At 36.5% G+C, this 58,077-nt stretch overlaps 6 protein-coding genes across 7 annotated transcripts in view; all 6 read left to right on the top strand.

The window, feature by feature from the left end:
• Positions 1-2,192, top strand: part of LOC117416206 (sulfotransferase 6B1-like) — a 2,207-nt gene extending 15 nt beyond the window's left edge. Inside the window, exons 1-6 of the mRNA XM_059027132.1 lie at positions 1-195; positions 330-538; positions 688-814; positions 990-1,084; positions 1,401-1,587; positions 1,721-2,192. The exon at positions 1-195 is cut by the window's left edge and continues 15 nt beyond it. Coding sequence (XP_058883115.1) covers positions 57-195; positions 330-538; positions 688-814; positions 990-1,084; positions 1,401-1,587; positions 1,721-1,839 — 876 coding nt within the window. The 5' untranslated portion in view covers positions 1-56 and the 3' untranslated portion in view covers positions 1,840-2,192. The remainder of the gene's footprint in view (positions 196-329; positions 539-687; positions 815-989; positions 1,085-1,400; positions 1,588-1,720) is intronic.
• A 5,264-nt stretch (positions 2,193-7,456) lies between these two features.
• Positions 7,457-9,506, top strand: LOC117416202 (sulfotransferase 6B1-like). The gene is made up of 6 exons (XM_059027131.1): positions 7,457-7,673; positions 7,808-8,016; positions 8,166-8,292; positions 8,468-8,562; positions 8,699-8,885; positions 9,019-9,506. The coding sequence occupies exons 1-6, from the start codon at positions 7,535-7,537 to the stop codon at positions 9,135-9,137; spliced, it is 876 nt and encodes a 291-aa protein (XP_058883114.1). The 5' UTR covers positions 7,457-7,534; the 3' UTR covers positions 9,138-9,506.
• Positions 9,507-14,740: 5,234 nt separating this feature from the next.
• LOC117416179 (sulfotransferase 6B1-like) lies at positions 14,741-16,922 on the top strand. Its single transcript, XM_059027133.1, has 6 exons — positions 14,741-14,956; positions 15,091-15,299; positions 15,449-15,575; positions 15,751-15,845; positions 16,163-16,349; positions 16,483-16,922. Exons 1-6 carry the CDS (start codon positions 14,818-14,820, stop codon positions 16,599-16,601), a joined length of 876 nt encoding a protein of 291 aa, XP_058883116.1. The 5' UTR covers positions 14,741-14,817; the 3' UTR covers positions 16,602-16,922.
• A 5,272-nt stretch (positions 16,923-22,194) lies between these two features.
• On the top strand, positions 22,195-24,374 carry LOC131737524 (sulfotransferase 6B1-like). The gene is made up of 6 exons (XM_059027134.1): positions 22,195-22,403; positions 22,538-22,746; positions 22,896-23,022; positions 23,198-23,292; positions 23,610-23,796; positions 23,930-24,374. The coding sequence occupies exons 1-6, from the start codon at positions 22,265-22,267 to the stop codon at positions 24,046-24,048; spliced, it is 876 nt and encodes a 291-aa protein (XP_058883117.1). The 5' UTR covers positions 22,195-22,264; the 3' UTR covers positions 24,049-24,374.
• Positions 24,375-29,642: 5,268 nt separating this feature from the next.
• On the top strand, positions 29,643-31,862 carry LOC117416228 (sulfotransferase 6B1-like). The gene is made up of 6 exons (XM_034027317.3): positions 29,643-29,853; positions 29,988-30,196; positions 30,346-30,472; positions 30,648-30,742; positions 31,059-31,245; positions 31,379-31,862. Exons 1-6 carry the CDS (start codon positions 29,715-29,717, stop codon positions 31,495-31,497), a joined length of 876 nt encoding a protein of 291 aa, XP_033883208.1. The 5' UTR covers positions 29,643-29,714; the 3' UTR covers positions 31,498-31,862.
• Positions 31,863-34,599: 2,737 nt separating this feature from the next.
• Positions 34,600-52,617, top strand: LOC117416035 (kelch domain-containing protein 10-like). 2 transcript variants are annotated; one of them, XM_034027053.3, is made up of 10 exons: positions 34,600-34,856; positions 40,447-40,539; positions 43,064-43,285; positions 46,250-46,404; positions 46,888-47,036; positions 47,194-47,278; positions 48,853-48,919; positions 49,395-49,442; positions 49,731-49,870; positions 50,060-52,617. In XM_034027053.3, exons 1-10 carry the CDS (start codon positions 34,763-34,765, stop codon positions 50,267-50,269), a joined length of 1,263 nt encoding a protein of 420 aa, XP_033882944.2. In that variant the 5' UTR covers positions 34,600-34,762; the 3' UTR covers positions 50,270-52,617. The 2 variants fall into 2 exon arrangements, with proteins under 2 accessions (XP_033882944.2, XP_033882946.2); XM_034027055.3 differs by lacking the exon at positions 40,447-40,539.
• The last annotated feature ends 5,460 nt before the right edge of the window (positions 52,618-58,077 follow it).

Consider the following 58,077-nt stretch of genomic DNA (forward strand, 5'->3'; position numbering starts at 1 on the left):
CAGTATCAAGCTCTTTCTGAAGACATTTGACAAACTCTAAAGACATTCATCTCAAGATGCCAGAACAGACTGAGCTCATTCACACCTTCAATGGCATTCCATTTTCTACAAGAGTATCAAAAGAGCTCCTTCAGTCCCTGGACACCTTTGAAGCCAGAGAAGACGACGTGTTATTAGTTTCCTATCCAAAATCAGGTAAGACACATTTCGGAATATTATTTTGTATCTTCCCATGTACTTTAATAACTATTAAAAGTTGGTCTATCAGAAATGGGTAGATCAGTATACACAGACTACTTGACTGATGTGTGTTTTGAAACTCTTCCTAGGCACGCACTGGCTTACAGAGATTATGAAGAATCTGTACCACAGCCACAATGAAGACAATGGGGTTAGCAAAGTGACACTGACATCACCTCTGGAGTTCGGAGATCTCTCCAAGTTCGATGAGCTGAGAAACCTCCCCAACAAGAGGCTCATCCCAACACACCTCAACTATGAAATGATCCCAGTGCAGTTCAAAACGAAAAAATGCAAGGTAACAGAAAACAGCCATTATGTGTATTGCTTTATCAAATAACACGACCATGAAATAATAATAATGCAAAGTATGACAGCAAAATTATTAAGTCTGAGCTTGTGTCTGAATCACACAAACTAAAACTATTATCTTGTTCTTGTTTACAGATGATTTATGTGATCAGAAATCCTAAGGACACCGCTGTTTCATTGTACCATTATTACAAGCAGAACCCCAATCTGCCCAAGATTGAGAAATGGTCCACCTTTTTAGAAATGTTCTTGAAAGGAGAAGGTAAATATGAGTAATGTTTAGATAGAGATGGAAAAATATGAAGAACATGAATTAAATCTGCATGTAGTTAAAATAGTTACCACCATGTCATTCTATTTTTTATGTCGGACATGATATATGATGCAAAAATGTTAATTCGATACAATAATTTGCTTTGCCTGTATTTGTATTGCAGTTGTGTGCGGTTCCTGGATTGACCATGTCCTTAGCTGGGAAAAGAGTAAAACTGATGAAAATGTCCTTGTTCTGTACTACGAGTCCTTAAAGGAGGTGAGTTCAAAATGGAGCACAGGCATGGTCATCATCCATTTGATATTGTCTTACATTAGGGTAGAACCAAATCATCAACAACTAAAAAGTCACTTTGAGGAATCAAATTAACTGGAACAATCCCTGTTATATATTCTATAGCAGATGCATGTTGGGGAAATTTCTAGAAAACATTATTTAGATTCTTTTGAACATGATGGTCTGATTTTTTTCTTTTCCATGCTATCCCACTGGGGTTAATTCAATCAATTAACACTAATACATTTAGCCATTCCCTCAATGTAAAACTAAACTGTCAAATGTATGTTTTTCACAGGATCTTCCAAAATATGTCAAGGAGATCAGCACATTTTTGGGCATCAATGTCACTGAAGAGCAAGTCAAAGACATTTCAAAGAAATCTTCCTTCAGTGAAATGAAGGAAAAGGCAGAGAAGGAGAAAGTGAATCCAAACCACACGGTCTGTGTACTGACTTCCAACAAGAAGCTGATATTTAGGAAAGGTAAGAGTTGCATCACCACTGAACTAAAACTAAAGCAGTGTAATGCTAAAAGAGAGACCATTAATAAGCCCAAAACAACAGGGTATTCATTGACTTATGCAAATAATACATTCAAATACTTTATTTCTTTCAGGTACTGTTGGTGACTGGAAAAATCATTTCACTTCCAAGCAGAATGCCAGGTTTGATGAGCTGTTCAATGAAAAAATCAACTCCAGTGAATTAGCAAGACGTGTGGAATATGAGAGTTAGAATATAAAGAGCAATGGCACACTTATTGTATTAATGATGTAAATAAACTGCAATACTGTAGTAAGGGGTTTCCCAATGTAATATCTTGTCAAAACTGACTCCCTTGTTATTGGGTGAAATCTGTAACTCATGGCACTTTTTGCTGGGAAGACGTTTGATTCACTTTGTTTTGGTAAATCAAAAGGAAAATATTTTTGTATTAAATGTATAAATGTACTTTCTTAAAATAATATGTATTTATTTATTTATGTAATTATTTGTGTATGTGCTTGGAATTGTTTTCTCTGTTCAGTGGTTATTTTCTGCACAGCATTAATGTATAAATAGATGTTAAATTCTTGCACACAATAAAGATTTACAAACTACAGAATTGCTGAATTCTAGTTATTATTGACAAGTGGAATACAAAAGCTTCCTATTAATCATACAATGAAGAAGTATTTTTGTTTAGCTTTTGGAAAACAAACAAACTAAAAACCAACCACGTTTCTGTTTTTAATGTGTGGATACTGTAAAGGCAACCTAACAACATCCCATCTATTATTTTGAGAAGTCAAAGAAAAGAGGAAAGTGACACAAAGTTGTACAGCTAATTTGATTGCCTTTTCATCCCTGGTTTGTTGTGGTCAATAGGTTCTGTCCGGCCATCATTCTTTTTCACATGCCACTCAGTGACACAGCTATAGGACCCAGCAGTGTTTCTACTGGTATAAACTCTGATATCCTTGTTGGTACGTCTTAAACCAATTATTGTCATAGAACTATGGATCACCTGTATACCCTCCACCCAAAAAATAGAAATTTTTAATTGTTCATTATTATAAAAAGTGTTAAAATCAAATATAGATACAATTTTTTCAAAAGCTGTATACTCACTACCTTTTGAGCCTCTTCACCTATTCTCTTCCATTTTACTTGCCTTGGTGATGGAGTTGAGGAACAAACCGCTCCAGTATTTCTTGTGTAAAGGTGGATTTACTAATAATATAAAACCACCCCTAATTATTTAACTTCTTATGAGTGTTTTTTGGTTTTATTTGTAAACCATTTGTAACACCCCCTCAGACAAGGGGCGTGCAAACATAGGTTAAAAGATTTAAAACACAGAGGGGTTATTTTGAATATCAGAGCATATTTTGAAAGCTCAGAGCAAAATATTATATAATAATTGATCAGGTTCTTTTTATTCAGATCTAAAATACAGTGAACAGTGTCACCAGGAAAAACACACAGGCATACCAAATCAATAGAAATTAATTGATTGGACAGAACGTTTAAAAGTAGCGTCAACACATTATTCAAGATCCTTATAGAAGACCACAACTATTCAATTCACCAGGAATTACCCAGTACACATTTTCCATTGACAGGTAGTCATCATGAATATAATTAGTCAAAATAGTTATTTTAATCAACCAAGTGTAAACTGCAATATTTCACATTGAAAAGGGCTTCTAACACACACATGCACACAATGTCTGTGCAGGGGAGGGAACTTCACAAAGAAAAATCAGTATGACAAAATCTCACTTTAATTACAGAACCGTCAATGTCGGGTGGCTACCGACAGGCTAAAAATGTTTAATTCGCTCGGGTTCAATATTTCAAATACTTATCGGTAGGAAAGTCCATTTACAGGCCGATCTCACTTTCATCTGTTACTCTCTATAATCAATCCTGCACAAACAAAACCCCAAGACAAAAGACAGACATACACAAACCCACAGGTGGCCGAGCTGTTTCTAAGAAATGTGGGCTACAGTATTTATATTCATGTGCGTAAAACTATCAATAATTCAATTAGTCTGTATTCAATAAGGCACAAATCACATAAACATGTAAAATTATAATAATGAAACATGCAATCGCAAAATAAATATGTGAAGGATAACAGGCCATTATTGACCCTGTTACATATTCCCTACCATATCTTAATATATAAAGAAGAAAGTTTGTCTGTCGGTCTTTCTTTTTGTTCCTTTATGCATTCGGACCCCGCAGGAGCCGGTGCAACCAAACTTTGCATGGCATCCTCTTTCATCCAGGGGAAGGTCGAGAGCTATGTTTGGATCAAAAATGTTGACCTCCGGGGTACTTTATTTAGTAACCCCATTGCTGGATCACTACAGTAGCCATGTATCATTAATGAAACCCACAAAACCAAAAATAAATAAATAAAAAGAACAAAAATTGTAAAAAATTTAAAAATGGCAACAAAAAAAAAAAGTTAAAAAAAGGGAAAGGGGTCCGAGCGCATTGTGCGACACCCAAGATCGGTAACCTATAGGAAACCATAAGGCTACCATTCCCCAATTTGTCATGCATGAAATATTGAATTTCCCCTGGTAACATCGGGTACTTCAGCTAGTGTTTTATAAAATAAAGCCACAGCTTACAGTAAACATTGAATTGTGTAACATGGCTCTAATATGCACAGGATGTAATGACACATCTCATGGTTTTGTGACACTAATTCAGTCTAGTATTTGTAAGGAAATGTCACAATCTCTTCCATTGCATCTATTGTCTTGTCATACTTAAGATACAGGTACCGGTAGTAGCAAAATCTATTTTACCCTGATTTATTCCTTTCTCTTCCAGAAAAAAAAACAAAAAAAACATTTTGGTGTTAACCATATGATGAAAAAAGTTATCCTCTTTGTTAAATATTTGAACACAGAATAATATAATAAATAATATAATTATTTAGCAGACGCTTTTATCCAAAGCAACTTACAGAGACTAGGGTGTGAACTAAGCATCAACAACTGCTGCTGCTGCTGCTGCACAGTCACTTACAATAGGACCTGGGTTTTCCATCTCATGCAAAGGACAGAGCACAAGGAGGTTAAGTGACTTGCTCAGGGTCACACACATTGAGTCAGCGGTTCAGCACAGATTTGAACTGGGGGCCTCCTGGTACAAAACCCTTTGCTTTAACTATTGGCCCACCAAGTTTGCCTTTGAAATCTCAATTTCTGCATATTTAATATGAGGCTTTTGAATAAATGTGTCCAAGTTAATGACATTATTACCTACTGGAACTCGACAAGAACATCAACTTCAGAATTGATTTTTTAAATACAAATACCAATTTAATAAAACTAAGCACCCTTGTCAATGTTTCCTATTCTACCTGTTGTATTACCTTCAATCCATCAGGCCAATTAATAACAAAAAGGCAATACAGACTATATGCATCGTATTGTATAGGCTTTAACAATATATAAATTCCTTGAAGAAGTTAATATGATGGTTTGTAATATACCTCCCACTTTCAATGGATTGCCCAGAGCTAACCAAATCGCACCAGTGTGCATCGCTTAATTCAAAATCACAACATGGGAGACATGGCAGGACAGAACACAAGCATTCTTCAGTTTGAACTTTGCATTACATTTTTTATTTTGCTTTATTGAAATTGGTGTGTCTGAGAATTAAATTTGGAGATAAACTTTCTAAATTTCATGCCTTGACTTAGGATCTGTTCTAAATCTCTGCTTTGTTCAATTGAGGGACAACTGGATTCTACATGCTGAATCACACTTTTTTATTACTAAACCCACAAGTTCATATTTTCAATTCACACTTTAATTGTATGTATACAGCTGTTTATGTTTTTTGTCATTTGTTTGTCTGCATATTAAATCTAACGGAACTAAGCTTACAAAAGATTTTGAGAATCCTGAGAAAAGAGGAAAGTGACACCCAACTTCAGTTGTGCAAAAATCCTGGCTTTGGTTGTGGTCAGAAAGTCATGGATGTTTGTCACTACGTTTCTGTTACGCCACTCAATGGTTTAGTTTACATGCAACCTTAACATGCAATGTGAATTCTGTGCACATCTTCCACATATTTCTGCATATGAAGAGCTCACATTCCTGCTCTGTGAAGCCAAGGGGCAATTGCTGGCCTGATGCTTGCCTGAAGCTTTCTGCCAATTCAATACACCATTGTGCCACTAGCACTACACCTTTATGCAGGCACTTTGTAATAATCTCACAGACAGGACAGATGTAAGTGGGTGCCCTGCCCCTCAGGTTAAAACTGTTATTCCAGTACCCAGAGTTCCAGGAAGGAGCGAGGAATGGGAAAGAGGAGCATCTGAGAGGATGACGTGATTAGTAGAGCTTGCCAAGATCTGAGATGGGTACCGGTGTAAAATAAAAGTAAAACCTTGTTACATGACTGCTCTTGTTAGTACAGTAGTCTCTGCATATCAGAACTCCACCTAAGAGAACACTTCGGAACACCCTTGTGGCGAAACTGATTTTTCCCATTGTAAATACTCCGGCTAAGGATCAGGAACTACGCTTAAAAGAACACCTTCTTGGCACCGATAGCGATTTGTTTACAACTGATACAGTACTGGTTTGTAACCTGACAACTCATCATCATCAAACTTAAATTAAAATGGTTTATTCAGTCTTTTCAAAAGTGACTTGTCATCGCGAGAGTGTCTTCAGGCACACTGATTGGTTTATTTGTTTATTTATTGGTTTTAAAAAAAGGCTTTATCTCCTGAGTCAGGATCAATCATACAACAAGTTCCTTACAATAAAATCAAATGTGCATATGTTGCCCATTCGGAAAAAATGAAACATATTGTTTTATTTAATCTGAAAATAATTTAAAAAAAACACTTCTTAGTACAGTACATTCGTAACATTTCTGCATGGCTGCCCTGCCATGTGTGCGTCTGTTGGTTTCACTCAGCTCATTGACCGGCACACTGCACTGCAGCGCCATCTGCAGTCATGACTGTACTAGAGCATCTCCCTAAATTATTTACACAACCCTAACATGCGATACTGGAAGTGAATGAAAACAAGTATGTTAAAAAATGGCTTTATCTCCTGAGTCAGGATCAATCATACAACAAGTTCTTGACAATAAAATCAAATGTGCATGGAAAAATGGAAAGTGGCACATGGTTGAATGTCTCATGCAGCTCTAAAGAGTCAATCCACAACTGGCCTTCAGCCTCGGTCTGTTCACTTCTAACACACAAAGACTTTCACCTTCCTACAAGCCTGTATTATACTCCATCACAATCTTTCTAACCAATTTAGAAAATTCATTTCTATAAAGTAATTGTGTGTAATAGGAATGATTTGAGATTTCAAACATGGAAGTTTTATCACTACTTCACTACACTTCAGAACAGGAGTAGGGCAGCAGTGTGGAGTAATGGTTAGGGGCTCTGGCCTCTTGATCGGAGGGTTGTTGGTTCAGTCCCAGGTGGAGACACTGCTACTGTACCTTTGAGCAAGGTACTTTACCTAGATTGCACCAGTAAAAACTCAACTGTATAAATGGGAAATTGCATGTAAAAATAACATGATATCTTCTAACAATTGTAAGTCGCCCTGGATAAGGGAGTCTGCTAAGAAAAAAATAATAAGTAAGATATTATTTGAATAGATGGAATTATAATTTTAGGTGTGGGTATAAAACACAGAAGGGACTCTAACTCAGCGCTATTAAATGCCTCATCATCTTTACGACAGAGACTTGATTACACCATTTCCTTCTGGTATGTTTCTAAAAACATTCCTTTACATCACTGATAGTTTCCGGTTCCCAGCTGAAAGATTGATATATAAAGAGAGAAATGTTTCTCATGGACCCAGATAACGCAGTATCAAGCTCTTTCTGAAGACATTTGACAAACTCTAAAGACATTCATCACAAGATGCCAGAACAGACTGAGCTCATTCACACCTTCAATGGCATTCCATTTTCTACAAGAGTATCAAAAGAGCTCCTTCAGTCCCTGGACACCTTTGAAGCCAGAGAAGACGACGTGTTATTAGTTTCCTATCCAAAATCAGGTAAGACACATTTCGGAATATTATTTTATATCTTCCCATGTACTTTAATAACTATTAAAAGTTGGTCTATCAGAAATGGGTAGATCAGTATACACAGACTACTTGACTGATGTGTGTTTTGAAACTCTTCCTAGGCACGCACTGGCTTACAGAGATTATGAAGAATCTGTACCACAGCCACAATGAAGACAATGGGGTTAGCAAAGTGACACTGACATCACCTCTGGAGTTCGGAGATCTCTCCAAGTTCGATGAGCTGAGAAACCTCCCCAACAAGAGGCTCATCCCAACACACCTCAACTATGAAATGATCCCAGTGCAGTTCAAAACGAAAAAATGCAAGGTAACAGAAAACAGCCATTATGTCTATTGCTTTATCAAATAACACGACCATGAAATAATAATAATGCAAAGTATAACAGCAAAATGATTAAGTCTGAGCTTGTGTCTGAATCACACAAACTAAAACTATTATCTTGTTCTTGTTTACAGATGATTTATGTGATCAGAAATCCTAAGGACACCGCTGTTTCATTGTACCATTATTACAAGCAGAACCCCAATCTGCCCAAGATTGAGAAATGGTCCACCTTTTTAGAAATGTTCTTGAAAGGAGAAGGTAAATATGAGTAATGTTTAGATAGAGATGGAAAAATATGAAGAACATGAATTAAATCTGCATGTAGTTAAAATAGTTACCACCATGTCATTTTATTTTTTATGTCGGACATGATATATGATGCAAAAATGTTAATTCGATACAATAATTTGCTTTGCCTGTATTTGTATTGCAGTTGTGTGCGGTTCCTGGATTGACCATGTCCTTAGCTGGGAAAAGAGTAAAACTGATGAAAATGTCCTTGTTCTGTACTACGAGTCCTTAAAGGAGGTGAGTTCAAAATGGAGCACAGGCATGGACATCATCCATTTGATATTGTCTTACATTAGGGTAGAACTAAATCATCAACAACTAAAAAGTCACTTTGAGGAAACTGACTAAACTGTCAAATGTATGTTTTTCACAGGATCTTCCAAAATATGTCAAGGAGATCAGCACATTTTTGGGCATCAATGTCACTGAAGAGCAAGTCAAAGACATTTCAAAGAAATCTTCCTTCAGTGAAATGAAGGAAAAGGCAGAGAAGGAGAAAGTGAATCCAAACCACACGGTCTGTGTACTGACTTCCAACAAGAAGCTGATATTTAGGAAAGGTAAGAGTTGCATCACCACTGAACTAAAACTAAAGCAGTGTAATGCTAAAAGAGAGACCATTAATAAGCCCAAAACAACAGGGTATTCATTGACTTATGCAAATAATACATTCAAATACTTTATTTCTTTCAGGTACTGTTGGTGACTGGAAAAATCATTTCACTTCCAAGCAGAATGCCAGGTTTGATGAGCTGTTCAATGAAAAAATCAACTCCAGTGAATTAGCAAGACGTGTGGAATATGAGAGTTAGAATATAAAGAGCAATGGCACACTTATTGTATTAATGATGTAAATAAACTGCAATACTGTAGTAAGGGGTTTCCCAATGTAATATCTTGTCAAAACTGACTCCCTTGTTATTGGGTGAAATCTGTAACTCATGGCACTTTTTGCTGGGAAGACTTTGATTCACTTTGTTTTGGTAAATCAAAAGGAAAATATTTTTGTATTAAATGTATAAATGTACTTTCTTAAAATAATATGTATTTATTTATTTATGTAATTATTTGTGTATGTGCTTGGAATTGTTTTCTCTGTTCAGTAGTTATTTCCTGCACAGCATTAATGTATAAATAGATGTTAAATTCTTGCACACAATAAAGATTTACAAACTACAGAATTGCTGAATTCTAGTTATTATTGACAAGTGGAATACAAAAGCTTCCTATTAATCATACAATGAAGAAGTATTTTTGTTTAGCTTTTGGAAAACAAACAAACTAAAAACCAACCACGTTTCTGTTTTTAATGTGTGGATACTGTAAAGGCAGCATAACAACATCCCATCTATTATTTTGAGAAGTCAAAGAAAAGAGGAAAGTGACACAAAGTTGTACAGCTAATTTGATTGCCTTTTCATCCCTGGTTTGTTGTGGTCAATAGGTTATGTCAGGCCATCATTCTTTTTCACATGCCACTCAGTGACACAGCTATAGGACCCAGCAGGGTTTCTACTGGTATAGACTCTGATATCATTGTTAGTACGTCTTAAACCAATTATTGCCATAGAACTATGGATCACCTGTATACCCTCCACCCAAAAAATAGAAATTTTTAATTGTTCATTATTATAAAAAGTGTTAAAATCAAATATAGATACCATTTTTTCAAAAGCTATATACTCACTACCTTATGAGCCTCTTCATCAATTCTCTTCCATTTTACTTGCCTTGGTGATGGAGTTGAGGAACAAACCGCTCCAGTATTTCTTGTGTAAAGGTGGATTTACTAATAATATAAAACCACCCATAATTATTTAACTTCTTATGACTGTTTTTTGGTTTTATTTGTAAACCATTTGTAACACCCCCTCAGACAAGGGGCGTGCAAACATAGGTTAAAAGATTTAAAACACAGAGGGGTTATTTTGAATATCAGAGCATATTTTGAAAGCTCAGAGCAAAATATTATATAATAATTGATCAGGTTCTTTTTATTCAGATCTAAAATACAGTGAACAGTGTCACCAGGAAAAACACACAGGCATACCAAATCAATGGAAATTAATTGATTGGACAGCACATTTAAAAGTAGCGTCAACACATTATTCAAGATCCTTATAGAAGACCACTTCACCAGGAATTACTCAGTACACATTTTCCATTGACAGGTAGTCATCATGAATATAATTAGTCAAAATAGTTATTTTAATCAACCAAGTGTAAACTGCAATATTTCACATTGAAAAGGGCTTCTAACACACACATGCACACAATGTCTGTGCAGGGGAGGGAACTTCACAAAGAAAAATCAGTATGACAAAACCTCACTTTAATTACAGAACCGTCAATTTCGGGTGGCTACCGACAGGCTAAAAATGTTTAATTCGCTCGGGTTCAATATTTCAAATAATCGGTAGGAAAGTCCATTTACAGGCCGATCTCACTTTCATCTGTTACTCTCTATAATCAATCCTGCACAAACAAAACCCCAAGACAAAAGACAGACATACACAAACCCACAGGTGGCCATCCTGTTTTTAAGAAATGTGGGCTACAGTATTTATATTCATGTGCGTAAAACTATCAATAATTCAATTAGTCTGTATTCAATAAGGCACAAATCACATAAACATGTAAAATTATAATAATGAAACATGCAATCGCAAAATAAATATGTGAAGGATAACAGGCCATTATTGACCCTGTTACATATTCCCTACCATATCTTAATATATAAAGAAGAAAGTTTGTCTGTCGGTCTTTCTTTTTGTTCCTTTATGCATTCGGACCCCGCAGGAGCCAGTGCAACCAAACTTTGCATGGCATCCTCTTTCATCCAGGGGAAGGTCGAGAGCTATGTTTGGATCAAAAATGTTGACCTCCGGGGTACTTTATTTAGTAACCCCATTGCTGGATCACTACAGTAGCCATGTATCATTAATGAAACCCACAAAACCAAAAATAAATAAATAAAAAGAACAAAAATTGTAAAAAATTTAAAAATGGCAACAAAAAAAAAAGTTAAAAAAAGGGAAAGGGGTCCGAGCGCATTGTGCGACACCCAAGATCGGTAACCTATAGGAAACCATAAGGCTACCATTCCCCAATTTGTCATGCATGAAATATTGAATTTCCCCTGGTAACATCGGGTACTTCAGCTAGTGTTTTATAAAATAAAGCCACAGCTTACAGTAAACATTGAATTGTGTAACATGGCTCTAATATGCACAGGATGTAATGACACATCTCATGGTTTTGTGACACTAATTCAGTCTAGTATTTGTAAGGAAATGTCACAACCTCTTCCATTGCATCTATTGTCTTGTCATACTTAAGATACAGGTACCGGTAGTAGCAAAATCTATTTTACCCTGATTTATTCCTTTCTCTTCCAGAAAAAAAAACAAAAAAAACATTTTGGTGTTAACCATATGATGAAAAAAGTTATCCTCTTTGTTAAATATTTGAACACAGAATAATATAATAAATAATATAATTATTTAGCAGACGCTTTTATCCAAAGCAACTTACAGAGACTAGGGTGTGAACTAAGCATCAACAACTGCTGCTGCTGCTGCTGCACAGTCACTTACAATAGGACCTGGGTTTTCCATCTCATGCAAAGGACAGAGCACAAGGAGGTTAAGTGACTTGCTCAGGGTCACACACATTGAGTCAGCGGTTCAGCACAGATTTGAACTGGGGGCCTCCTGGTACAAAACCCTTTGCTTTAACTATTGGCCCACCAAGTTTGCCTTTGAAATCTCAATTTCTGCATATTTAATATGAGGCTTTTGAATAAATGTGTCCAAGTTAATGACATTATTACCTACTGGAACTCGACAAGAACATCAACTTCAGAATTGATTTTTTAAATACAAATACCAATTTAATAAAACTAAGCACCCTTGTCAATGTTTCCTATTCTACCTGTTGTATTACCTTCAATCCATCAGGCCAATTAATAACAAAAAGGCAATACAGACTATATGCATCGTATTGTATAGGCTTTAACAATATATAAATTCCTTGAAGAAGTTAATATGATGGTTTGTAACATACCTCCCACTTTCAATGGATTGCCCAGAGCTAACCAAATCGCACCAGTGTGCATCGCTTAATTCAAAATCACAACATGGGAGACATGGCAGGACAGAACACAAGCATTCTTCAGTTTGAACTTTGCATTACATTTTTTATTTTGCTTTATTGAAATTGGTGTGTCTGAGAATTAAATTTGGAGATAAACTTTCTAAATTTCATGCCTTGACTTAGGATCTGTTCTAAATCTCTGCTTTGTTCAATTGAGGGACAACTGGATTCTACATGCTGAATCACACTTTTTTATTACTAAACCCACAAGTTCATATTTTCAATTCACACTTTAATTGTATGTATACAGCTGTTTATGTTTTTTGTCATTTGTTTGTCTGCATATTAAATCTAACGGAACTAAGCTTACAAAAGATTTTGAGAATCCTGAGAAAAGAGGAAAGTGACACCCAACTTCAGTTGTGCAAAAATCCTGGCTTTGGTTGTGGTCAGAAAGTCATGGATGTTTGTCACTACGTTTCTGTTACGCCACTCAATGGTTTAGTTTACATGCAACCTTAACATGCAATGTGAATTCTGTGCACATCTTCCACATATTTCTGCATTTGAAGAGCTCACATTCCTGCTCTGTGAAGCCAAGGGGCAATTGCTGGCCTGATGCTTGCCTGAAGCTTTCTGCCAATTCAATACACCATTGTGCCACTAGCACTACACCTTTATGCAGGCACTTTGTAATAATCTCACAGACAGGACAGATGTAAGTGGGTGCCCTGCCCCTCAGGTTAAAACTGTTATTCCAGTACCCAGAGTTCCAGGAAGGAGCGAGGAATGGGAAAGAGGAGCATCTGAGAGGATGACGTGATTAGTAGAGCTTGCCAAGATCTGAGATGGGTACCGGTGTAAAATAAAAGTAAAACCTTGTTACATGACTGCTCTTGTTAGTACAGTAGTCTCTGCATATCAGAACTCCACCTAAGAGAACACTTCGGAACACCCTTATGGCGAAACTGATTTTTCCCATTGTAAATACTCCGGCTAAGGATCAGGAACTACGCTTAAAAGAACACCTTCTTGGCACCGATAGCGATTTGTTTACAACTGATACAGTACTGGTTTGTAACCTGACAACTCATCATCATCAAACTTAAATTAAAATGGTTTATTCAGTCTTTTCAAAAGTGACTTGTCATCGCGAGAGTGTCTTCAGGCACACTGATTGGTTTATTTGTTTATTTATTGGTTTTAAAAAAAGGCTTTATCTCCTGAGTCAGGATCAATCATACAACAAGTTCCTTACAATAAAATCAAATGTGCATATGTTGCCCATTCGGAAAAAATGAAACATATTGTTTTATTTAATCTGAAAATAATTAAAAAAAAACACTTCTTAGTACAGTACATTCGTAACATTTCTGCATGGCTGCCCTGCCATGTGTGCGTCTGCTGGTTTCACTCAGCTCATTGACCGGCACACTGCACTGCAGCGCCATCTGCAGTCATGACTGTACTAGAGCATCTCCCTAAATTATTTACACAACCCTAACATGCGATACTGGAAGTGAATGAAAACAAGTATGTTAAAAAATGGCTTTATCTCCTGAGTCAGGATCAATCATACAACAAGTTCTTGACAATAAAATCAAATGTGCATGGAAAAATGGAAAGTGGCACATGGTTGAATGTCTCATGCAGCTCTAAAGAGTCAATCCACAACTGGCCTTCAGCCTCGGTCTGTTCACTTCTAACACACAAAGACTTTCACCTTCCTACAAGCCTGTATTATACTCCATCACAATCTTTCTAACCAATTTAGAAAATTCATTTCTATAAAGTAATTGTGTGTAATAGGAATGATTTGAGATTTCAAACATGGAAGTTTTATCACTACTTCACTACACTTCAGAACAGGAGTAGGGCAGCAGTGTGGAGTAATGGTTAGGGGCTCTGGCCTCTTGATCGGAGGGTTGTTGGTTCAGTCCCAGGTGGAGACACTGCTACTGTACCTTTGAGCAAGGTACTTTACCTAGATTGCACCAGTAAAAACTCAACTGTATTAATGGGAAATTGCATGTAAAAATAACATGATATCTTCTAACAATTGTAAGTCGCCCTGGATAAGGGAGTCTGCTAAGAAAAAAATAATAAGTAAGATATTATTTGAATAGATGGAATTATAATTTTAGGTGTGGGTATAAAACACAGAAGGGACTCTAACTCAGCGCTATTAAATGCCTCATCATCTTTACGACAGAGACTTGATTACACCATTTCCTTCTGGTATGTTTCTAAAAACATTCCTTTACATCACTGATAGTTTCCGGTTCCCAGCTGAAAGATAGATATATAAAGAGAGAAATGTTTCTCATGGACCCAGATAACGCAGTATCAAGCTCTTTCTGAAGACATTTGACAAACTCTAAAGACATTCATCACAAGATGCCAGAACAGACTGAGCTCATTCACACCTTCAATGGCATTCCATTTTCTACAAGAGTATCAAAAGAGCTCCTTCAGTCCCTGGACACCTTTGAAGCCAGAGAAGACGACGTGTTATTAGTTTCCTATCCAAAATCAGGTAAGACACATTTCGGAATATTATTTTATATCTTCCCATGTACTTTAATAACTATTAAAAGTTGGTCTATCAGAAATGGGTAGATCAGTATACACAGACTACTTGACTGATGTGTGTTTTGAAACTCTTCCTAGGCACGCACTGGCTTACAGAGATTATGAAGAATCTGTACCACAGCCACAATGAAGACAATGGGGTTAGCAAAGTGACACTGACATCACCTCTGGAGTTCGGAGATCTCTCCAAGTTCGATGAGCTGAGAAACCTCCCCAACAAGAGGCTCATCCCAACACACCTCAACTATGAAATGATCCCAGTGCAGTTCAAAACGAAAAAATGCAAGGTAACAGAAAACAGCCATTATGTGTATTGCTTTATCAAATAACACGACCATAAAATAATAATAATGCAAAGTATAACAGCAAAATGATTAACTCTGAGCTTGTGTCTGAATCACACAAACTAAAACTATTATCTTGTTCTTGTTTACAGATGATTTATGTGATCAGAAATCCTAAGGACACCGCTGTTTCATTGTACCATTATTACAAGCAGAACCCCAATCTGCCCAAGATTGAGAAATGGTCCACCTTTTTAGAAATGTTCTTGAAAGGAGAAGGTAAATATGAGTAATGTTTAGATAGAGATGGAAAAATATGAAGAACATGAATTAAATCTGCATGTAGTTAAAATCGTTACCACCATGTCATTTTATTTTTTATGTCGGACATGATATATGATGCAAAAATGTTAATTCGATACAATAATTTGCTTTGCCTGTATTTGTATTGCAGTTGTGTGCGGTTCCTGGATTGACCATGTCCTTAGCTGGGAAAAGAGTAAAACTGATGAAAATGTCCTTGTTCTGTACTACGAGTCCTTAAAGGAGGTGAGTTCAAAATGGAGCACAGGCATGGTCATCATCCATTTGATATTGTCTTACATTAGGGTAGAACTAAATCATCAACAACTAAAAAGTCAATTTGAGGAATCAAATTAACTGGAACAATCCCTGTTATATATTCTATAGCAGATGCATGTTGGGGAAATTTCTAGAAAACATTATTTAGATTCTTTTGAACATGATGGTCTGATTTTTTTTCTTTTCCATGCTATCCCACTGGGGTTAATTCAATCAATTAACACTAATACATTTAGCCATTCCCTCAATGTAAAACTAAACTGTCAAATGTATGTTTTTCACAGGATCTTCCAAAATATGTCAAGGAGATCAGCACATTTTTGGGCATCAATGTCACTGAAGAGCAAGTCAAAGACATTTCAAAGAAATCTTCCTTCAGTGAAATGAAGGAAAAGGCAGAGAAGGAGAAAGTGAATCCAAACCACACGGTCTGTGTACTGACTTCCAACAAGAAGCTGATATTTAGGAAAGGTAAGAGTTGCATCACCACTGAACTAAAACTAAAGCAGTGTAATGCTAAAAGAGAGACCATTAATAAGCCCAAAACAACAGGGTATTCATTGACTTATGCAAATAATACATTCAAATACTTTATTTCTTTCAGGTACTGTTGGTGACTGGAAAAATCATTTCACTTCCAAGCAGAATGCCAGGTTTGATGAGCTGTTCAATGAAAAAATCAACTCCAGTGAATTAGCAAGACGTGTGGAATATGAGAGTTAGAATATAAAGAGCAATGGCACACTTATTGTATTAATGATGTAAATAAACTGCAATACTGTAGTAAGGGGTTTCCCAATGTAATATCTTGTCAAAACTGACTCCCTTGTTATTGGGTGAAATCTGTAACTCATGGCACTTTTTGCTGGGAAGACTTTGATTCACTTTGTTTTGGTAAATCAAAAGGAAAATATTTTTGTATTAAATGTATAAATGTACTTTCTTAAAATAATATGTATTTATTTATTTATGTAATTATTTGTGTATGTGCTTGGAATTGTTTTCTCTGTTCAGTAGTTATTTTCTGCACAGCATTAATGTATAAATAGATGTTAAATTCTTGCACACAATAAAGATTTACAAACTACAGAATTGCTGAATTCTAGTTATTATTGACAAGTGGAATACAAAAGCTTCCTATTAATCATACAATGAAGAAGTATTTTAGTTTAGCTTTTGGAAAACAAACAAACTAAAAACCAACCACGTTTCTGTTTTTAATGTGTGGATACTGTAAAGGCAACCTAACAACATCCCATCTATTATTTTGAGAAGTCAAAGAAAAGAGGAAAGTGACACAAAGTTGTACAGCTAATTTGATTGCCTTTTCATCCCTGGTTTGTTGTGGTCAATAGGTTATGTCAGGCCATCATTCTTTTTCACATGCCACTCAGTGACACAGCTATAGGACCCAGCAGGGTTTCTACTGGTATGGACTCTGATATCCTTGTTAGTACGTCTTAAACCAATTATTGCCATAGAACTATGGATCACCTGTATACCCTCCACCCAAAAAATAGAAATTTTTAATTGTTCATTATTATAAAAAGTGTTAAAATCAAATATAGATACAATTTTTTCAAAAGCTGTATACTCACTACCTTATGAGCCTCTTCATCTATTCTCTTCCATTTTACTTGCCTTGGTGATGGAGTTGAGGAACAAACCGCTCCAGTATTTCTTGTGTAAAGGTGGATTTACTAATAATATAAAACCACCCCTAATTATTTAACTTCTTATGAGTGTTTTTTGGTTTTATTTGTAAACCATTTGTAACACCCCCTCAGACAAGGGGCGTGCAAACATAGGTTAAAAGATTTAAAACACAGAGGGGTTATTTTGAATATCAGAGCATATTTTGAAAGCTCAGAGCAAAATATTATATAATAATTGATCAGGTTCTTTTTATTCAGATCTAAAATACAGTGAACAGTGTCACCAGGAAAAACACACAGGCATACCAAATCAATGGAAATTAATTGATTGGACAGCACGTTTAAAAGTAGCGTCAACACATTATTCAAGATCCTTATAGAAGACCACAACTATTCAATTCACCAGGAATTACTCAGTACACATTTTCCATTGACAGGTAGTCATCATGAATAGAATTAGTCAAAATAGTTATTTTAATCAACCAAGTGTAAACTGCAATATTTCACATTGAAAAGGGCTTCTAACACACACATGCACACAATGTCTGTGCAAGGGAGGGAACTTCACAAAGAAAAATCAGTATGACAAAATCTCACGTTAATTACAGAACCGTCAATTTCGGGTGGCTACCGACAGGCTAAAAATGTTTAATTCGCTCGGGTTCAATATTTCAAATAATCGGTAGGAAAGTCCATTTACAGGCCGATCTCACTTTCATCTGTTATTCTCTATTCTCAATCCTGCACAAACAAAACCCCAAGACAAAAGACAGACGTACACAAACCCCCAGGATGGCCGTACTGTTTCTAAGAAATGTGGGCTACAGTATTTATATTCATGTGCGTAAAACTATCAATAATTCAATTAGTCTGTATTCAATAAGGCACAAATCACATAAACATGTAAAATTATAATAATGAAACATGCAATCGCAAAATAAATATGTGAAGGATAACAGGCCATTATTGACCCTGTTACATATTCCCTACCATATCTTAATATATAAAGAAGAAAGTTTGTCTGTCGGTCTTTCTTTTTGTTCCTTTATGCATTCGGACCCCGCAGGAGCCAGTGCAACCAAACTTTGCATGGCATCCTCTTTCATCCAGGGGAAGGTCGAGAGCTATGTTTGGATCAAAAATGTTGACCTCCGGGGTACTTTATTTAGTAACCCCATTGCTGGATCTCTAAGTAGCCATGTATCATTAATGAAACCCACAAAACCAAAAATAAATAAATAAAAAGAACAAAAATTGTAAAAAATTTAAAAATGGCAAAAAAAAAAAAAAGTTAAAAAAAGGGAAAGGGGTCCGAGCGCATTGTGCGACACCCAAGATCGGTAACCTATAGGAAACCATAAGGCTACCATTCCCCAATTTGTCATGCATGAAATATTGAATTTCTCCAGGTAACATCGGGTACTTCAGCTAGTATTTTATAAAATAAAGCCACAGCTTACAGTAAACATTGAATTGTGTAACATGGCTCTAATATGCACAGGATGTAATGACACATCTCATGGTTTTGTGACACTAATTCAGTCTAGTATTTGCAAGGAAATGTCACAACCTGTTCCATTGCATCTATTGTCTTGTCATACTTAAGATACAGGTACCGGTAGTAGCAAAATCTATTTTACCCTGATTTATTCCTTTCTCAAACATTTTGGTTTTAACCATATGATGAAAAAAGTTATCCTCTTTGTTAAATATTTGAACACAGAATAATATAATAAATAACATAATTATTTAGCAGACGCTTTTATCAAAAGCAACTTACAGAGACTAGGGTGTGAGCTAAGCATCAACAACTGCTGCTGCTGCTGCTGCTGCACAGTCACTTACAATAGGACCTGGGTTTTACATCTCATGAAAAGGACAGAGCACAAGGAGGTTAAGTGACTTGCTCAGGGTCACACACATTGAGTCAGCGGTTCAGCACGGATTTGAACTGGGGGCCTCCTGGTACAAAGCCCTTTGCTTTAACTATTGGCCCACCAAGTTTGCCTTTGAAATCTCAATTTCTGCATATTTAATATGAGGCTTTTGAATAAATGTGTCCAAGTTAATGACATTATTACCTACTACAACTCGACAAGAACATCAACTTCAGAATAGATTTTTTAAATACAAATACCAATTTAATAAAACTAAGCACCCTTGTCAATGTTTCCTATTCTACCTGTTGCATTACCTTCAATCCATTAGACCAATTAATTACAAAAAGGCAATACAGACTATATGCATCGTATTGTATAGGCTTTAACAATATATAAATTCCCTGAAGAAGTTAATATGATGGTTTGTAACATACCTCCCACTTTCCATGGATTGCCCAGAGCTAACCAAATCGCACCAGTGTGCATCGCTTAATTCAAAATCACAACATGGGAGACATGGCAGGACAGAACACAAGCATTCTTCAGTTTGAACTTTGCATTACATTTTTTATTTTGCTTTATTGAAATTGGTGTGTCCGAGAATTAAATTTGGAGATAAACTTTCTAAATTTCATGCCTTGACTTAGGATCTGTTCTAAATCTCTGCTTTGTGGGGGACAACTGGATTCTGCATTCTGAATCACACTTTTTTATTACTAAACCCACAAATACATATTTTCAATTCACACTTTAATTGTATGTATACAGCTGTTTAAGTGTTTTGTCATTTGTTTGTCTGTACAGTAATTGTAACGGAACAAAGCTTACAAAAGATGTTGAGGATCCTGAGAAAAGAGGAAAGTGACACCCAACTTCAATTGTGCAAAAATCCCGGCTTTGGTTGTGGTCAGACAGTCATGGAGGGTTGTCACTACGTTTCTGTTACGCCACGCAATGGCTTAGTTTACATGCAACCTTAACATGCAACGTGAATTCTGTGCACATCTTCCACATATTTCTGCATTTGAAGAGCTCACATTCCTGCTCTGTGAAGCCAAGGGGCAATTGCTGGCCTGATGCTTGCCTGAAGCTTTCTGCCAATTCAATACACCATTGTGCCACTAGCGCTACACCTCTATTCAGGCACTTTGTAATAATCTCACAGACAGGACAGATGTAAGTGCCCTGCCCCTCAGGTTAAAACTGTTATTCCAGTACCCCGAGTTCTAGGAAGGAGCGAGGAATGGGAAAGAGGAGCATCTGAGAGGATGACGTGATTAGTAGAGCTTGCCAAGATCTGAGATGGGTACCGGTGTAAAATAAAAGTAAAACCTTGTTACATGACTGCTCTTGTTAGTACAGTAGACTCTGCATATCAGAACTCCACCTAAGAGAACACTTCGGAACCCCCTTGTGGCGAAACTGATTTTTCCCATTGTAAATACTCCGGCTAAGGATCAGGAACTACGCTTAAAAGAACGGCTTCTTGGCACCGATAGCGATTTGTTTGCAACTGATACAGTACTGGTTTGTAACCTGACAACTCATCATCATCAAACTTAAATTAAAATGGTTTATTCAGTCTTTTCAAAAGTGACTTGTCATCGCGAGAGTGTCTTGAGGCACACTGATTGGTTTATTTGTTTATTTATTGGTTTTAAAAAAAGGCTTTATCTCCTGAGTCAGGATCAATCATACAACAAGTTCCTTACAATAAAATCAAATGTGCATATGTTGCCCATTTGGAAAAAATGAAACATATTGTTTTATTTAATCTGAAAATAATTAAAAAAACACTTCTTAGTACAGTACATTCATAACATTTCTGCATGGCTTCCCTGCTATGGGTGCGTCTGTTGGTTTCACTCAGCTCATTGACCGGCACACTGCACTGCAGTGCCATCCCAGTCATGACTGTACTAGAGCATCTCCCTAAATTATTTACACAACCCTAACATGCGATACTGGAAGTGAATGAAAACAAGTATGTTAAAAAATGTCTTTATCTCCTGAGTCAGGATCAATCATACAACAAGTTCCTGACAATAAAATCAAATGTGCATGGAAAAATGGAAAGTGGCACATGGCTGAATGTCTCATGCAGCTCAAAAGAGTCAATCCACAACTGGCCTTCAGCCTCGGTCTGTTCACTTCTAACACACAAAGACTTTCACCTTCCTACAAGCCTGTATTATACTCCATCACAATCTTTCTAACCAATTTAGAAAATTCATTTCTATAAAGTAATCGTGTGTAATAGGAATGATTTGAGATTTCAAACATGGAAGTTTTATCACTACTTCACTACACTTCAGAACAGGAGCAGGGCAGCAGTGTGGAGTAATGGTTAGGGGCTCTGGCCTCTGGATCGGAGGGTTGTTGGTTCAATCCCAGGTGGAGACACTGCTACTGTACCTTGGAGCAAGGTACTTTACCTAGATTGCACCAGTAAAAACTCAACTGTATAAATGGGAAATTGCATGTAAAAATAACGTGATATCTTCTAACAATTGTAAGTCGCCCTGGATAAGGGAGTCTGCTAAGAAAAACATAATAACAAGTAAGATATTATTTGAATAGATGGGATTATAATTTTAGGTGTGGATATAAAACACAGAAGGGACTCTAACTCAGCCCTATTAAATGCCTCATCATCTTTACGACAGAGACTTGATTATACCATTTCCTTCTGGTATGTTTCTAAAAACATTCCTTTACATCACTGATAGTTTCCGGTTCCCAGCTGAAAGATTGATATATAAAGAGAGAAATGTTTCTCATGGACCCAGATAACGCAGTATCAAGCTCTTTCTGAAGACATTTGACAAACTCTAAAGACATTCATCTCAAGATGCCAGAACAGACTGAGCTCATTCACACCTTCAATGGCATTCCATTTTCTACAAGAGTATCAAAAGAGCTCCTTCAGTCCCTGGACACCTTTGAAGCCAGAGAAGACGACGTGTTATTAGTTTCCTATCCAAAATCAGGTAAGACACATTTCGGAATATTATTTTGTATCTTCCCATGTACTTTAATAACTATTAAAAGTTGGTCTATCAGAAATGGGTAGATCAGTATACACAGACTACTTGACTGATGTGTGTTTTGAAACTCTTCCTAGGCACGCACTGGCTTACAGAGATTATGAAGAATCTGTACCACAGCCACAATGAAGACAATGGGGTTAGCAAAGTGACACTGACATCACCTCTGGAGTTCGGAGATCTCTCCAAGTTCGATGAGCTGAGAAACCTCCCCAACAAGAGGCTCATCCCAACACACCTCAACTATGAAATGATCCCAGTGCAGTTCAAAACGAAAAAATGCAAGGTAACAGAAAACAGCCATTATGTCTATTGCTTTATCAAATAACACGACCATGAAATAATAATAATGCAAAGTATAACAGCAAAATGATTAAGTCTGAGCTTGTGTCTGAATCACACAAACTAAAACTATTATCTTGTTCTTGTTTACAGATGATTTATGTGATCAGAAATCCTAAGGACACCGCTGTTTCATTGTACCATTATTACAAGCAGAACCCCAATCTGCCCAAGATTGAGAAATGGTCCACCTTTTTAGAAATGTTCTTGAAAGGAGAAGGTAAATATGAGTAATGTTTAGATAGAGATGGAAAAATATGAAGAACATGAATTAAATCTGCATGTAGTTAAAATCGTTACCACCATGTCATTTTATTTTTTATGTCGGACATGATATATGATGCAAAAATGTTAATTCGATACAATAATTTGCTTTGCCTGTATTTGTATTGCAGTTGTGTGCGGTTCCTGGATTGACCATGTCCTTAGCTGGGAAAAGAGTAAAACTGATGAAAATGTCCTTGTTCTGTACTACGAGTCCTTAAAGGAGGTGAGTTCAAAATGGAGCACAGGCATGGTCATCATCCATTTGATATTGTCTTACATTAGGGTAGAACTAAATCATCAACAACTAAAAAGTCAATTTGAGGAATCAAATTAACTGGAACAATCCCTGTTATATATTCTATAGCAGATGCATGTTGGGGAAATTTCTAGAAAACATTATTTAGATTCTTTTGAACATGATGGTCTGATTTTTTTTCTTTTCCATGCTATCCCACTGGGGTTAATTCAATCAATTAACACTAATACATTTAGCCATTCCCTCAATGTAAAACTAAACTGTCAAATGTATGTTTTTCACAGGATCTTCCAAAATATGTCAAGGAGATCAGCACATTTTTGGGCATCAATGTCACTGAAGAGCAAGTCAAAGACATTTCAAAGAAATCTTCCTTCAGTGAAATGAAGGAAAAGGCAGAGAAGGAGAAAGTGAATCCAAACCACACGGTCTGTGTACTGACTTCCAACAAGAAGCTGATATTTAGGAAAGGTAAGAGTTGCATCACCACTGAACTAAAACTAAAGCAGTGTAATGCTAAAAGAGAGACCATTAATAAGCCCAAAACAACAGGGTATTCATTGACTTATGCAAATAATACATTCAAATACTTTATTTCTTTCAGGTACTGTTGGTGACTGGAAAAATCATTTCACTTCCAAGCAGAATGCCAGGTTTGATGAGCTGTTCAATGAAAAAATCAACTCCAGTGAATTAGCAAGACGTGTGGAATATGAGAGTTAGAATATAAAGAGCAATGGCACACTTATTGTATTAATGATGTAAATAAACTGCAATACTGTAGTAAGGGGTTTCCCAATGTAATATCTTGTCAAAACTGACTCCCTTGTTATTGGGTGAAATCTGTAACTCATGGCACTTTTTGCTGGGAAGACTTTGATTCACTTTGTTTTGGTAAATCAAAAGGAAAATATTTTTGTATTAAATGTATAAATGTACTTTCTTAAAATAATATGTATTTATTTATTTATGTAATTATTTGTGTATGTGCTTGGAATTGTTTTCTCTGTTCAGTAGTTATTTTCTGCACAGCATTAATGTATAAATAGATGTTAAATTCTTGCACACAATAAAGATTTACAAACTACAGAATTGCTGAATTCTAGTTATTATTGACAAGTGGAATACAAAAGCTTCCTATTAATCATACAATGAAGAAGTATTTTAGTTTAGCTTTTGGAAAACAAACAAACTAAAAACCAACCACGTTTCTGTTTTTAATGTGTGGATACTGTAAAGGCAACCTAACAACATCCCATCTATTATTTTGAGAAGTCAAAGAAAAGAGGAAAGTGACACAAAGTTGTACAGCTAATTTGATTGCCTTTTCATCCCTGGTTTGTTGTGGTCAATAGGTTATGTCAGGCCATCATTCTTTTTCACATGCCACTCAGTGACACAGCTATAGGACCCAGCAGGGTTTCTACTGGTATGGACTCTGATATCCTTGTTAGTACGTCTTAAACCAATTATTGCCATAGAACTATGGATCACCTGTATACCCTCCACCCAAAAAATAGAAATTTTTAATTGTTCATTATTATAAAAAGTGTTAAAATCAAATATAGATACAATTTTTTCAAAAGCTGTATACTCACTACCTTATGAGCCTCTTCATCTATTCTCTTCCATTTTACTTGCCTTGGTGATGGAGTTGAGGAACAAACCGCTCCAGTATTTCTTGTGTAAAGGTGGATTTACTAATAATATAAAACCACCCATAATTATTTAACTTCTTATGAGTGTTTTTTGGTTTTATTTGTAAACCATTTGTAACACCCCCTCAGACAAGGGGCGTGCAAACATAGGTTAAAAGATTTAAAACACAGAGGGGTTATTTTGAATATCAGAGCATATTTTGAAAGCTCAGAGCAAAATATTATATAATAATTGATCAGGTTCTTTTTATTCAGATCTAAAATACAGTGAACAGTGTCACCAGGAAAAACACACAGGCATACCAAATCAATGGAAATTAATTGATTGGACAGCACGTTTAAAAGTAGCGTCAACACATTATTCAAGATCCTTATAGAAGACCACAACTATTCAATTCACCAGGAATTACTCAGTACACATTTTCCATTGACAGGTAGTCATCATGAATAGAATTAGTCAAAATAGTTATTTTAATCAACCAAGTGTAAACTGCAATATTTCACATTGAAAAGGGCTTCTAACACACACATGCACACAATGTCTGTGCAAGGGAGGGAACTTCACAAAGAAAAATCAGTATGACAAAATCTCACGTTAATTACAGAACCGTCAATTTCGGGTGGCTACCGACAGGCTAAAAATGTTTAATTCGCTCGGGTTCAATATTTCAAATAATCGGTAGGAAAGTCCAGTTACAGGCCGATCTCACTTTCATCTGTTACTCTCTATAATCAATCCTGCACAAACAAAACCCCAAGACAAAAGACAGACGTACACAAACCCCCAGGATGGCCGTACTGTTTCTAAGAAATGTGGGCTACAGTATTTATATTCATGTGCGTAAAACTATCAATAATTCAATTAGTCTGTATTCAATAAGGCACAAATCACATAAACATGTAAAATTATAATAATGAAACATGCAATCGCAAAATAAATATGTGAAGGATAACAGGCCATTATTGACCCTGTTACATATTCCCTACCATATCTTAATATATAAAGAAGAAAGTTTGTCTGTCGGTCTTTCTTTTTGTTCCTTTATGCATTCGGACCCCGCAGGAGCCAGTGCAACCAAACTTTGCATGGCATCCTCTTTCATCCAGGGGAAGGTCGAGAGCTATGTTTGGATCAAAAATGTTGACCTCCGGGGTACTTTATTTAGTAACCCCATTGCTGGATCTCTAAGTAGCCATGTATCATTAATGAAACCCACAAAACCAAAAATAAATAAATAAAAAGAACAAAAATTGTAAAAAATTTAAAAATGGCAAAAAAAAAAAAAAGTTAAAAAAAGGGAAAGGGGTCCGAGCGCATTGTGCGACACCCAAGATCGGTAACCTATAGGAAACCATAAGGCTACCATTCCCCAATTTGTCATGCATGAAATATTGAATTTCTCCAGGTAACATCGGGTACTTCAGCTAGTATTTTATAAAATAAAGCCACAGCTTACAGTAAACATTGAATTGTGTAACATGGCTCTAATATGCACAGGATGTAATGACACATCTCATGGTTTTGTGACACTAATTCAGTCTAGTATTTGCAAGGAAATGTCACAACCTGTTCCATTGCATCTATTGTCTTGTCATACTTAAGATACAGGTACCGGTAGTAGCAAAATCTATTTTACCCTGATTTATTCCTTTCTCAAACATTTTGGTTTTAACCATATGATGAAAAAAGTTATCCTCTTTGTTAAATATTTGAACACAGAATAATATAATAAATAACATAATTATTTAGCAGACGCTTTTATCAAAAGCAACTTACAGAGACTAGGGTGTGAGCTAAGCATCAACAACTGCTGCTGCTGCTGCTGCTGCTGCACAGTCACTTACAATAGGACCTGGGTTTTACATCTCATGAAAAGGACAGAGCACAAGGAGGTTAAGTGACTTGCTCAGGGTCACACACATTGAGTCAGCGGTTCAGCACGGATTTGAACTGGGGGCCTCCTGGTACAAAGCCCTTTGCTTTAACTATTGGCCCACCAAGTTTGCCTTTGAAATCTCAATTTCTGCATATTTAATATGAGGCTTTTGAATAAATGTGTCCAAGTTAATGACATTATTACCTACTACAACTCGACAAGAACATCAACTTCAGAATAGATTTTTTAAATACAAATACCAATTTAATAAAACTAAGCACCCTTGTCAATGTTTCCTATTCTACCTGTTGCATTACCTTCAATCCATTAGACCAATTAATTACAAAAAGGCAATACAGACTATATGCATCGTATTGTATAGGCTTTAACAATATATAAATTCCCTGAAGAAGTTAATATGATGGTTTGTAACATACCTCCCACTTTCCATGGATTGCCCAGAGCTAACCAAATCGCACCAGTGTGCATCGCTTAATTCAAAATCACAACATGGGAGACATGGCAGGACACAACACAAGCATTCTTCAGTTTGAACTTTGCATTACATTTTTTATTTTGCTTTATTGAAATTGGTGTGTCCGAGAATTAAATTTGGAGATAAACTTTCTAAATTTCATGCCTTGACTTAGGATCTGTTCTAAATCTCTGCTTTGTGGGGGACAACTGGATTCTGCATTCTGAATCACACTTTTTTATTACTAAACCCACAAATACATATTTTCAATTCACACTTTAATTGTATGTATACAGCTGTTTAAGTGTTTTGTCATTTGTTTGTCTGTACAGTAATTGTAACGGAACAAAGCTTACAAAAGATGTTGAGGATCCTGAGAAAAGAGGAAAGTGACACCCAACTTCAATTGTGCAAAAATCCCGGCTTTGGTTGTGGTCAGACAGTCATGGAGGGTTGTCACTACGTTTCTGTTACGCCACGCAATGGCTTAGTTTACATGCAACCTTAACATGCAACGTGAATTCTGTGCACATCTTCCACATATTTCTGCATTTGAAGAGCTCACATTCCTGCTCTGTGAAGCCAAGGGGCAATTGCTGGCCTGATGCTTGCCTGAAGCTTTCTGCCAATTCAATACACCATTGTGCCACTAGCGCTACACCTCTATTCAGGCACTTTGTAATAATCTCACAGACAGGACAGATGTAAGTGCCCTGCCCCTCAGGTTAAAACTGTTATTCCAGTACCCCGAGTTCTAGGAAGGAGCGAGGAATGGGAAAGAGGAGCATCTGAGAGGATGACGTGATTAGTAGAGCTTGCCAAGATCTGAGATGGGTACCGGTGTAAAATAAAAGTAAAACCTTGTTACATGACTGCTCTTGTTAGTACAGTAGACTCTGCATATCAGAACTCCACCTAAGAGAACACTTCGGAACCCCCTTGTGGCGAAACTGATTTTTCCCATTGTAAATACTCCGGCTAAGGATCAGGAACTACGCTTAAAAGAACGGCTTCTTGGCACCGATAGCGATTTGTTTGCAACTGATACAGTACTGGTTTGTAACCTGACAACTCATCATCATCAAACTTAAATTAAAATGGTTTATTCAGTCTTTTCAAAAGTGACTTGTCATCGCGAGAGTGTCTTGAGGCACACTGATTGGTTTATTTGTTTATTTATTGGTTTTAAAAAAAGGCTTTATCTCCTGAGTCAGGATCAATCATACAACAAGTTCCTTACAATAAAATCAAATGTGCATATGTTGCCCATTTGGAAAAAATGAAACATATTGTTTTATTTAATCTGAAAATAATTAAAAAAACACTTCTTAGTACAGTACATTCATAACATTTCTGCATGGCTTCCCTGCTATGGGTGCGTCTGTTGGTTTCACTCAGCTCATTGACCGGCACACTGCACTGCAGCGCCATCCCAGTCATGACTGTACTAGAGCATCTCCCTAAATTATTTACACAACCCTAACATGCGATACTGGAAGTGAATGAAAACAAGTATGTTAAAAAATTTCTTTATCTCCTGAGTCAGGATCAATCATACAACAAGTTCCTGACAATAAAATCAAATGTGCATGGAAAAATGGAAAGTGGCACATGGCTGAATGTCTCATGCAGCTCAAAAGAGTCAATCCACAACTGGCCTTCAGCCTCGGTCTGTTCACTTCTAACACACAAAGACTTTCACCTTCCTACAAGCCTGTATTATACTCCATCACAATCTTTCTAACCAATTTAGAAAATTCATTTCTATAAAGTAATCGTGTGTAATAGGAATGATTTGAGATTTCAAACATGGAAGTTTTATCACTACTTCACTACACTTCAGAACAGGAGCAGGGCAGCAGTGTGGAGTAATGGTTAGGGGCTCTGGCCTCTGGATCGGAGGGTTGTTGGTTCAATCCCAGGTGGAGACACTGCTACTGTACCTTGGAGCAAGGTACTTTACCTAGATTGCACCAGTAAAAACTCAACTGTATAAATGGGAAATTGCATGTAAAAATAACGTGATATCTTCTAACAATTGTAAGTCGCCCTGGATAAGGGAGTCTGCTAAGAAAAACATAATAACAAGTAAGATATTATTTGAATAGATGGGATTATAATTTTAGGTGTGGATATAAAACACAGAAGGGACTCTAACTCAGCCCTATTAAATGCCTCATCATCTTTACGACAGAGACTTGATTACACCATTTCCTTCTGGTATGTTTCTAAAAACATTCCTTTACATCACTGATAGTTTCCGGTTCCCAGCTGAAAGATTGATATATAAAGAGAGAAATGTTTCTCATGGACCCAGATAACGCAGTATCAAGCTCTTTCTGAAGACATTTGACAAACTCTAAAGACATTCATCTCAAGATGCCAGAACAGACTGAGCTCATTCACACCTTCAATGGCATTCCATTTTCTACAAGAGTATCAAAAGAGCTCCTTCAGTCCCTGGACACCTTTGAAGCCAGAGAAGACGACGTGTTATTAGTTTCCTATCCAAAATCAGGTAAGACACATTTCGGAATATTATTTTATATCTTCCCATGTACTTTAATAACTATTAAAAGTTGGTCTATCAGAAATGGGTAGATCAGTATACACAGACTACTTGACTGATGTGTGTTTTGAAACTCTTCCTAGGCACGCACTGGCTTACAGAGATTATGAAGAATCTGTACCACAGCCACAATGAAGACAATGGGGTTAGCAAAGTGACACTGACATCACCTCTGGAGTTCGGAGATCTCTCCAAGTTCGATGAGCTGAGAAACCTCCCCAACAAGAGGCTCATCCCAACACACCTCAACTATGAAATGATCCCAGTGCAGTTCAAAACGAAAAAATGCAAGGTAACAGAAAACAGCCATTATGTCTATTGCTTTATCAAATAACACGACCATGAAATAATAATAATGCAAAGTATAACAGCAAAATTATTAAGTCTGAGCTTGTGTCTGAATCACACAAACTAAAACTATTATCTTGTTCTTGTTTACAGATGATTTATGTGATCAGAAATCCTAAGGACACAGCTGTTTCATTGTACCATTATTACAAGCAGAACCCCAATCTGCCCAAGATTGAGAAATGGTCCACCTTTTTAGAAATGTTCTTGAAAGGAGAAGGTAAATATGAGTAATGTTTAGATAGAGATGGAAAAATATGAAGAACATGAATTAAATCTGTATGTAGTTAAAATAGTTACCACCATGTCATTTTATTTTTTATGTCGGACATGATATATGATGCAAAAATGTTAATTCGATACAATAATTTGCTTTGCCTGTATTTGTATTGCAGTTGTGTGCGGTTCCTGGATTGACCATGTCCTTAGCTGGGAAAAGAGTAAAACTGATGAAAATGTCCTTGTTCTGTACTACGAGTCCTTAAAGGAGGTGAGTTCAAAATGGAGCACAGGCATGGACATCATCCATTTGATATTGTCTTACATTAGGGTAGAACTAAATCATTAACAACTAAAAAGTCACTTTGAGGAATCAAATTAACTGGAACTATCCCTGTTATATATTCTATAGCAGATGCATGTTGGGGAAATTTCTAGAAAACATTATTTAGATTCTTTTGAACATGATGGTCTGATTTTTTTCTTTTACATGCTATCCCACTGGGGTTAATTCAATCAATTAACACTAATACATTTAGCCATTCCCTCAATGTAAAACTAAACTGTCAAATGTATGTTTTTCACAGGATCTTCCAAAATATGTCAAGGAGATCAGCACATTTTTGGGCATCAATGTCACTGAAGAGCAAGTCAAAGACATTTCAAAGAAATCTTCCTTCAGTGAAATGAAGGAAAAGGCAGAGAAGGAGAAAGTGAATCCAAACCACACGGTCTGTGTACTGACTTCCAACAAGAAGCTGATATTTAGGAAAGGTAAGAGTTGCATCACCACTGAACTAAAACTAAAGCAGTGTAATGCTAAAAGAGAGACCATTAATAAGCCCAAAACAACAGGGTATTCATTGACTTATGCAAATAATACATTCAAATACTTTATTTCTTTCAGGTACTGTTGGTGACTGGAAAAATCATTTCACTTCCAAGCAGAATGCCAGGTTTGATGAGCTGTTCAATGAAAAAATCAACTCCAGTGAATTAGCAAGACGTGTGGAATATGAGAGTTAGAATATAAAGAGCAATGGCACACTTATTGTATTAATGATGTAAATAAACTGCAATACTGTAGTAAGGGGTTTCCCAATGTAATATCTTGTCAAAACTGACTCCCTTGTTATTGGGTGAAATCTGTAACTCATGGCACTTTTTGCTGGGAACACGTTTGATTCACTTTGTTTTGGTAAATCAAAAGGAAAATATTTTTGTATTAAATGTATAAATGTACTTTCTTAAAATAATATGTATTTATTTATTTATTTTATTATTTGTGTATGTGCTTGGAATTGTTTTCTCTGTTCAGTGGTTATTTTCTGCACAGCATTAATGTATAAATAGATGTTAAATTCTTGCACACAATAAAGATTTACAAACTACAGAATTGCTGAATTCTAGTTATTATTGACAAGTGGAATACAAAAGCTTCCTATTAATCATACAATGAAGAAGTATTTTTGTTTAGCTTTTGGAAAACAAACAAACTAAAAACCAACCACGTTTCTGTTTTTAATGTGTGGATACTGTAAAGGCAACCTAACAACATCCCATCTATTATTTTGAGAAGTCAAAGAAAAGAGGAAAGTGACACAGAGTTGTACAGCTAATTTGATTGCCTTTCATCCCTGGTTTGTTGTGGTCAATAGGTTATGTCAGGCCATCGTTCTTTTTCACATGCCACTCAGTGACACAGCTATAGGACCCAGCAGGGTTTCTACTGGTATAGACTCTGATATCCTTGTTAGTACGTCTTAAACCAGTTATTGCCATAGAACTATGGATCACCTGTGTACCCTTCACCCAAAAAATATAAATTTTTAATTGTTCATTATTATAAAAAGTGTTAAAATCAAATATAGATACCATTTTTTCAAAAGCTGTATACTCACTACCTTATGAGCCTCTTCACCTATTCTCTTCCATTTTACTTGCCTTAGTGATGGAGTTGAGGAACAAACCGCTCCAGTATTTCTTTTTTTTTTATGTGTAATGGTGGATTTACTAACATTATAAAATGTCCCATTATACTATTTAATGAATTAAAACATGTTTTTAAATATAAAAACTAAAACCCAAATATGCAGAACTGGAGGCGGGGAGTAATCTATAATCCTGTACAGTATGTTTATAAATTACTGGTGTAGAAAGTGTAATAATGCATGTTATTACACTTTCTAGATCAGTTTAGTTCAAAACATAATGGTTGGGGTGTGGGTGGGGGGTCGGTGGGGTTCAGAACTTCGTAAATGATAACTCCACTGTTAATGAACAAATCGGTATGTAGCATTGATTTAGGTATTTTCAACTGGTCGTTATGGCTATTTCGTTATTAAATAATCGTGGTAATGTGGTTTCCGAAATTATGTTGATTTACGAAATAATATTATTATCTTAACAAGCAGTGCTTCTTGCTACAATTCTTCTTACTTTTTTGCTTGGGAATTTAAAAGGAAATCTGTGTTAATCGACATTTATAATGAGTTAATTTGCACTTGGAAAAGGAAGGAGTTAATTAACAAAAAAAAGTATATTACTCAACACAAAACAGCACATACGTTCTTTGGTGTTAAAAAAAATTGAATAAACAAACTGCAATATGGCTTTGCTGGGAGTGGCAGGGCCGGGGTTAATTTCTTAGATTTACCAGATGACGATCTAAAAAGCTTGATTGCATCTACCCTACGTAATCAGGAGCAGCTAACAAAATATTAAAAGGTAGTTTTATGAACCCAATGTAAATGTTACTACCAATAAATTATTAATGCAACTGTAGCCTATCTGAACTCTGGATACATACATTATATGACAACTGACCAAACCTACCAGTAAATATTGAAATCTTGGTTCGGCATACTAGATATTACAATAACGTTTTCTTACAGGTGATTGCAGATTTGCAATGAGTCTTGGCTTTTAACACCTGTCTAATCCACACACAACGAAGAACAGGCGTGTCAGTGTGGCACACAGGTCCAGTAGGAATGTGCTCGAGCGGACCTTTTGTTTTCTAAAAATTAGGTTTTGGTGCATCGACAAATCAGGGGGTGTGCTTCAATATGACCCCAAACTGTGGCTAGGATCTTCGTAGCATGTTGCATGTCAAAGATTGTTGGGCGACCAAGAAATGCTCGACGCACATGAGGAAGGCGAGGAGGAAGAAGCACCTCATCTTGAACCATTGCAGCCTCCTCAGAATATTCCAGTGCCAGGGCTGATTGACATGTATTTTGCCTAAACGTATTTATAAGTATACATGTTGTACAACGTACACTCCCACACACGTTTGTAGGCATATAAAATGTTCTTATAATGTTGCAGATGTTCGGTGGCTACTTCTTAATCATGTTGAGTTTATTTATCGCGGAGGCGAGCAGAGTACCAGAGAAAATGCATTCCACATGATTAGAGGAATTCACGAACAATTATAAACAAATTGTGTATTGGGTTAGGGAGTTCTATCGTAATTTTAATAAATAATGACGTGTTACATAAATGGTATACATGTATAATAAGTAACAATTACAAACACAAATTGCACTTGAAAATGATTTATTTATAGCCTACAACCGTAGACTAAAATACATACAAAAGTAGATGTCAATATAAGATTAAGAACATAAATTCCAGCCAAGCCTGTGGCATACCTCCGGCCCATTCTTTTATTTTTTTTAAGTGGCAACTATTGACAAGGGGTGGGGGTATATTTCATGGCATAGCCTACGAATGCCTGGTTGTGCCACTGCAATCTACTTTATTTTGAAGATAAATTCTCAAGCTTTAAAATGAAATCCTACTTGAGGTGGCACATACAGACTATCAATGTGATTTCACCTTTCGAGTGTGAGCTAATATTCAATAAGTAACTGTGCGAATAAGTAATTAACTTCAGCCTCGAATCGGGAATAAGTAACTAACTTCAGCCCGGTTTAAAACAAATGGCCTGTCAATTCAACATTAACTATGCTTGCCTAAACTGTCACCAAGCTTCGTAAAGTTGTTTTGTTTTGGCGTGGGGTTTTTTTTTGGTATTTTTTACTACATCGGCACCCATCCTTTATTCAGGTCGTAATAAGGGTCTTGCTGATTGGCTCGTGCTATTTAAAGCCACCTTAGATTGGAGTTTTTTTTTTTTTTTGTCTGCGAGGTGGCTAGGATTGTTATATTGGTGTGTTTGGGGAGAAACAACTAAAGTGAAAAATAAAACCTAGCACACAAATATTTTATTAAATATTTATTTTTTCATTTTGTTGTTAATTTATTAAATTTACTTTCTGAAGACATGTCAGCTGCAGCAGGCGGTGAAAATACGAACTTTTTGGATCTGCTGAATAAATTTGAGAAACTGTCAGGGAGGCCTTCTCTGAGAGCAGCAGGTCAGTTTAAAAATGATATCGTGCTGTTTTTATGAAATTATGAGAGAGATTTATTAATCACTGAACACTTGAAGTATACTTTACATGCTTTTTGTTTTACAACCAGCGCGGGCCTGTAAAATTTGGGCTGATGAGGCTTCAGTCAGGCTCATGTGAAATTATAATGTAGTAATTGCTTGTTTGCAGCCTTTCCTAAATCAAATTATTTATTTTTTTTGTTATTTTAGTATGCTTTATTTACACATGCTTTTTAAATACCGGTTATCATACAGTACAGGTACCGGTAAACTAGACCATGTTATATATTGGCTAATGTAATGACAAAGGCAAGAATTACATTCTTTTGTCGGTTCATTGCTTATTTTTAGAATATTTAATAAAAATAAACACATATTTGGGACATTTAAAAAAAAATACGTGTAAAGTTTTAGCAGAAGGGCTTATTCATTTATTGACTTGATTAACGAAACAGAATCTGGGGATAAAAATGTGTAGTGTTAGAAAGTGGTACATCGTCAGAATGTGGTACACGTAGCACAACTTGGCCCCTGTAATGTCAAAAGGTGATACCGTCACATTGAAAGTGGTACGCTGTGAGATTTTAGTACAGGTGCAATCAATTACGATCTGATGGGGTGTTTTACTATTGTCAAACAGAGGTACATTTACCATTAATTATGCATATATTTTTACAAACTTAAACTAGAAACAGACAATCAATTTCTGTAAAGAAAAAAAACTATTCACTGCGAACAAGACAAAATGAGAAGTCCACCGCAGAGTTGCACAAGTGAAAAAATGTACAAGACCCAATGTATTGTATATGATAAATATTCTCATACTGTTTTCTTAATGGTAAAAATTATATTTATTTATTTATTTGCAGATGCCCTTATCCAGGGTGACTGGATTATTTTTACATACAATTACCCATTTATACAGGGTTTTTACTGGAGCAATCTAGGTAAAGTACCTTGCACAAGGGTATAGCAGAAGTGCCCCCCACCTGGGATTGAACCTACGACCCTCCGGTCAAGAGTCCAGAGCCCTAACCACTACTCCACACTGCGGCATTAAAAACGATCTAAAAGACTAGCAAAAATGATAAATTTAAATATAAAAAGGTGTGAAAGACCGAAAACAGCGTAACGTACCAGATTTGAATGGGTGATTCCGTTTTCTTAGCAGAAATTGTTTAGGCATGCACAAGCAAGCACAGTGCTCTGCGTACCACTTTTTAGCACATACCTGAAAATAAATCTATGCGAGTTTCCTTTGTCACGTTTGCATCTTCAGAACTACCACAATTGTGATTTAAACTTTAGTAAATTCTTTACCACAAGTAGTGGAAATGTATTGTAGATACCTGTCTGTCACATTTTTATGCATACTGTGAATGTACAGCTATGGCCAAACTTTTTGCATCACCTAGATTAGGATTGAGGAATAATTAAATAAATAAATAAATAACGTCGCCTGCTAAATATGTTTTAGCAGACGACTTAGAGACTTGGGTGTGTGAACTATGCATCAGCTGCAGAGTCACTTACAAATACATCTCACCCGAAAGACGGAGAACAAGGAGGTTAAGTGACTTGCTCAGGGTCACAATGCGTACTGTGCAAGTTTTAGGCAGGTGTGAAAAAATGCTGTAAAGTAAGAATGCTTTCAAAAATAGACATGTTAATAGATTATATTTATCAATTAACTAAATGCAAAGTGAGTGAACAGAAGAAAAATCTAAATCAAATCCTTTGCCTTCAAAAGAGCATCAATTCTTCTAGGTACACTTGCACAACGTCAGGGATTTTGTAGGCATATAGTCAGGTGTATGATAAAACAATTATACCAAACAAGTGCTAATGATCATCAATTCAATATGTAGGTTGAAACACAATCATTAACTGAAACAGAAACAGCTGTGTAGGAGGAATAAAACTGGGTGAGGAACAGCCAAACTCCGCTAACAAGGTGAGGTTGCTGAAGACAGTTTACTGTCAAAAGTCATACACCATGGCAAGACTGAGCACAGCAACAAGACACAAGGTAGTTATACTGCATCAGCAAGGTCTCTCCCAGGCAGACAGGGGTTTCCAGATGTGCTGTCCAAGCTCTTTTGAAGAAGCACAAAGAAACGGGCAACGTTGAGGACCGTAGACGTAGTGGTCGGCCAAGGAAACTTACTGCAGCAGATGAAAGACACATCATGCTTAGTTCCCTTCGCAATCGGAAGATGTCCAGCAGTGCCATCAGCTCAGAAAACAGTGGGACCCTGGTACACCCATCTACTGTCCGGAGAAGTCTGGTCAGAAGTGACCTTCATGGAAGACTTGCGGCCAAAAAGCCATACCTCCGACGTGGAAACAAGGCCAAGCGACTCAACTATGCACGAAAACACAGGAACGGGTGCAGAAAAATGGCAGCAGGTGCTCTGGACTGATGAGTCAAAATTTGAAATATTTGGCTGTAGCAGAAGGCAGTTTGTTTGCCGAAGGGCTGGAGAGCGGTACACGAATGAGTGTCTGCAGGCAACAGTGAAGTATGGTGGAGGTTCCTTGCAAGTTTGGGGCTACATTTCTGCAAATGGAGTTGGGGATTTGGTCAGAATTAATGCTGAGAAGTACAGGCAGATACTTATCCATCATGCAATACCATCAGGGAGGCATCTGATTGGCCCCGAATTTATTCTGCAGCATGACAACGACCCCAAACATACAGTGAAAGTCATTAAGAACTAGCGCCCTGATCTCAACATCGAGTCTGTCTGGGATTACATGAAGAGAGAGAAGCAACTGAGGCTGCCTAAATCCACAGAAGAACTGTGGTTAGTTCTCCAAGATGTTTGGGCCAACCTACCTGCCGAGTTCCTTCAAAAACTGTGTGCAAGTGTACCTAGAAGAATTGATGCTCTTTTGAAGGCAAAGGGTGGTCACACCAAATATTGATTTGATGTAGATTTTTCTTCTGTTAACTCACTTTGCATTTTGTTAATTAATAAATATAAACTATTAACATGTCTATTTTTGAAAGCATTCTTACTTTACAGCATTTTTTCACACCTGCCTAAAACTTTTGCACAGTACTGTATATATAATGAGAGATATTATTGAACATCCTTTAGTTATAGACACTACTGATATAATGATATTGCAAATGTCTACCGGAAGCCGTAATAGTAGTACAGTATTTCATGTTAGATTTTGAAATGTCATGTTTTTCATTCTATGGAAAACAATGAAGTGGTGTAATTCAACATGTTAACGTAACATTATTCAGCAGGTTTCAATCAACTTTATGAAGCAAAATTAGTTAATTCTATAGGGTGATGCAAAACCTCTGGCCATAGCTGTAGGTCATGGTGATCTATACTTTGAGTCCTCACACAATATGTGGACCTTTATGCAGGGCTCTCAAAGTTTCCCTTTGACGGTCCAGGACTCTCAACTAAAAAACTGAAGGGAAGGCCCCTGATGAAAATTTTGGGGTCCCAATAAAGTGAAAATACTGGTTTATAATGGTGTTTTGAACTTACAAAAGTATAACTCAAACAGGCCTATTCCTATATAATATGGCTTTCATTATTGGTTAAAAATACACGTTCAAGACAATCTGTTGGTATTTAACAAATGTTGGCACATGCACCAAGGGTCAAACTAAAATATGAAAAATTGTACCATAGGTAATTTTGATCGTAGAAACATTTTCTTGTTGGAATTTGGAAAGCAGCTGTATTGGACCAAGCAGCTAATGCTGACGTTGCATAACAAATATGGGGGGAAAAAATGGTGTTTACATTTTACATTAATCAGTCAAGCAATAAATGTATATAGGCTACATTATTACTTCCTTGTTGGTAACCAACTAGCGGCTTTCCCCAAGATGCTATGCAGACAGTATGATGCTTGACCCCAGACACTGCTGAAGTGAAATGACCCAGGGAGATCAAGTGTAACAGATTTCCTGAAAGGCAAGCAAACAGAGTACTTTATTTCAAAATGTCCTGTTTTTTTAAAATGAAAATAAATGTTTGTAGTGCTGGGACAAGTATTTGAATATTCAAACAAATATTTGTTGACATGTGTTCGGATACAAAAATCATAAGTTCGTATTCGCTAGAAATTACAAAAATACCTTGCACTTTACCACATCGCCAGAAAATGAAAAAGAGCTATGTGTGTTATGTGAGATTTTATATATATATATATATATATATAAAAAAAACACACACAACACAGGATCAACACACAAAGTAAACAAACCAGATCATCTGCATACACACATGCGTTGTGATATCTGTGGAAAGCCATCATGTCATTCTGAAATGCCTCGCTTAAACAGTGCCCCCGTTGCTGGAAATGTTGTGCAGTGATTTTTACATAGATTGTATATATTATGTTTTTTTGTTTTTTTTGCGACTTTATGTGGAATGTAATAAACCAGAACCAAAACGGAGGCCGGCCTTTACTCCTGGGAAATATATAATTTATAAATATATAATTTACTTGTTGCATAGTGTAACGTCTTGCTGTAAAATAAAGGCATACACGGGCCACGCCCCAAGCCCCTGCTGCTATACCGTCTCTGCCTGCTTTCTGAACAATATAATGGCTTTTATTACTTGTTGAAAACGAACGAATGTCCAAGCTAATATTTAGCTTGATTGAATATCTGAACATGAAAACATCCTGTGTTTGTCCCAGCACTAAATGTTTGACATATTGTTTCTTAAAATAAATGTGTATTTTCGAAAGAACATGCATTATTTCGAAGTAGTCGTCTCTTATAAATTAAGGTAACTTTTATTTTGTGGTGGTTTTTCAAGAGTTAGTGTTGTGCTTGTATACAGAATATCAAGTCTGGGCATACCTGTATCAGATTTCTCTTTGTAGTTGAGCCAGGTGTTATAAAATGGTAAAACAGAGTTCTAAAAATGGTTTCATACAATGTAGAAATTGTGAGAATACTGTAAAATGATTTCTGTCCTTTCATTGTGCTTCCCATCACAGTATATCTGTATCAAATAAAGTGTCTAGGTGGAGGGTCCCTTGTGACTCCTCTTGTAATGCACTACCTTGTGGAGAGCAGAGTTATGAAAGCAGGAAATTGCTGGTTGCCAGTCTTTGACTGGGAGGCCACAGGGAGGGCGGTAATGCGATTTAGTGACCACTACTGATGGTAGGTGCCTGATGAGGATAGGTTGAGCTTAGCCAGGTTGGACAGCGCAGCCAGGGTTCAGTAGCTTGGCATTATTCATTGCTTTAGTGGGGGAACAGTGGGCGCCCGTTGTTCAGTAAACTGTGTTGCAGTGGTGGGGGCAAATTGGATAAGATGTGGTGGGGGTGGGGCGGTATATATGACTGTGCTCCTTAAAGGCATTCTAAAGGCTGATGGCAGATCAAGCTTTTAGTCCTTTTAAATTATATGCCAAAGTTGGTTCATAACTACTGTACTTGTCTTTTAAAAAATAAAAATAAATAAATAAAAAAAGAAAATGTATGCTAAACCTTTAACCTTTCTGCTGGTTGTGGTATGTTTGTTTGATGCCCTGCTGTCTTTGTGACTGACTCATTACTGGTAATTGTGGTGACAGGCTCTAAGAAGAGAGTACGGTGGCTGCCGGCTAGGAGAAACTTCAGTCAACCATGCCCAAGCCTCAGGATCCCTAACAGGTTTTTAAGAGAAGGTGGGTGATTTTTACCAGATGAAAAACAAAAAAAATAAACACTTATTATTGGTGAGAATCTTTGCAGCTTTTAATCTTTTAAATTGGTATTCACAGTAGGGCATTCTTCTATTGCACTGGTCCTTATTTTTTATTTTCTTATGTAGGGCTATTTTTTGTTTTAAATGTGCCGTCTCTGCTATTTAGATATCTGCTGTTTTCCTTGACTTTCTCACTTTTCCACTGAAGTAATGAGAGATACTGTACTGCATCCCAAATGCTTCAAATTCAATATTGTCATCCTCTAGATTGCTTCAGACTGTGCAAAGGTGACGGTTGTTGATTAATAACTTGTCATTATTGAAATGTGTTATCCTGAGAATTGTGGACATTGGGCGAAATGACTGGGATTATTGGTAGCCTTTTTTTGTGATGTTTTGATACACTGCAGTATTTAGTGACTAGTGATGGAACATGAAAGGCTGTCTTCAGTGGCACTATTGTAATACTGCCCTCTGCTTGATTGGGTACCAACATTTGGCAGCATGCTTGAAAGCTTTACAAACAATGTGTTGCAGCAACTTTCTTGTGATAAGTATGTATTGTGAGAAGAGGTTATTTAAATATGTTTAATCCAAAACTAACACACTCAATGGTGGTAACAATGACAAATGTTTTGACCAAGTCTCAATGTCAGCAGAAAGACCTGTTGTCAAATAGTTTGTCATTTAATTTAATTACATTTAAAGGTTGAATGTGTAATTTAGCTGTGGTTAAGTGTCTTGTTTTTAGCAAGAAAATGCTATAAATGTTTAAGGTATTTATGATACACTGAATAGTAGGCCTATACATAGTAGATTCAGAAGGTGTATATTGCAGTGATAGGTATGAGTAAGCAACAGTCTTAACTAAGTAGCAATATTTGGATAACAGAGCTTTAACTTTTCCATCCATTAACCACCAGTGCTAATACACTGGCCCCATATGCATTCTACTGGCCCAGTATAATGTTTATTGATAGTTCACCAAAAATGCACAGTTTGCATTTCAATGTGTGTTTAATATATTAAATGGGAACAAGAGAAACTTTAAGAAAAGTAACTATTGGAACATGTAAAACTTAATTAATCGTGACCAACTTAAACTGTACATTACCTCGTGGAACTAAAGTGTTCAAATCAACAAACACTTAAGTAAACCATTTCAAATTATGCTTGTTGCTACTGTAACTCAAACAAGACTGAAAAGCTGCTCTAGACACTTGCTAAAACTATGTACTACTGGAGGCTGTATGCTGTGGCTACATATTAACATTGATTATTTCAGTTTGTGTGCTGATTTAAAATACTTTTAATACTACAGTAACAGTTACTAAAAGGCATGCAGTATACAGAATAAATAGTACATGGCAGAGAAGACAGCAGCACTAAAAATAGTGTGAAACTTTGGTTTAAATGAGGAATATGGATTGGTGCTTAAAAGTGAAAAGGAATATGGCAATGTTATAATATCCTTTGTTCATTGATAGATATATTGACATATGTTAATATTAAAAATATTCTTTACTCTGGGTTGTTCTAAGTGTGGTGCTGGATGCTACAGAATATTTTTCATGTTTTGTGAATTGGACGTTGTCCAGCGCAAAAACCTTGGTGAAACCAGCTGCTACAAGACGATTAGAAAGCAAACACTCTCTCGCAGGACAATACTTGGTGCTGATAGGTTGAAACAATAAACACTTGCCCTCTCATGACAATGCTTGATACCAATTGGTTGATACGCTAAACACCAGCCCCCATGTGGCAATGCTAATTGGTTGAAACAGTCGATTCATTATTATTGCAGGCAATGCAGATCCCATGCTTTACATAAAGGTTAACAAGAGAAAAGTTGAGTGTGGTGCATTGTCGGGGGGTGAGGCTGCACCTCCACTTACTGCATCCTTGGGCACACAAAAAAAAAAAACAGCAATGAAAACAGATGTGGTACTGGGGTGTGTTTGTATGTGAAATTTACCTGCCACAGGTAAATTTAGTGGGGGTGCTAATTTCGAACCCTGGGATAAAGTACTGACATCAGCATTCCTAGGATTCTATACTGAACATATCTTTAATTTGGGAATGTATTTGTATCCTTATAAAGGGGATGTTACTGTAGGTTTTAGGTATTTGTTTGAAATACATTCCTTCTCTTTCCAATTGTAGTAATACTTTGTATCCTCTGCAAATATTGTATTGTACATTGGAAACTAGCTTGTATAATTGCTAAATGTCACAATAGCTCTGAATGTGGGGAGAATAATAATTAAATACAAATCAGGGTTGGTTTGTTCATGCATTCGCTACCTATTTCTTGTAACAATGTGGTTGTGATTTACTTTAAGGGGCCTCCCTCCCAAAAGCTGGACCCTACCAACAATGGTACATGGACGACGAGACAGTGTTAAACATTAACCAATTGAGGCTCACTGTTCTGTGATTGTCCTATTAAAAGAACAGTTCACCTCCTACATTTTAATGTTTTGTTTCCCTCCGCCTCTCTCCAGGTAACCGCCCGCCCCCTGCTCGGAGCGGACACCGCTGTGTTGCAGACAATGCTAACCTGTACGTGTTTGGAGGGTACAATCCAGACTTTGACGAGTCGGGAGGATCTGAAAATGAAGACTACCCCTTGTTTAGGGAGCTCTGGAGGTATCACTTTGCAACTGGAACATGGCAGCAAATGAGAACAGAAGGGTACATGCCCAGAGAGCTAGCGTCCATGTCAGGTAGGTAATATATATTGACTCCAGGTGTCTCACACTCAAGTTATCTTTTTCCCTCCTTTTCTTTTCCCAGACGTTTTTTGTTTTTCTTTTCCTTGACTCCTGTAAAGCCTATTTATCCTGCCACAGTACAATTTCCTGTGTTGCAGGTAATGGGACCCCCACCTGACAAAACATAGTTTCCTGTTGTCAGCAGAACATAGGGTCTTAATAGTATTACCTGTAACACAGGGAATTAACCTATAGTGTTGTGGATGGAACAGTTGGCGTCACCTAATTCAAAGTGAATGACTGTAAATTCAAAGTTACAGCAGCGCTATTGATATGATAGTTGATGACCATGACGGTATGTACAGAATAGTATACAATAAGAATTAGTAATACAATTAAGCACAATTTGCAAAAAAAGATGCCATATCATAACTAAACTCAATAGTGCTCAATTTAGAAATAGTAAAAGAAACCTAATGAATTAAATGACAAATGTTTAGACTAGACATTGAGACAGACTTTGACAGACCCCCAAGATTGTCCAGGTACATTCAATGGAAGTGTAGATAGGAATTGCTCTAAATGTTAATACCAAGTTTCATGACAATTAGATAAGCTGTCCAGTTATATGCAAAAATGTGAAGTGTCATACGAACACAGTATGGACAGATGGATTCACTTAATGCACAAGTAAACAAGTTTGTGTAAAAAAAAAAGTTTGTCTTTGCCACAAAACATTATCCCTATTGGATACGGTGATTATACCAAGCAATCTTTTCAAAATGTGATACACTAGCTTCTTCTGTTGCTCATTTTTAGAATGTTTGTTTTTTCTTTACCCATTGTGCTCATTTCACAACAAGTGTGCTGTCTAATTTGATGGCTTAAGTAGCAAAAGTTAACAAATGTACATTTATACAGAACTCTGTGTACAAAAACAAAAAACAACTTTGTTTCACACAGAAATCAAGCATTGTTGATTGTTTCGCTCGCAAAAACATGCGCTTTGAAAGTTCTGCTGTTAAGAGCGGAGACTCTTTTGGAGTATCTTCAATGCCTCTTGGGCCAAAAGCTATGGTAGAGTATGTTTGAAACATACAAAATATACGCCAACACTAATAATTTTAATTTTGAAAAAACGGAGCACAGTCCTTTCCCCCTCCTCCAGCCCTTGTTAACCAGAGGCAAATTTCTTCATTCACCATCTCGACAGCAAAGCGATAGTGTAAGCTGTATTGAAAGTTTTGAAACTCTTCTGCTGTTTGGGATTTTTTTTTTTTTGTTAAATGCCCAGGCGACCAAAAAAAAAAAAAAAAAGTTGAATGCAAACTGTGCAAGCGACTGTTGATGTATCATGGAGGCACATCCAATCTCTGGGGTTACTTTACAATTGTAAGCTGCTGCTGCTGCTTCTGCTGCTTCTTCTGCTGCTTCTGCTTCTGCTTGGAGCGGTGACTGTTAAATTAAGTTTGTTTTGCCTAAGACCGCTGCAGTTAGTGCTGCTGCAATGCAAGCTTACGCGCAAGCAGCATCAATTACGTGTAAATAAACATGTGTTTTTATTTAAATTATAAAAACATGATTACTGTTCTACATAATGTATTTTTAAACTACATATGAATGTTTCATTCCATTTTATATGGCTTACCTGTAAAATAGGATTTTCAATCAAATATAAACAAGTAGCTATGGTGCTGTCCCCATTATTATGCAAATTAGTACCATCGAAGGTTCGAACCTTCCTTCAGTAATGTGTTCCGAACCTTCGAAGGTCAAAATGTTGGTAGCTACTATAACTGCAAGTCACATTCTGAGTAGTATAACTGCAGATCTTATATGACTATACAGCTGTAGGACTGTGTTTAAAAGGTTTGTTCACTAGCCAGGAATTCAAAGGTAGTTCTAAACCTTAGATGGTTCATCAGGCGGCATTCATGCATTGTCGGATGTTGTTGGGTTTATTTTTTATTTATTTATTTTTTTCCCCTCTGTTAACAGAAACCGTCTGACAAATGAGTACTATAAATAACAAATTAAATGTCACTCACATGCAAAATTCAATCTTTTGATTTGTATAATGCCCATTAAACAAAAATTGTATAAAATGCACTACCAAATTGTTGTATGTAGCACCTCTTTATCAAAGATGTCGCTGCTGTGCATTGTAGCAGGGTATTGCACCAAAGTACTGAGGAGTACCTATAGTGACTGTATTGCTTCAGTAATATGTACTGAATACATAGTGTGCAAGATGTAAGTGTTCTGGTAGAAAAAGTATGAAACCTAAAATATACACTAATCATTTTAATTTTGAAAACTGAGCTCAAAGTATGCTGAAGCAATGCACATTTTATAAAAAATAAATAAATAAAAATACAAAATTAATAAATGAAAATAAACAAACCAGAGTTGAAAAGTCCCAGCATGGAGGCAAGCACCTCTACAGTGTCTAATAAATGTTTTTCAGAAAGGATTTAAGACAGAAAAAGACAACAAATAAGAAACCTCTCATCTACAGTTTGTAAAAAGATGTTCACCCAGTCTGGAGTATTTCGCTGAGCTACGTTTAGTTTTGGAGAAAATTGGCATTTATTTTAAACAAACTAGAATGGGACCAGGGGAATAAATGTTATAAAGATCTATGTGGGTATCCTGAATTTTTCCCAAAAAAAGTTGCAAGTAATAGTGTAAGTATTAATGAATCATTTTTATAGGTTGCAACCCTACTTTCTGGGTTCAAAAATAAATTTGCAAGAGCTGTATGACGAGCCCAACCAGGGGTAACACATGATCTGTGTTTGGAATGTGAAACTGTTCAACAACTGAGTTCTTTGCAATCAAATAAACAAAATTATGCAAATTAGTACTATCTAGCGGAGATCAAAATGTACCTTTCGTTACAACCGTGTACAACTGTACCTTCAATTTACTTGTAACCAAAGTGCAAGTATTTCTGCCCCCCCCCCCCTTTTTCAGCTGTTTTACATGGGAACAACTTGCTGGTGTTTGGTGGCACTGGAATTCCATTTGGTGAGAGCAATGGAAATGATGTCCATGTTTGTAATGTTAAATACAAACGTTGGTCTCTACTCGGTTGTCGTGGAAAGAAACCTAACCGAATTTATGGACAGGTACAGTGTTAATTTTGTATTTGACTTTGTTATTGCTGTTTGTATTGTTCATCTACTACTAGGGGTGGAGACTAAGTTCTTATAAATGTGTTGTGGTGGTTTGAGGTAAAGAGACATCCACAAAGCATTAATTAGTCTCACACAGATCAGGACTTTGAGTGGCTGTCTACTGACCGCAAATAAACCTCATGGCAAGTTATTGGCTCTTGTTCTATGTTAAGTTTTGGCAGCTATGTCAAACAACAAATGCAATTTATCAATCTTGATTGGAAAACAAATGTAATTTATGGGGAAAGTGAGCAATTATATTAACTGCATGAACTGACATTGACAGCATAGCTCATTCAAGAGAACTGCTACAGAAAATGTAGTTGTCCACGTTTTGTGGAATGTGACTAGCGGTCTTTGACAATTTAAGTTGGGCCAGTAGTATCATTTAAATGAGTTTTTTTTTTTTTTTTTTTTTTTTTTTTTTTTTTTAAGGCAATGGCAATTATAAATGGCTACTTGTATGTATTTGGAGGAACAACAGGTTATATTTACAGCACAGATCTTCACAGATTAGACCTGAACACACGTGAGTGGATTCATCTTAAACCAAACAACCCCCCAGATGACCTGCCTGAAGAAAGGTGAGAAATGCTGGGTTCTTGTCCAAGCTGAGAACTGGTATTTTTTGTGTAAATAAGTTTTCAGTTTTGTATTTGTGCCAACATATTTTTTTGCTACAAAATAGTCATTTATGGTTGTGTGTGGTTTTTTTTTTTTTTTTTAATCTTTTATACAAAGGTACAGACATGAAATTACACATGATGGACAAAAGATATACATCCTTGGAGGGGGAACATCATGGACATCTTATCCTTTGGATAAGGTACTGTACAAGACAGAGGTTTTACCTGCCTGTTCACTGATAGAAAAAACATTCTACAAACTTGCTTTGACTCAGATATACATATATTTTGATACAGTGCTCTGGACAAATCAGGGATATTCAGAGATGTGTGTTAAATCATCCCAGATCCTGTATTGAAATAATAGCTAACTCCCTTGAGACATATCTTTAATGACTTGCAATGCTTAATATGAACATCTCTGAAAATCCCTTTATTGTTTAGAGCTGTGTATAAACTTAATTTCCCTGGTATTTTAATCTATTAATTCAGTTTGAGGCAGATAAATTAATCCTGTTTTTAAATACCATTTATATGTAGCTGTAACAATTACTGTACTATTGTTATGAGATTCAGTTTTTATTAGGGAGCTCCCTAAAATCACTTATTTAGAAAGATACACCGGTGTTAATGCTTGTGACAGAGTAGCCACCTGGGTGCATGAATTTGCTGCTGAGTGAGGCAGGAGATTGAGATGGAGGTTGAAGTTGATACGCCCCGCAGGCAAACAGGATTTATTTACATTGTAGGGCTGAGCTGTGGGGTTTCCAGGATTTAATGACAGACAACAGTTGCGGTTCAAAGCAATAGGAAATTGCTATTTTTTTAAGCTCTCATTCCTCTCCTCACTCACAAACTCAACCTCCTCTCTTAACTCTCTCTCAGTTGTACTGTCGCCAGGTCCCGTTTCTCTCTTTCAAACTTATCTCCACACACCCAAGTCCCTCCCTTTTCCTCACTAATTGGTCCAGCACTCTGTATCTCTGACTGGTCATGTTCTACCTGCTCCCACCCTCCTCCGTGATGCACTCGCACACAGTGCACCAAAACACACAGCGAACGCCAACAGATCTGAACAAGAATAACAGTTTACAAACACACATTATTAGTACTCCCATCCCCTTCACTAGTCCATTCCCACATTGTCTTGCAAACCAGCAGCCACCGCACAACAATATCAATACACGGAATAGCTCACGTGACGCTGCCAGCATAGGTTGTGCATGGAGCACATAAAACAGTGTATGAAAGCTTTGGTAGAATCTACAATCTCTGAACTAATCTTCTCTGATCAATAATACCCTAATGTTGCTGACAAGATTGAGCATGGTGGATAAACGTTTAGGGCGGGTACACTGGGGCAGCAGTGTGGAGTAGTGGTTAGGGCTCTGGACTCTTGACCGGAGGGTTGTGGGTTCAATCCCCAGTGGAGGACACTGCTCCAGTAAAAACCCAATTGTATAAATGTGTAATTGTATGTAAAAATAATGTGATATCTGTTGTATGTGAAATAATGTGATATCTTGTAACAATTGTAAGTTGCCCTGGATAAGGGCGTCTGCTAAGAAATAAATAATAATAATAAAATAATAATAATAAAGTACAAGATGGATTACTGTACACAGTCTTTATTTACAGACACAAATACTATTTATATGTGCAGGGCTTCTGTCCTGCTACAATGTAGTAACCATTTCAAATGGTAATATAAAGTTCATCCTAGTGACTATGAATTTTATGTTATTGATATTTTATAGATTTAATTTTTTTTCAGATACATGCCTACAATTTAGAAACCAATTCATGGGAAGAAATAACAACGAAGCCACACGACAAAATAGGTAAGCGTCTAATGAAACAATAAAGATAAGTGTACAGTGGTGTGTATTTTTTCTTTCTTTTTGAGCCACTTGTTTGAGGCCAATTGGAACTTGGATGCATTTGTTAGTGATGTATAGTCAGATTATTTATATATATATATATATATATATATATATATATATATATATATATATATATATATATATATATATATATATATATATATGCATATATATATATATGCATGCTAACCACATGGAATTGCAAATTGTTATGCTTCTTTTTGATATTGATGGAGTATAAGGACCCATTAGTGCCAGTACTACCTGGGACTGTGCTCAGACAGCATGGGCTCATTTGGAAAAATGGTGTAGGTCAATTAACCTGCAGGTATTTTTGTATTTCAAAGTTGAAGATGATGGACACTACATTTTGTATAAAGTGTGACTGCCCTGCCCCCCCCCCCCCCCCCCCCTTTTTTTTTTTTTTTTTTAGGATTTCCTGCAGCAAGGAGATGTCACAGCTGTGTACAGATAGGAAGTGGTAAGATGCAATTTAGCATTATCTCTGTCTGGTAAAAACATAATTAATGATCTTGATGAAAGTGTAAGAATGAAAGCTAAAATTGTTTCTCAGATTATGGTGTTTGAATACTTTCAGACCATTCAGTTGTATAAGAAAATAGTGTGCTGTAGGTTATGTAATTTGTGGGTTTCACAGACCCTCGTTAGCAGTAATCTTGGACCACCTAATGTGGTAATGTAATAATATTGGTACTAATCAGGGTCTGTGAAACCAGCCATTAATCTTTTATTTATTTTCTTTTTTAAGATGTATTTATATGTGGTGGCTACAATGGGGAATTGATACTAGGAGATCTTTGGAAAATAAATTTACAAACATTCCAGTGGACAAAACTACCAGCAGTCATGCCAGAGCCTGCCTATTTTCACTGTGCAGCTGTAACCCCAGTAAGTAACACCTGCCGTGTATTTAGGACCACTTTTGCATCAGGGTGCGTTTATTGCTTTATAAACTCCCAGAATATTTATTTTTTGGTGATATGATTGGACTTTGAAAAAGTGAATACAAGTTAACTGTGAAGGATAACTTGTACTACAAGCACTTAACTGCCTTTTTTAAATCACATTTGCTTTCAGGCTGGCTGTATGTATGTCCATGGCGGAGTGGTAAACATTCATGAAAACAGGAGGACTGGCTCCCTGTTTAAGATCTGGCTGGTAGTACCCAGCTTGTTGGAACTGTGTTGGGAGAAACTTCTGAAGTCCTTTCCCCAGCTAGCACAACTCTCTACAACACAGCTCATAAACCTTGGCCTCACACAGGAACTCCTAGAGAGATTGAAATAAGTTTTGGGAGTGTCTTCAGGAATAAGCTATACATGTACAGCAAGGACAGACTATGGGCACCATATTGGAAAAAGCTCTTACAAATAATTCCTTTCCAAGCCTTATTAAATGAAAACATTGGAGGCCTTTTTTTTGTTTGCACTTTTTTAAAAAAAATTGTTGTTTTTTTAACAAGTGGAATGTACCTAGTTTGTTAAATCAATTGACGATCTTGCTTCTTTTTCTAGTATGTTTGTCCATGAAATCTGCTTGTGTTAACCTTGGTGCATACCTACAGGATGATCTCTGAAGACTGCTAGTCCTTTAGGTAGGGTGTATTGAACTAGTATAGTATGACTAGTCTTAAACCATTCATTTTCCTTCTGTTTTTACTTAACTGTGAATTAAGGAGACCAATGCAGAAGTAGTTTGCTCTTGATCTGTGCTTGCTTAACACCAATGATTTGCTGATGAATTACTTGTGAACTGGTAGGAAACATGATTTTATACCTCCTGCTGCTTCCAGTCTTGCAGGTTACAATGAAATCTTCAATTCAAGTTTCAAGATGTGTGGTTGGTTCTGCCATTAACTTCAGTTGAACATTTTATACAGATCCTAAAAAGGATGCCCCATTCGTACACTAGGTATTAAGAAAATTACACAAGCTTAAATTTCTTCATGTGGCAAAGATTTGGAGAATTCCAAAGCTTGCTTACTGTTGCAAGAATTTTATTTCCATATTCCTTCCAAAATTTTGTAAAAAAAAAAAAAAAAAAAAAAGGTTTTAAGCAAACTGCTGATGTCTCTGGAGAATGTTTTTAAGATTGAATTAAGAATATGTGTAGATTAAAAGGCATGCATGTTTGGCTGGTACTTTCAGTACACACACTCAGTAGAGACAAATTATTGATGAATTTACATTATTTACTCTAAAAAGGGGGAGGGGGGGGATGACTGCAGCTAACTGTTACCTTCCAACATATTTTTAAGATCGTGCTTCTTTCCATTGCACTTTAGCTTGTATGAAAGAAATGCTCCAATCCGACACTTTGATATTATAATATACTGGTGGTTCCTGTACTGCCCCATTGTGGAAAGTATTTCGTTTTGTCTACCTCAGTTATTGTAACAACTCCCTTCTGTTTCCTGATATACTAAAATATCCTGTAAATAAAATATCACTGTGAACAAGGTGCTTCTAGGATGAATATTTTACTTTATTTTCCTTGGCCATAATTTGAAAGATGCTAAGGAAATTAATAGCCTTTTATTTTCATACTTTTTTAAAATTCAGTTCAACACTGATATGTAAGTTCATATGTTTTACTAATCAATAATTATGGGTATGGTATAATTTGATAGTTAAGTTTTTAGTGTTGGTGTGGTTTTTTTTTTTCCCCCACAAATATTGCCTTTTTTCAGTGCCTATTCACAGTAACTTTTTAAAATGAACATTTTTATGTTCCTTTTTAATGTTTTTAAATAATTTAATGGGTAGATACCTACTAAAAACCAGTGTCCTTTTTTAAAATATAAAACTTAAGTTTTATATTTCAAATGTGTGCATTGAAACCGCTGAGGAAGACAAAATGAGCCAGAATTGGTGACTATGTATTGTATTATAGATGATGCTATCTGATTGATTTATAAAGCGAAACCCTGCACAATTGTATAGAAATTAGGAGATTGTTTAAGATCTTTTTGGCATTGATTTACCTAAAGGCATTTCCATTGATTTTACGCTGCTACTGTTAATTCAGGTGTACAGTAATACAATCTTGTTTTGAGATCTAATAATTTAACAAAAATCTAATGCCAAGAGTGAAAGACTGGATTGTAAGTATACATGCACTCCCCCCGATATCGACCGTTTTTTTTTTTTATTATTTATTTATAAAAAAAGACTCCTAAAACATCAATTTTAAAGCAGTAGTATCCACCATTGGACTTTAATTGAGAAGTATATAAATTGTTAATGTTAGAGGGACTATTTGTATGATATCGTGCAGCACTTTTTTTTTTTTTTTTTAATCTACCACTGTAGGCATATATGTCTTGCATATACTGGTATTTAAACACCAACATTTCAATGCTGCATGGCACGTGTATAATGTTTATATTCAACCAAAGAATTGTTTTATTAATTCTGATCTCTCCTGGGGAGATGGATTTGAACATAAGTTAATGTTCCACACTGGAGAAGTGTACTGCACATTGTAAAACTGCAGTAGGGACACCACACAAGAGTTTTAAGCAATGTTCTGTCAAAACAAGATAAATAATTGCATATGCCACCTAAATACTTTAGAACCTAAACTCTTCACACGTGTGCATTTGTTAGAGGTAACCCTGCCAACCCCCACCCCCACCACCAAAAAATATTAAATAGCAGTAAATGTATTCACAAGTTGGTTTAATTTGACATGTATGTTTGTTTTATATTTAAGTACCCACAACCATCGTCTTCAGGAAGAGCTCTTCAGTGGCAAATCTGATGTAGGTTATTTCCAGGATTGATAGTGGAAAAAGTTAAAGGGAATTTACCTCCACTTCACCTGTTCACTTCCAACCAGGGAGTGACCTTTAGACCAGTGGTTTTTCAACCCCGGTCCTCAGGGACCCCTGTGTCTTCTGGTTTTCATTCCAACTCAGCGCTCAATTGCTTCTCTAAGCCCTTAGTTGAACTAATAATTAGACCTTTTTTAATTGTTCTCGGCTCATAACTATAAAATGTTATAAACAACTTAATCTGCAACTTTTTAGGAGCGGAGAACAATTAAAAAGGTTAATTAATCTAATTAGTTCAATTAAGGGCTTAGTTAAGCAATTGAGAGCGCAGTTGGAATGAAACCAGAAGACACTGGTCCCCCGAGGACCGTGGTTGAAAACCACTGCTTTAGACTAATGCAGTAATTGTCAATTATTGGTAGATAAAGGGTTGAGTACTGAATGTCTTGGAGACTTTGTTTGTTTAAAAAGCAAATAATGGATATGGAGCTTTCGAATATTCAAATGTTTTTGTTTTTAAATGTCAGTATTCTCTCAACAACTGATCGGTTTTAGTTGGGAGTAGGAGGGTTATTTCTTTAAATACGATGATTGGTCTGCTCTGCTTTCTGGTAGGACGATACATGCCAAACTGTGCTTGACTTATTTTTTATTATGCCATACCTTTTTAATTGCTGCATGGGAACTAAATTATAACCTGGTGTGCATGTTGTCATAACTTGATACCTTTCTTTTTAGGAGTCTCTTGTGCTTGAATCCTTGCGGTGTACATAAAGGTTCCAAGTCGGTTGCTAACTGTGTGTGTAATTGTCCAGTGTTTTTGCTGTTTGTTTTGACAAATCAATAAAATATATATTGTAAATCATTGTTCACTGGTGATTTGTAAGCCATAGTTCTTCAGCATCTGAACATGGTAATAACTATGATAAATTCAGCTTAGTACTAGAGTCCTATTTTGCTGCTTTTAAATGGCTTATAACTTGTCCCAAAAAATGTTCATCTGAACCAGTCTGTCATTTATGAAAGCTGTATGGTGCTTTGCTAGCAGGGATGTGTTTTGACTTTTATTCACCCCATGTTTGGTGAAATCAAAAACAAATAAAAGCACAGACATGCTGAACCAGTAAACCCTGAGGGTCGATTGCAGCATACCAAAGTTAGAACATAAGAAGAACATAAGTTTACAAACGAGAGGAGGCCATTCACCCCATCTTGCTCGTTTGGTTGTTAGTAGCTTATTGATCCCTGAATCTCATCAAGCAGCTTCTTGACGGATCCCAGGGTGTCAGCTTCAACAACATTAGTCAGTCCACTTGATGCATCTAACTAGTGGATTAAACAGGTTTAGTCCACTTGCTTGGACTAAAGTTAGTACACTTGTTTAATCCCGATTGCGGCGTACCAGACGATAATCCCCACAGGTGGATCATCCACTAAATCGGACTAAAGATCCTGATTGCAGTGTACCAAATCGGACGTGAGATGATCCTTGTCAGGTGGACTAACTTAGTATGCCTGATCGTCCTACGTTTATACAGCACATTTTAAAACAAAGACCGTTCTGAAATGATATCTGAAAATTATTAAAGTAAGGTTTGCTCACCGATGTTGAGTCGCATGAAGCGCTTCATGCTCAGTGCAAGGTACTGTAGACCCGCATAACCCAGTGTCTCAAGTGAAAGATATCACTAAAATGTAACAATACAGAACTATATACAGTATTTTAAATAATTATATAAAATTGACAATTGCACTATGTACATTATATCATTACCTTGTATCATTGATGCACAATATTAAGCAATTATAAATTTTCTAGGTAGACTGCGAATGTAGCCTATTAAATATGCAGCACCTTTGTCCTTTTATTATTATTGTCCTCATTTATTATGGTTGAGGAACAAAATATTCTGAAGACTGGTTTTGTTTTATTCATAAAAATATTGCAGAAACTGTAAAAGTGCCACACCATTTAAATAATAAAAAAATTTAAAAAATGCATGTTTTGATGTATTCCATTTAACTGACTGAAACATCACATCTATAATTAGTATTATATAAACGTTCAGTGTCAATGCAGCAATAGGGTACCGACAAGTTAAAATGTAAGTATGATCCGCTAGGATGGATTGTGCACAAAAAGACAAGTACAATTCAAATATGTATTTTAAATGTCTGTCCGAATCATGCCTAATATAGTCTAATAAAAACACTTATTAACAGGCCTATATGTATTGCTGTATTTGCTTTTTCATATTTCTGACTTTTTTGCTGGTGCTTTCAATATCCTCAATGTTTTTAATTAAATGTTCATAATGATGATGTACAAGATGTCTGGGTTTGTCTTTACACCTTAAATTGTGAATTTCCATCCGCACTTGTAGAGGCTTATGGCTTAGTCTGTCTGGCTACTGTAACTTGTTCCACTTGTTCAGACTAGCTAAACCACCTGCTGTTTGTTTGGGACACTGCAATCAGGACTAACTTAGTACAGATCTGCAGGACTTGCTAAACCGCGTTTTAGTCCACTTGATGCGGACTAAGTCAGTGGTACGCTGCAGTCGACCCATAATGTCAGCAAATATTGTTAAATTCGCTTAATTAAAAAGCTTTCTCTGTAGCTTTGAATTTGCAACCGCAGATTTACCTTGCTCATTTACATCTAACCTGCATATATTCACTTTTTTGAGGTCTAGAACATAATTTCGATGCAATTAATAAAGTGATGCCTGTTGGTTCATATATAAAATTGTGCAGTTTTGGGTTCGAGAGGTGAAATTGCCAAACTGAAGCTTTTCCTGAACCACGTCTACTTTTCTTTTGCTTGTTACCTTGAGTAGTTAAATTTGTAAACTTCGAACAGCAATGCTGTTCTCTCTGATCGAGTAGCTATCTGCAGCACACAAAGCAAGGAGCAAAATAACAAAATTATGCTTTGCCTGTCAGTCCTTCACACTTGACTCGCAAAAAAGTAGGTTATGAAGGTTATTGACATAGTGTGTGTGTGTATATAGGGATTGTGGGGAAAGGGTTGACTTTTTACCTCCAGACCAAGGTCATAGAAAACCAAGACGTTCTCATGATGGGAGTAGATCTGAATTAGATACAATTTTGTAAAATTAAACCTTTAGGCACAAAGTTGGTCTCTCAAAGTACCATCGACAAAGAACTAATTCTATGTATAATATGCTTTACATATTTAGCTGTAGCTCAGTTATTTGTAACTTTGAAAAACCAGACCACATGAGTACTTCTTGACTCATTTTGTCTCTTCTGACACACAACCGATAGTGCTGTTTTGTAGTTTTTAGCATGTATTAATATCATTACCTTTACAGTAAAAAACTAAAATATATATATATAAATATAATGAGTGCCTATAGTAAGTATTCACCCCCCTTGGACGTTTTCACAGTTTGTTGTGTTACAACCTGAAATCTTGATGCATTTAAATAGGATTTTTTTTTCCCTTTGATTTGATTTGCACAACCTACTCAACACTTTCAATATGTGAAAAAATGGGGGGGGGGGGGGGGGGGGTGAAAGAACAAATCAATTAAAAATAAAAACCTGAAAAGTCTTCATTAGATAAGTATTCACCCCCTTTGCTATGACACTCCTAAATAAGCTTAGGTGCAACCAATATCCCTTGGAGCACAGTCAAGTCGATCATTAAGAAGTGGAAGGTATACAGCACCACCCAGAATCTGCCCCGTCTGATTTTCTGCATTTATGCACATTTTTCACATTGTATTTGGTCAGATTTTTTTATGGGTTGTAGTAGTATATAGAGGGAGTCTGGGAGAAAAAATGACACCAAAGTTTGGTGCTTCTTTCATTTGTTTGGTGTGCAAGGTAATCAAACATGCAATCTTCAGGTGTGAAAGTTATTCCCCACCAACCAGTTAACTCAACCCAATTAAAGGGATAATTAGGGTCAGCTGTATTTTGATTTGGGCCAACCCTGCCCAATATAAATCTGACTAACTTTGGTCCTTACCATCAGAGTGGTCACCCCACACAGGTTCTAGAGGCACATCATGCCACGAACAAAAGAAATTCCTGAAGACCTCCGGGAAAAAAGTTGTTGATGCCTTTCAGTCTGGAAAGGGTTACGAAGCCATTTCTAAGGCTCTGGGGCTCCACCAAACCACAGTCAGAGCCATATTATCCAAATGGAGAAAGTTTGGGACAGTAGTGAATCTTCCCAGGAGTGCCTGTCCTGCCAGAGTCTCTCCAAGAGCAAGGCGTAAAATCGTCCAGGAAGTCACAAAGAACCCTAGAACAACATCCAGGGATCTGCAGGCCTCTCTCGCCTCAGCTAAGGTCAGTGTTCATGACTCCACCATCAAAAAGCCACTGGGCAAAAATAGGATTCATGGCAGAGTAGCAAGACGGAAACCATTGCTCACTAAGAAGAACATGAATGCTCATCTCAAGTTTGCCAAAAAGCACCTGGATGATCCTCGAGAGTTCTGGAACAATGTTCTATGGACAGATGAGTCAAAAGTGGAACTTTTTGGCCGACATGGGCCCCGTTATGTCTGGCGAAAACCAAACACTGCATTCCACAGTAAGAACCTCATACCAACGGTCAAGCATGGTGGTGGTAGTGTCATGGTTTGGGGATGCTTTATTGCATCAGGCCCTGGACGCGCTCTGTATCAGAATTCTACAGGAGAATGTCAGGCCATCCGTCCGTGAGCTGAAGCGCAGCTGGGTCATGCAGCAAAACAATGATCCGAAACACACAAGCAAGTCTACATCAGAATGGTTGAACAAGAAAGTTTTGGAATGGCCTAGTCAAAGTCCAGACCTAAACCCCATTGAGATGTTGTGGCAGGATCTGAAACGAGCAGTTCATGCTTGAAAACACACAAATGTCACTGAGTTGAAGCAGTTCTGCATGGAGTGGGCCAAAATTCCTCCACGGTGCTGTGAGAGACTAATCAATAACTCACAACTCTCGACTATACTGGACTATATGGCACCCAGTTGTACCAGTGCTCTACTACTGCTCTTAATTTTAACTATTTCCTGTATCTTTTGACTTTACTCTTATAGGTATCTGTATTCACATTTTTTGTAATTGCTGTTATTTGAAATCATTCTCATCCATTTATCGTACTTACTACGTGCTCATACTGGACTTTACTCGTATAAGCAATTATTTTTAATATAAGTAAACTGCTTTTAGCTGAACCCGCTGTTACATGTAATTATTTACTGTATTCTCTTTTTTGCTCTTATTTTAATTTGATCTTTTTGATACTGATTTCTTGTACTTTACAACTGCTTTTATCTGTTATATGATACTTTA

Source organism: Acipenser ruthenus, chromosome 7 (genome assembly GCF_902713425.1).
Source record: "Acipenser ruthenus chromosome 7, fAciRut3.2 maternal haplotype, whole genome shotgun sequence".
Lineage (NCBI taxonomy): Eukaryota > Metazoa > Chordata > Actinopteri > Acipenseriformes > Acipenseridae > Acipenser > Acipenser ruthenus.

Bases quoted from the DNA above. Each gene is read 5' to 3' on its own strand.
- LOC117416202 (XM_059027131.1), top strand. From the start codon at position 7,535: ATGCCAGAACAGACTGAGCTCATTCACACCTTCAATGGCATTCCATTT. The intron at 7,674-7,807 runs GTAAGACACATT...AACTCTTCCTAG, and splicing joins AGTTTCCTATCCAAAATCAG to GCACGCACTGGCTTACAGAG. The intron at 8,293-8,467 runs GTAAATATGAGT...TTTGTATTGCAG, and splicing joins AATGTTCTTGAAAGGAGAAG to TTGTGTGCGGTTCCTGGATT.
- LOC117416179 (XM_059027133.1), top strand. From the start codon at position 14,818: ATGCCAGAACAGACTGAGCTCATTCACACCTTCAATGGCATTCCATTT. The intron at 14,957-15,090 runs GTAAGACACATT...AACTCTTCCTAG, and splicing joins AGTTTCCTATCCAAAATCAG to GCACGCACTGGCTTACAGAG. The intron at 15,846-16,162 runs GTGAGTTCAAAA...TGTTTTTCACAG, and splicing joins ACTACGAGTCCTTAAAGGAG to GATCTTCCAAAATATGTCAA.
- LOC131737524 (XM_059027134.1), top strand. From the start codon at position 22,265: ATGCCAGAACAGACTGAGCTCATTCACACCTTCAATGGCATTCCATTT. The intron at 23,023-23,197 runs GTAAATATGAGT...TTTGTATTGCAG, and splicing joins AATGTTCTTGAAAGGAGAAG to TTGTGTGCGGTTCCTGGATT. The intron at 23,797-23,929 runs GTAAGAGTTGCA...TATTTCTTTCAG, and splicing joins GAAGCTGATATTTAGGAAAG to GTACTGTTGGTGACTGGAAA.
- LOC117416228 (XM_034027317.3), top strand. From the start codon at position 29,715: ATGCCAGAACAGACTGAGCTCATTCACACCTTCAATGGCATTCCATTT. The intron at 29,854-29,987 runs GTAAGACACATT...AACTCTTCCTAG, and splicing joins AGTTTCCTATCCAAAATCAG to GCACGCACTGGCTTACAGAG. The intron at 30,473-30,647 runs GTAAATATGAGT...TTTGTATTGCAG, and splicing joins AATGTTCTTGAAAGGAGAAG to TTGTGTGCGGTTCCTGGATT.
- LOC117416035 (XM_034027053.3), top strand. From the start codon at position 34,763: ATGTCAGCTGCAGCAGGCGGTGAAAATACGAACTTTTTGGATCTGCTG. The intron at 48,920-49,394 runs GTAAGCGTCTAA...TTTTTTTTTTAG, and splicing joins GAAGCCACACGACAAAATAG to GATTTCCTGCAGCAAGGAGA. The intron at 49,871-50,059 runs GTAAGTAACACC...ATTTGCTTTCAG, and splicing joins ACTGTGCAGCTGTAACCCCA to GCTGGCTGTATGTATGTCCA.